Genomic DNA, 72,089 nt, shown 5'->3' on the forward strand with positions numbered 1-72,089 from the left:
TCAGGGATTTGGTGGAGTTTTCCTATTCAGGAATTGGGGGCCTTTTTTCACCCCCTTTCCCTGCATCTGGCCCATGGGTTATAATGGGAAGTACTTCCCAGCCAGAGGTGGCTTTAGTTAAAGCTTCATCTCTGATGAACTGCTTGGGGAGGCTAGAAAGAAGACATGACCACCCTAGACAGCTGCTGCAGGACAGCTCCTTCAGTGTTTCTTCACTAATGCTTTAGGCTGAAACAGGAAAGGAGATGCACAATTTTAGACAGCTCCTGTAATGGTTGTAATTTGTGATTTCATGGCGTGGCCATTTTGACAGGAGCCGCCATTTTGATAGCTCCTGTGGGAACACCTTATAGAAGCTATAGGTTAGGCTGGAAGGAGGAAAAGTGCTTGGGAACTAAAAAGAACCCTGTCTGTAGCACTCAAGGGCCCTTGCTTTCTCCCCAAGCCATCAATTAAATGAGAAGAGTCACTATTCCTTCTTCTTCCACGTTTGTTTCAGTTAGTTAACAGTTAATAAGAATTGCCTAGGCCAAAACCTATGGAGATTTACAATAGAAAATGGAATCTTCAGTGTTTTTCTAAAGTGTTAGTAAAATAAAGAGTAAGGATAATCATATTGCTTTAAACAACTAAATAACTACTAAGATATCTATATGGGTAGAGAAGTAGCAAAAGCAGAAGGGCAGATGAGAATCAAATCAGAGCAGGAAACTCAAGTCAGTGGACAAACTAAGAGATTGTGGCGATCTCTTCTTTTTAGTCTAGATTAAATGATAAATAGTGTAACATGTGAAATCAATGATATAAAAACATTGCATATAGTTTAGGTCTTTAATCATTATGTAGAATATTAACAACAGATTGTTAGCTTGGTATGGAATCAATTAATCATGACTCCTAAACTTCAGCCTGAGGAATTCTGGGTCATGCTGATTTCTTACGGATCACAAGCTCTCCTTAACACTTATGTTCCACACATAATTGACCTATTTTCTATTACATGATAATAATTTTATTATGTGCATTTTAAAAAATCCACAGTTGCTAGGCTTATAATTCTTTCTTCCTTTCTTTCTTCCTTCCTTCCTTTCTTTCTTTCTTTCTTTCTTTCTCCTCCTCCTCCTCCTCCTCCTCCTCCTCCTCCTCCTCCTCCTCCTCCTCCTCCTCTTCTTCTTCTTCTTCTTCTTCTTCTTCTTCTGTTTTGGACAAATCTCACTTTATTCTAGACTGGCCTAGAATACAATATGGAGCCTGGATCCATTTGCAATTCTACTTCATCAATATCTAGGTGTTGAAATTATAGACATGAGTCACCCTGTATAGCTAAGTCATCTGTTATTTTTCATTTAACCTAAGAATAAGCTAAAACTCAGAAAACTGAAACAACTTTGCCAGGTCAGACACAAAATTAGCAATGGTATAGAAGAGTTTTTATGTCCAGCTGGGTGAAACCAGAGAGCCTGCTAAAAATCTATCATCGCAGCTAACCTTCATCTTTTTATTATTAACATCCTAGATTCTTTTCTGTCTTGGGGATTCTTTCCTACAAATCATTCAGAATCTATGTCTTAAGTTCTATTGCTAAAAATTCTTTCTTCACTATAAATTATCAATCACCATAAAAAAGCAAACAAGGGGCTGGGGATTTAGCTCAGTGGTAGAGCGCTTACCTAGGAAGCGCAAGGCCCTGGGTTCGGTCCCCAGCTCCGAAAAAAAGAACCAAAAAAAAAAAAAAAAAAGCAAACAAAAGCATTAGAATCATGGGATATGGAGAGCTTATGTTTGAGATCATTTTTCTATGATCAGTAAATACCATATTTTTCCTTACATAAATACCATACATTTTACTGAGTTTGAGCTTTGATAAAGGCCATGTCTCAAAACAAGTAGTGTCTGGTAATTACACTGCATTTTCCTTAGAATTTTCTTGTTTCTACAGTGTTTTCCAGACTGGGGCAGCAGTCTAAGAGAAGAATAAAATAAATTATTCTTCAGAAGAGAAGTTTCATGGAGGCTAATACAGAGCTCCATGAAGATGCACTGTTAGACCAGTGTCCGAGGGATAAGGAGTCTGCATTTGCCCAGCAAATGTCGAGTTTTTTCTGTTGTTAACAGAGTCTGACGTTCTTACCATTTCTTATCATTTCTAGTAGTCTGAAGTCTGTTTCATCTGTGATTTGGAAACAGAGAAGTATTGTAATACTTGATAAAAAGAATGACTTTGATCTCTAAAGTTGAACAAACATTTAGTCTTCTACTTGAAAGAAACAGAATAAAATGCAATATGGGAGTATATATGTATATCTAACATCTTACTACATAAATGCTATCTTAAGTCACAGGATTGAGACTTAATCATGCTTACTCAGTGCAAAACCTGAAAATACTAGTACTATAACTATACACATAATGTAAAGTCAAGTCAAGTTAGTCCATCATTTCTACACCAGGAAACACTGTTCACCAGTTCTCTTTGTTCTGACAGAATAATATATTCTTCTACATATTCAACAGGTATATGAACCTTCCCAAATGTAACTTCAAGGTTTCTACACATTAGGTAATTTATTTGTTTTAAGGAAATTGATAAATTAAAAATTACCTTTGGAGGTAGTACAGATAGTAAAGAGTCTAGTGTGCAAGCATGAGATCTAAATTCAGATCATTGGTACTCATATAAAAAACCTGACATGATAGCATGTCTCTGTAATCCCAATATCAGGCAAATCCTTGAAGTTCATTAGGAATAGCCAGACACACTTAACTGATGAGCTTCAGGTTTATTTACACATCCTGTCTTTAAAAATAAGTAAAAGTAGAGAGGAATGGAGGAAAGAGATTGGACATTAACTTCAGGGTCCTACATGCACACACAGGTTCATCTACTCACATACACATATAAATTCACATAAACACATACATGCAAAACAGAGACAGACAGACACAGACCAACAGACACACAAATAGAAAGAATCAATATATCTAGACTTTTGTCCAAACTCTACCAAGTACCTCTGTGAACTTGTGTGAAGAATTTGACCTCTCTAAAACTACTTATCTAATGTGTCTTGTGGAAGCTCACTGTAGTAGGTTAGATTATTCACAAAGCCCCACTAATTCAAAATTGTTTATGGTTTGCCTCCTTTGAGACACCCCTGATATCTGCTAAAGACAGAAATGTAGTAATCATTCAAATTAAAGTATTCACTAACTGAACTAGATAAGGGAGTAAAAGAAAGAGAAAAATTGTTTTGGGATTAGAACAGGTCAGAATGACTGAACCCCCAGTGAACGTGATTGTTGGGGGGAGGGCAGCAATGGAGAGAGGGTGGAGAGGGGAGCACCCATAAAGAAGGGGAGGGGGAGGGATTAGGGGGATGTTTGCCTGGAAACAGGGAAAGGGAATAACATTCGAAATGTAAATAAGAAATACTCAAGTTAATAAAAAAAAAGAAAGAAAGAAAGAAAGAAAGAAAAACATTTAAAAAAAAAAAGAACAGGTCAGAATGACAAAACACAGTAGATTTAAATTATAGGAATTAACCCAAATAACTGGTTCAGATATAAAGCAAGATTTGTCCACCTACCTAAATTTGGATTTGATAATAAACAATGTATTCTTCTTCCTAAGAGAATGAATGCTTTATATGGTCTTCCTAAGAGAATTATAATAGCTGTAGTCTTACATAGCACTTATCTTGGGTTGTACTTCTCAAATAATTTTCCAAACAGTTTTTTCTCATGCATGTAAGAATTGTCACCAACGCTTTTCAACTTTAGTAATGCCAATCATATCGTTTTTATTTGAATTGAATTATTTTACAAAGAGTTTTCCTGAGCTATGTCTTATTAAATAAAGTCCTATGGATAAAGTTATTTGATCATCCACATATATCACTCAAGAATCAGTTAGAAAGAAATTAAGAAGACAAATGGAATGTTTCCATCAAAGCTCTCCTCTTAGAGCTCAGGAAAGCATAAAGAAAAAGTAAAAGGAGTAAGAGCCAGAGGGGATGGAGGGCAGCAGGGGAGCAAGGCTTTGTGAAGCAACTGAGCACAGGTCACATGAGCTCACGGAGAACAGAGCACCACAGCAAGGCCTCCACCAAATCCTCCACAAGTATATGTAACTCTCAACTGAGTACTTTTATGGGACTCCTAAGTGTGTGAATGAGTAGGTCTCTGATTCTCGTGACTTTTGTTGGGGTTCTTTTTCTCCTGTTGATTTTTCTTGTCCAAATTCGGGTCTTTATTGTATCTTATTATATCTTATTTTGTTATGTTCTCATCCAAAAAGAAAACAAAATCAGAGCAGAGTTGGAAAAAAGTTACAGAGATTGTGATTAACATAAAAACAAGCATATTAATCAAAGAAATAGAACTAAAGACGCAGATAGATCCTCATGCGCCTACGAACATTTGATTTGGAAAAAGAAGCTAAATATGCATTGAAGAAAAGACAGCATCTCCCACAAATGATATTGGTCCAACTGGATGTCTGCATGTAGAATAATCAAAAAAAAAAATCCATGCTTATCATCCTACACAAAACTCAACATCAAATGGATCAAGGACAATGTAAGACCTGATACTTTGTATGTTAGAAAAGACAAAGTAGGGACTATATCTGAACTCGTGGACAAATGAAAGGACTTTCTGTACAGGGCATTAAGCTCAACAATTAAGAAACAGTGACTCCTGAGAGTTTCTTACCTCCCAGGTCTCTGGTATGTTCTAGATGGCCCCTCATATCACCCGCAACTGAGGTTCCTGACATTGAGGAGAGAGAACTTGCAGAGTCCACCTCCAGGAGAAAGACAGGGATGTTGCTATCCCATATTCTGACCCAGACTTGTTCCTGTCTAAAAGAACTGCATGGACAAAAATGGAGAAGAGACTGAGGGAAAGGAGGTCCAGTGACCCATCCCAAGGGAGACTCCAAACCCTCACACTATAACTGATCCAAAGGTATACTTACAGGCAGGAGCCTAGCATGGTTAGCCTCCGAGAGGCCCAACAAGCAGCTGATTGAGACAGATGCAAATACTTTCACCCAACCAATGAACTGAAGTTGGTTACCCCTGTGGTTAAATTAGGGAAAGGCTGGAGAAGCTGAGGAGGATGACAACTCCGTAGGAAGACCAGGAGTCTCAACTAACCTGGATCCCTGAGATCTCTCAGACACTGAGCCATCAAGCAGGCAGCATATACTAGCTTGTCCAAGGCCCCAAGCACATATCCAACAGAGGACTCCCTGGTCTGGACTCAGTGAGAGAAGATGTGCACCTAACTCTCAAGAGATTTAAGGCCCCAAGGAGTGGGGAACTCTGGGGGAGGGGCATCCTCTTGGAGATAAGGGGAGGAGGAATGAGAATAAGGAACTATCAACTATCAGAGTGTGGACAGGATGGGGATAATGACTGGACTGTAAAAGTTAAAAGTAATAAAATTTTAAAAATTAAATAAAAAATTAAAAAGTAAATAAAAAGGGGGCTTGTACAACTACAAAGCTTTTGTAAGTCATAGGACACCATCATTTGAGCAAGACACAGCCTATAGTGTGGGAAAAATAGCCAATTTTACATCTATATCTAGAATATACTGGGGACCAAAAGACTGACCATCAAGGAAAAAATAACTTAAAATGGGCCTTGGAACTAAACATAGAGTACTCAAAAAAACCAAACACACATATCTGAGAAACACACACACACACACACACACACACACACACACACACTTTAAAAAACAAAATATCCTTATCAGATCAAGGAAATGCAAACCAAAGCTATTTTGTGATTGCATTTTAAATCAGTCTCAATGGTCCAAATCAATAAAACATATGACAGCATGTGCTACACTTTAAGTCACAGAAGCATGATGACCTTCTGCTGTGGCCCCTCCTCCCTTTCTACCCCCATTCCCAGAAGACTAGACAGATCCTGGTGGAATACCTTGTTTTTCTCCCTCCTGTAAAACCCTTCAGCATTCTCCCAGGTCATCCCAATTCCTACTAGCTCCAATACCCAGAAACACATTTTACCTGAAGCAGGCAGTGGTCACACCCATGAGGAAGACTTTTCTACCCTGCAACACACAGATAACCACACTCTCATAAGAAGAGAGAAAGAGAAACCAAGAAAAAAAACCTCACCCCACAAAGGCAAGACCAGATATTAGCACCTAGAATTGTGTGCTGATTTTAAAACCATTGAAGAGAAATACAAGAAATGACCTTAAACATCCTTCCAAAGTTCATGTTTGGAGAGTTAGGATCCCAGTCTATAGCCCTTGAGAGGGCAGAGGTTAACATCTTTAGGAAATGGGACCTACTGAAAAGAGGTTAGATAATTGAAGATGGGTCCTTGAAGGGATATTGAGACCTCTTTGTTTCCCAGTCACCATAATGCAAATGGTCTCCTCTGCCATGAACTCCTGTTCTAAAGTACCGTGTTTTCTCAGACCCAAGGCAACAAAGCTAGCAACTCCAGAATGAGCCCTCTGATACTGTGAACCAAAGTGATCCTTTTCTCTTATTAACTTTATTGTCTCAGGTATGTTTTGTGACAGTCACAGAAAACCAACAGGCATATATGACATTTTATAAATACAGAGAAAATATGTACCGAGTAACAAGTGGCTGAATAGATAAAATATTACTTAGAAAATAAAAGGTTTAGAGAGGGAAAATATTATCACTGTCTTAAAGGATAAAAGCATTGATCAGACTTACCCACATGAGGGGTCCTACCTAGGAAAGCCAATTTCCTACACAGAGAAAATCTTTGACTGTGAAGAGGGGTGAACAGTCTCACTTCAAGTCACAGAGGTCCTCTGCACTTTGCTCAGTTTCTTTTTCTACCTTGTGACCTTGTGTAAATCACATAAACTCTCGGACATATGCAACAACTAAACTATGTCCTGAGTTACTGAAATAAGTATGTCACAGTCTGTCTCAAGGGCCAAGCAACTGTATGCACACACAGGAACAGCTCTGTGTAGACACATGCAGTACAGTGTTACAAATCTGGCCTTGTTCTCCAGAAAGCAAACTGGAGCCTTACAGACTCTTGCACCATCCCTTGCACCTCTACAGTTGAGCTAGAGTTTTAAAATATGGTCTTGGATATTTTCAGTATAAAATTTAGGTGAGTGATTTGGAGAATTATGAAGCCCACTGGATAGACTATGCTAATGGTTTTTCAACAAAAGAATTTTCATATAATTTTTTGCTATTTATGGTCAAAACAAGAAAACCACGATATGATATTGATGTGATGCATCCTATATAGAAGAGTATTTGAATATCCTGCTCTGTCAACTAATGGACTTGTATATGCACACCCACTTCAGGAGTGGTAGTCCTCCACCCTCACCACTAATGCTGGTAGGTGGCCTTTGTTGTTATTATGCTGGTGGGATCACTTGGCTAAAGATGAAGGCAGGCACCTTGTTCAAATTCATGTGCCTCCAAGAAATGACCCCATCCAGTGACTGCTTAGAAGCCTTTGACCTACCCTAGACAATGTTTGGCAAAAGACTTTAGAGCTCAATTTCTCCTCTGCTCTATTCCTATCTCAGTCCAATGTAGGTTGATGTCTATATACAGGTGAGGGCTGGCACAAGTTAGGTCAAGGCCATGATTGGACAGTAAAAAAGTAAGGCAAGGACAAAGTTTTTGTAAGGTGAGAGAGAAGGGAAAAGAAAAGAATCAAGATGGAGACAGAGAAGGACAACCCAGACCCGGGTGGTCTTGAATGGCCCTAGGTAATCATGTATATTTCTTAAGGGATGGATTTCTATAGGTAAATTTATCTTATCTGAGTAGGCAGTTTATATCTTTATCAATTGGTTGTGAGTTTATTGTGTGGATGTATTGTGGATTGAGAATTTAACACATAAATTACAGTATATTGAGTCCTGATTTCAGCAGGTAGTTGGGAGTTCACACCTTAATTATCAGGGGGCAGCTTCTGGAAGTGTGGACAGAGTCCATGTCAGGAAGCTGTGATGGGCCAGCCCCGTACTGAATTTCTAGAGTCCTGATTTTAGGTTAATTCCTCCAGTGCCAGAAGTAACTCTAGGGAGCAGCATGGCAAGGTGCTACACTGGAATGGGATGGCATACCACCTGGGTCAGAGAGTAATTGGGGTCAACATGGAGCTGCTGAGATAAAGATACCCTGCAGTGCCATGTGGCCCAACAGTGTCAACGCTAGTGCAGGATAAATGGTTACTCTTTTTTAATATTTACCACAAGTCCAGTTCTACATCTTTCCCTTTCCATTCGGTCCCAAGAACCTCACTAAGTAGGCCTTCTAACTGCTAACCTGCAATAACTTTCAAGATAAATAATTTAAATTTGATTTAAAAAATCTACTGCATATTCCCTGCACCATAGTAGAAGCCATGCTTCTTGCCTCCCACAGCGTCTTCATACACTGTTTGACATAACAAAGTTTGCTTTGTTTCTAAAGTACTCCTAGTAGGTATATAGCTCAAGTAACACCATTCTCAGACACCAAAAGAAGTCAGGTCAAGTACCACCAATCTCACATTAAAGATCAGGCACTAGAGCTGACTACATTAACAGCTTGACCAGGCTAGGTAATGTGTGTAAGTAGGAAGGTAGCCAGTTATTCAGATAGTGGAAAACAGTTTCTAATTCAGATTTTATGACTTCTCCTCTACACTTTAGATTTCTTCAGGTAAACTTTATGATTGTTTAGGGTTCCTTTCCCATGTAAATCATATTTGATGAGTCCATGCATGGAAAATTGTAGGAAACTTTCTTATGAAATCTGTTAGCATCCTGAAATATCAAGATAAAACTTGTGTATGTGTTCTGTGATTACAGATGGTTTCTTTCTACAGTTTTTTTTTTCATTGTGAAACATTAGAGTTGTTTTATTTCTTGGCTAATCTTTATTTATAAAAACTGTCTGGCACATGTAGGATAAAATATGGACTTGAAAACAGTGTAAAATAATGTTTGTTTTCTTTAGTTCATAATGGTTATACCAAGCTTTAAATTTGTACATGTGATAGCTCCTGCAATTAATGTCACACTTAACTATATTGAAATTCAACTTCTGTCCTTAAAGCTTTCTGTGCCACATACAAAAACACACATCACACTGTTCACAGACACATACTTATATATACTCTGTTTGCTGTACTGGGGATCAAATCCAGAGCCAATGGGTGCTTAGCAAGTACTTTGCTACACAACTAAATTCTCAACCCTCTTTTTCACTTTGTACTTTAGAGATAACATTCATGAAGCTTTCTAGGCTGGTGTTGAATTTCCTCTGTAGTGCAGAAAGACTGAACTTGCAATTCTCTTTGCTTGGCCTCCTAAACAGCTGGGACATCAGACAAACTGCTGGCCATGGCTTATATGCACTTTCTGTGGCAATGAATATTCAGGCATTGGCTTTGTGAAATCCTTTTAAAGACTCAATTATTACTGACTTGAAAAATAATGGTTGTTTTCTCTGTGAACTTTGTGCTTGCTTTAGTTGATCTGTGCTTCAGTTTGCTCTTGTCATTTTACAGTACTATTTACCAAGAACAAGCTTAAAACACATAGTAGATAAGACACACGCAGATGGGACAATAACATCCACACCCCTGCAACGAATCTATATGGCTTGAAATTCTTGGCTTTACAATTAGAATTAAAAGCAAAGGTTTTTTTTTTCAGTAGCTATCCCACAATCAAAAAAGTCTTCAAGATAGAATTAAGCTGAGGCATGAGAATGGCCCATGAGCTCAGAAAAGATCACAGAGTAAAATGTTTGAATAAGACAACAAACATTTACTCAATAAAAATAGAATTATTTTGTTCTTGTAAAATTTAGTGGAAAATCTTTTCTTTTCCACATTTTTTTTTCAAATACTAAACCCAAGTCTGTTTTTAAATTTTCCAGCACCAATCTCTCTAAGTAATTCAAACCATTGTGGAATATTTGTGTGTTCCATTTAAGGGAAGAAGTACAAGAACTTGAACAAAATGATTCCATTGCTAACAAAAGCCAGTCACTGTCATGTGATTAATTTAGGTAAGATGAGTTGAAAATGTCCAATAAATGTGAGATGACAGCTGGCTGGTATGAGGAGTGAATCTGAGGTATTTATGAAGACTGAAGTTGAAGTAATATGACCTGACTAGGACAGTGCAGGTCTTCCCTCTGCTAAGCAAAATGAAGCTATTTGGAAAATGAAAACATACTTTTCATTTATACTTAAGTTGTTCTTTAACTAAAGCAATTCAAATGACAAGCTGGCATGTTTATCCCTTCTGCTCTGAAGAAACCATTGATTGAAGGGATCACTCCTAAAGTCTTGTAAGAAGAGGAGCTCTTTCTTAGGAGATCCCCAAAAAACAATTAAAACTAAAAGTGTTATGCATCCCATCTCAATGTCTTCTGGCCTGCAAAGGAATGTGAAGTGGGAAAAGCTACTTTGTTAGATGTTAGCTGTGACTAATCACATAATCATGCTCTGGGTAAGGAAGACAGTACCTAGCATCAACACACACACAAAAGACCCACAATTTCATATCAGAGTCCCATGAGTATTCAAAGCACTCAGACATCTGCTCAAGGGTGCATCATTGGTTGTGAGCTGAACCTGTGATTCTACGTGGTCACAGCATATACTTGCCTCCTGCCTTCATATGATTAATAAAGAACACTGTGAGTCATGAAAGGCTAGATGACCAAAAAGATGTTTCCAATCAATAAACCAGAAGGTGTGCTGGCTTGTATACAGGCTATTTGTTCACTGCTTAGAAACAAACTTTTGCCCAGATCAACAGTTCATAACCATGAAAATGTGACCATCACATAAAGTTTCAAAAGTACATGAGAAAGCCATTTCCACTGGCTTTTCTGTGTCCTCACTGGCTTTGTATTAGGCCTTTACAAACCCCAAATCTTATCCACATTCTTGAGTGCCTTGGCTTTAGAAACAACTGATTGGACTGAATTCAATACAATTCTTCAAATGACTGTAACAAAGTTTCAAATGAAGCTCCAACCGACCCAGGGGAGCCTGAGTTTCTCCAAATGCCAATGTGCTGCTATCTATAATGTTGTTTTCTGCAGCCCAGCAACGGTCAGCTGGCTTACTAAGGAGTTAGTTACAATAGTTTAACAAGGAATTAGTTACAATAGTTCATTCTTTAAACAGGGGCCTGCTGTCACTTGTTACAAAAGAGTTCTGAGGTTTCCCTTTGTTAGTGCCATTCAAACATGCCCTTAGCAGGCTTAGTGCTACAGAATTGTGAATGCTGTTAACAGGCAAATTGCCCTAAGAAACTGTCCTGCCACAAATGACTATAGTTCTTCTTTAGCTAAGAGTTCTCTCAGTTAGGAGCACCCTAAGATCAGTAGCTAAGAGACTTATCTGCACTGAAGTCACTTTGGAATTCCAAGAACCCCTGCCATATACCTCTGCCCTGAGCCACTGACTTGCTCCTAATCCTGGGGCATTGGTTAAGAATGTCCATTTAATGTGGTACATCTACACAATGGAATATTACTCAGCTATCAAAAACAATGACTTTATGAAATTCGTAGGCAAATGGTTGGAACTGGAAAATATCATCCTGAGTGAGGTAACCCAATCACAGAAAAACACACATGGTATGCACTCATTGATAAGTGGCTATTAGCCCAAATGCTTGAATTACACTAGATGCCTAGAACACATGAAACTCAAGACGGATGATCAAAATGTGAATGCTTCACTCCTTCTTTAAAAGGGGAACAAGAATACCCTTGGCAGGGAATAGAGAGGCAAAGATTAAAACAGACACAGAAGGAACACCCATTCAGAGCCTGCCCCACATGTGGCCCATACATATACAGCCACCCAATTAGACAAAATGAATGAAGCAAAGAAGTGCAGGCCGACAGGAGCCGGATGTAGATGTCTCCTGAGAGACACAGCCAGAATACAGCAAATACAGAGGCGAATGCCAACAGCAAACCACTGAACTGAGAATAGGTCCCCTATTGAAGGAATCAGAGAAAGAACTGGAAGAGCTTGAAGGGGCTCAAGACCCCATATGAACAACAATGCCAAGCAACTAGAGCTTCCAGGGACTAAGCCACTACCTAAAGACTATACGTGGACTGACCCTGGACTCTGACCTCATAGGTAGCAATGAATATCCTAGTAAGAGCACCAGTGGAAGGGGAAGCCCTGGGTCCTGCTAAGACTGAACCCCCAGTGAACGTGATTGTTGAGGGGAGGGCGGCAATGGGGGGAGGATGGGGAGGGGAACACCCATAAAGAAGGGAAGGGGGAGGGGTTAGGGGGATGTTGGCCCGTAAACCAGGAAAGGGAATAACATTCGAAATGTAAATAAGAAATACTCAAGTTAAAAAAAAAAAAAAAAGAATGTCCATTTATAGAAGAGGGTGCGAGAGGCCTGGGAGTAAGATTGGAAATGAGTGAAAGGGTCTCTGTTGACTAGCTGGAGGTCTGAAATAGGAGAGGATACTGAGAGTCTATGGAGGTGACCTTAGCATAGATTCCTACCAGAGGTCGATATAGAGACTGAAATATCTACCTCCTCTAGCCAGGCAGAATTTCCAGAAAAGCAAGAGGGACATCAATCCACCCACAAAACCTTCAACTCAAAATTTGCCTTGCTTACATGATGTGCAGGGGAAGAGACAGAGCAGACACTAAGAAAATAGCGAACTAATGACTACCTCAACATGCGGCCCATTTCATGGTAGAGAGCCAACTCCTGACAGTATTCATATTCTGCTATGTTTGCAGACAAGCAACTAGTATAACTGTCCCCTGAGAGGCTTCATCCAGCAACAGATGGAAGCAGATGCAGAGACCCACAGCCAGACATCAGGCAGAGCTTGCACACTCTTGTGGAAGAGTAATAGATAGAAGTCAGGTGTCAAGGGCAGTACAAAAAGATACAGAATTAACTAACCTGGGACCATGAGGCTCACAGAGCCTGGATCGCCAACAAGGAAACATACAGGAACTGGACCTAGACCCCTTATACATTTTAGCGTATGTGCAACTTGGTGTTCATGTGCTTCTCATAACAAGTGGAATGGGAGAATTCTTGGACTCTGCTCCCTGTCACAGGGTCACCTCCACCCCACCACCATACCACCACCCCCCTTCTCCTATGAATAGTTGTAAGGGTGCAACTAGGAAGAAAGAAGGTGGGGAGAGATTGTGATTGAGACATTAAGTGAATTAAAAAATAATTTTTTAAAAAAAGTTGATGGAAGCTGGTAACTGGAAGATATGAGCAAAGAGCTCCCCATGAAATGAAATTAGCAAAGCAAATTTAGATACATTTGTTCTGGTGAGTTCAGCAGACCCTTCTCTAGGCAATGGAAAATGTCTCACCAATTTACTGTGCTTTTGCTCAATGTTACTTTCCAAACCATCCCATTCCCTTTTGTTATTTTCTGTATCTTTTAGTAAATGGAAAAAAATTTAAATGTTTTTTTGGGAGAGAATTCCATTATATTTTATCTGATTTTCTTGGCACCTTAATTTGTCTTCCCTGATGTTTATCACTTGTGTTTATTCTTTTAAGCCTGGACATTTCTTGTTTTCCTTTACTTGTAAACACTATGCACCTTTGATGAGAAGTTGAGAAGAGTAACTTCATATACCCCTGTAGGGTCACCATAATTTTCCTTGTAAGTACCGAATATGATATGGATTTAAAGGTCTTTGGTCTTCTGACTATGTTGTTGGAGGTAAGCTTCAGCTTTCTCTGTAGCATACGCATTACATACAACAGGCTGTATTCCTTTGAACTTGATGTGCTATTTGGCAATAAAGAAGGAAACATATATAATTTGATAATAATCCAAATCAAAAACATGTACAAATTTAATTAGGAATTTAAAATATGGATTATATTGCCAATTCTAAGTATGTCCAAGACCTTGGATAAGTCTACACTTCATAACCCCAGTGCAGATCTAAGATCCCTTTTATGGAATCTTGTTCTTTGGTAAGGAGCTGCTGTGTAAAGGTTGATTTCAAACAAATATTTACCTGACAGACTCAGTAAGACTCAGAGCCAAGGCAAGGAAAGAGCAAAGAGGGTTAGACATTAGACTCAGAAAGGAGCCCTTCCCTCCTTCCTCACTTTCTTTTTCTCTCTTTCTTCCATTTTTATGTCACTCACATTTTAACAAGAGTTGTTTATTGGTTTAATAAAACTAATCTCACAAATGTTGCCATGGTGTGGACTCATGTCAGCATTTCCATTGTAACCTTTGCTTTCAGGGGGATTTAACAGCTATAAAACATCCTCTGGGTAAAACTCTGGCACCAAAAATAACAGGATTGCAAAGGCTCAGCCATGAAGGAATGCCTCTCTCTCTGTGTGTGTGTGTGTGTGTGTGTGTGTGTGTGTGTGTGTGTTTGTGTGTGTGTGTATCTGTGTTTTAAATGTTCATTTGATCATTCTTAGATACATTTGAAGTATTTCCAATCTGAAATTGCGTAGTGAATTTTTAACTCAGAATTTCATCTATACACCACTATACATGAATGCTGTTAAAAGACTTTATTAATTCTATGCAGCATAGATTTCACATTTCCTTTAACCTCTTTCTCTGCAGCCTCTTGTATGTGCACTAATGAGATCACTCATTTCGGCATTAAATCCTGTTCATTATCCTGTTGTTGTTTGTTGTTGTTGTTGTGGCTTATGTATGCCCTATTAATTCCCAATGTCCATGCAGAGAGTTACTTGGGTCAACAGAGGAAGACTCTCAAGGAACTCTCACTAGATTGGAATTAGAAATCATGAAAATTCTAGATGTTTCTCTCCCTAGCAAATTTATATGAAATTATATAACATATTTGTAAACTGCATTCATTCTCAAAAGGATTTACTGGGCTTATATAGATCCCATTGTCACTCCCCCTCCAGCATGTAAGGGATGGGACATTTTTCATTTTGAGATGCCCAAGATCAGTGTCTAAATACCCTTCTAGTTCTAGAAGAATTCCCCAAAACCATGCTAAGTAGAACAATATATTTAAGGAAGTTCCAGCAACTGGAGGGACTACTATGATTTCAGCATGATGAATCCAGTTTTCAAGGGAGGAATGTTGAAACTGTTCACAGAAAAATGTACAAGTATATCTACAATAACCAAGGATTCAGTCTTTAGTCAGAAGACAAAGCTCTTGTTAATGCATCTCACACTTGGCACCTACACAGGGAATGCCTATACAAAGCTACTGCTATAGTGCATTCCTGAAGTACCTACTCCTGAGATGAGATAATTTTAGCCATGCTATCTTCCTCACATCCTCTTACACACACACACACACACACACACACACACACAGAGAGAGAGAGAGAGAGAGAGAGAGAGAGAGAGAGAGAGAGAGAGAGAGAGAGGCATTCCTTCATGGCTGAGCCTTTGCAATCCTGTTATTTTTGGTGCCAGAGTTTTACCCAGAGGATGTTTTACCCAGAGGAGCTCTATCAAGGATGTGAGCTGCCTGACATCTTAACAAATTCTCTTTTCCTTTGACATTGAAATGGTTAAGCTTCTGTTGTTTATGAAGAAATGTCTTACACAAAATATATAAATCATTTAAAAGACAAAATAATTCATTTAGAAACTATTAGGCTGTTATTATTCACAATGTGCTCCTTCTAGAAATGCCTAATCCCTGCCCTTCCTATAGCCACAGAATCATAACTTCATCCTCATAACATCTACACACACACTAGTGTTGGAAAAGTCTTTACCTAGTATATTTCAAGTCTTAAACTAATGACCTTTTTATATAAAGCATAGACCTAGATCAGTACACACATTATCACCACTGGAGACCCGAAAATCTTGGAAAAGCAATTTAATACTATTCTATAGGCAGGAGTTTCCAGATATGACTTATCTCTGCTCTATAACATGTACATCTAATCTTATTAGAGGTTAGGCAGGGGTAACATATTTAAAATGGTAGTAATTCCTTTTGTTGTCACTCTGAGAATGCCAATTAAGGAGAAGAAATTCGAACTCCACAACTGTGCATGCCTGGCTATAGAATGTTGATATAATTTGACACCACTGAATTCATTCCCTAGTCATATACACCAAAGAGCAAAAAAATGGTGTGTCACAGATAGAGATGACCAATATTTCACTTGGCTGGGGTGCTTTCAGGATCAAGAAAGAGGAGAATACAATAAAGTTCCTATCCAGAGCACCCTAGGCTATATGCTAGTGGGCAGGGGAACAGGTAGAACTGAAGCAGCATTTCTCAGGCCTATTCCAGCAGACCTCCAGTGAAGCCATGGGGTTCTTTCTAGACCTTTTAGCTATCAGTGGTCATGTATGGCACTGCAAATGAATGACAGTGACCAAATGTGACACTTAGTTTGGGCCCTACATGAAATGGGTTATACCCCTCATCAGAGAGGACAGGGTTTTTCAAGATGGAGCTATTTTTGTCCCTGTATCAGAGTGCCTGTTACCAGCAGTCCAGAGGCTTGTACTGGCTGCTCTGCTGTGTAATGTATGAATTCTGAGTTGGCTAGAAAGGAGTCAATGTTGGAAAATGTCTGTAGATCTAAGGAATAGTAATATGTTGGGTTTCTAGCTCCTCCAACTATCAAAACTCAGACAAGTAATTCCTTCTCAAGGTGACTCCCTGGATACTGGATGTACACCTTAGAGAGTAGATGAAGTGACCATACATGTAGATGTGTACATTTAGTGAATTAAATGTATATATATATGCACATGGCACTCATATATGCATAAAAAAGAAAAATTAAGGTCTGTGGCTATGGGATTTTTAAATATGAAATTTTTCTTGACATTGAATTGTATATTATTTCTTCACATGATTCTATGATACTGAACTCCTTAATCTAGAAATATCTAAATCAGATAAATTATCTTTAAGATAATATGGATTCAATATGTATTCAGAACAAAATTAGTCCCTGTTAGAAGGATTTAGTCTCTCCTGTTAACACCAAATGCTAACATAATTACTCTCACCCTTCATGCTTCAAAGACCTGTGAAAATAAACAGTATTCGGTATTTCTCATGCTCGTTGATTCTTCTATTTCTTGGCAGTAACTGGATAGGAGAACTGAAGAGAACTTTAAGTTTACATTATTTTCTATAAAATTACATATACTTCAAAGTGATTTATCTACTTGATTTTCCTGTGGGACTCCTAACAGCAGAAGCAGGGGGCTGTCTCTGACTCAGATGCCTGCCTTTGGAACCCTTTCCTCCTACTGAGCTGCCTCTTGTAGCCTCCATAGGAGAAGATGCAGTTCATCTTACTGCAACTTGATGTGCCAAGGCTATTTGATACCCATGGGAGGGAGACCTTCACTTTTCTGAAGCAAAATGTTGGAGGAGTGGATAGAGGGTGGAGGGAAGGTTTTAAGGTAGGACTGGGAGAAAAGGAGGGAAGATAAATTGAGGTCAAGATGCAAAAATTAATTAAAAGGATCTGTCTAATTTAGTGTAATAGATTTATACAAATGATAAACAACTGAGAATTTGTTACTTTTATCATAATTGTAACAAAATTATTAACAGAATCAATAAGAAAGTAAGCGTTTATTTGGGCTTTATGAAGATATGATCCATTATAACAAAAAAAATGGTGAGTAGATCAACTGGGCTACAATAACATTAGGTTATAGGATAATGTATTCACATTGTGATGAATTAAGAAGCAGAAAGCTTGGGGAGAAAAATGGGCCTAGCTATTACAGTCAAAGGCCCACTGGCAGTAGCCTGTCTCTCTCTACAAGCAGCCACACTTTAATGTCAAAAGCCTCCACAACCTCCCAAGACAGCACTGCCTGGTTAGTGGCAAATGTTAGGACACATGAATTTACTGGAGATATTTCAGACTCAAATAGTAGTAGCTGCATCCAAAGAACCACTGTTGTTGTAGAAATATAAAAAAATAAAAAAATGTATTGGCGTCTTTTACCCCACTAGGTCCAGCACCGTGGTACCCTAAGATATCTGCTAGGTATCTTGGCGGAAACAGAGCCCAGCCACACACTTTCCTACACTCAAACCCTCACATAAAAGAACACACAACACAATAATCTTAGATCCAATTGGTAAGATAAAATTGCCCACTTAAACATACAAAGCCCGGTACCATCCACCCCTTAGGAACATTGATAACAACCTGTAAATACACAGAGCAGAATCTTAACATCACCTGCCATGGCTTCTCACCCACTCCTCTGTCCTGTCTCTCTGGTCCAGTCTCCTCCTCTTCTTTCAAACTTCTCTCCCACCCATCCTTCCTTGTACTCCAATGACAGGCCTCTTTCTATCTTGTACCTGCCCCTCACCTGTGCTTTACAGATTCAACGGGGAGAAGGTTCTGGTGAAGTCACCTGATTCCTGAATACATGACTAGCCAGCTGTCCTTGGGGCAGTGGAATTAGCATCAAAATGCAGATAACTTCGGAGCAAACCACAACATTTCCCCCTTTTTGTCCAGTTAAAAAGCCTTTTCACTTATATATAAATTGAGTACAATTATTACCATTCTACAATTTATGAAGCATATGACATACTCAACACCCAGTCCATCACTATATCAGTTAAACAGAACATTTAGTTATCCATTCCAGCTTAATGAAAGGCTTAAAATCTACATTATATCTTGGCTAGCTTGTATACTATCTGACCACTATCCAATAAAATATGTATATTCAGAGTTATACAGTCTGATAGGCTATGAGACTATAATCAGTCTTCAACCCCGTCAGAAATCTGAGAATGACCAAATATCTATACACATAGGAAGCCTAACACAGCTTCTAGAACTGAGAGGTTGTAGAGACAAATCTCCACAAGCACAGTCCCCTGTTAGCAACATGTGAACGCCAAGTCTGGCCCAAAATCAACTGACAGACTCTTGAAATGCAGTTTTTAAAGGGCTGATCACCCTGTCTTGGCAGAGTTTATCAGTCAACTATTCTGCATAATTTGTCCTTTTCTGGACAGTATTAGTCTGCAGATGAAACAGGCAGTTTTGTCCAGTGGCTGCCTAGCCACAAAGTATTGCCTCACCTGGAGGTAGAGATGTTCACATTCTTCATTAAATCCACCAAAGGGTAACTGTTAGGAGCAGATATGTCTCAACAAAAGACAAATAACCTTAAATCTCAAATTTTGTGGATTTCTGACGTTATAGACAATCTGTATTGTTGTCTTTATATCTTAATTATATATTGAAAGTACTCCCACAATATGTTTGCTATTTGGCCCTTGACTCACATGTGTAATCAACTCAGAAGTTTGTAATGACATCAATAGAAGGACTGGCTCTAAACCTTGTACTTTTAAACTTTTAACAAATAAATTCTATATCAAAGCAAAGATATGATTTTAGCTTTAACTAAAAATGAGATTATGACTGTATACTCAATCTAGTTAATCCTCCCTGTTAAATTACAACCAGTTTTAAATTCCTCATAAAAAATAAATTTAGAATAACCACTTCCAGACCCCCAAAAGTCCAGGGAATTGGGACGACGACGACTCTTCCATAACTTCTTCAAGCTGTACATGGACGTTGAGATATCCTTAGGGGTTAGGGGCAGGAAGAATGAAGCAAATGCTGTAGCCGATGTGTCCTGACTGGACCCAGATGAATGTCCTTGAGACCAGGAATCCAAGTAGGCACACTCTGTAAAATACAACTCTCAAGACAAAAGTTTAGAATCGAGATTGTTTTTTTGTTTGATTCTCCTGAATAAATTTTTCAGGCGGACTACCGCTATCAATTCTGATCAGTATGACTCGGTGAGGTTTCCAGAGCCTAATCACACTTTTTAAAAACAAAAAGACAAAATCTTTCTCCCGATATACTGTGTTCCTTAGTCTGAAACCAGAAAAGTTTATATCTTGCACTCTCTCCCAGAGTAATAATATAACCATAAAACTCAAAATCACACCCATCAAGAAGACTAAACAATTTTTTAAAAAAGGAAGCAAGCTAAACAAAGAGCCTGATAAGTTTTTGTACTCTGTGATATCAGGAAAATAACCCAAAATTCCCATGGAGCCCACATTAAGAGAATCTAAGCTTCCTGTTGTGATAAATATCAAAAGTAAGTACAAACCCTTGCTAGCCCCAGCATCAACAAGCCATATGACCTTTAGCGGGGTAATTCATAAAACAAACCAAATATTTTCTATCAATTCCAATATCAATAAGCAACATATCAAACCAGGAATTTAGTCCAAAATATCTCAATCTGTCAAGCTCTCTACCCGGAGCCACAGATTTTTATTTAACCTTAATAACTTCTATAATATATGTCTGCATTCACTTTTCCTGGTGTTACAGACATTTATCACAACTCTCTACTTGGAGTTAGTGACCAATTTTTCCCTAAGTTCCGAACCATAGATGAAAATCACCATGTGATTCGGGTAATCTCTTTACTCTCCTTAAAACAAACTTAAACACCTATCAATTCTAAAACCAACAAGCAACTTAAAACTCAGGACTTTAGCCCAAAATATATCCATCTGTTAAGCTCTCTACCCAGAGCCACAAATTTTTCTTTAACCTTAATAATTTCTATAATATATGCCTGCATTCACTCTCCCTGGTGTTACAGACATTCATCACAACTCTCTACTTGGAGGTAGTGACTAATTTTTCCCTATCTAAGTTCTGAACCGTGGATGAAAATCCCCACCTGATTCAGGTAATCTCTTTACTCTCTTCTTTCTAAAAACAAACTTAGTCACCTTTTAATACATGTAATTAAGAAATAGCTTGTCTAACTATGATTTCAACCCAAAATTCCCGTAGAGCCCACTTTAAAAAGAATATGAGCATCCTGAAAGACTTTCTAAACAACTTTCTTTAAAAAGCAGCTTTTAATCTCTAACTCTCTGAGCTGCCATTATTTATCACACAGCAGGAGACCTACAGCCTGCCAGCCCAGGCTGCTTCCCCGTTTCTTCGTTTGAATTCCTGCCCTTGTGATATCACATAACTTAACATGGTGCTGGCTTCCTCTTACTTGGAAAATACAAACTTTCTCTCAACTATTAAGATTACTAGTGGATTCTTGCCCATCACATTGGTTCACCTTTTCATCTATGGTTCAGAACTTAGGGAAAAATTGAAGGAAGAGGAGGAGACTGGTCCAGAGAGACAGGACAGAGGAGTCGGTGAGAAGCCATGGCAGATGATGTTAAGATTCTGCTCTGTGTATTTACTGGTTGTTATCAATGTTCCTAAGGGATGGATGGTACCGGGCTTTGTATGTTTAAGTGGGCAATTATACCTTATCCACTGGGTCAAAGATTATTGTGTTGTGTGTTCTTTAATGTGTAGATTTAAATGTAATGGAGTTGGGGGGGGGCTGGTCTGGGCCGCTTTGGAGCTAGGATGTGTTTCAGACAAAATATCTAGGAGATATCTTGGGGCATTGCAGTGCCGGACCTAGTAAGGTAAAAGACCACAATACTTTATTTATTTTTTATATTTTTACTACAGACCACAGCATTGTATCAAACAAAAAAGGTCTACAGTTACTCTGAAATGTTATGGATAAAAAGTTGTGATTACAATTGTAATTGTTACTGTAATTAAGGAATTTTTTCCATAAACAAGTTGTTTTATAATGCTATAGTCCACATGAAATGGTTCCCAAGACATCTGCGTTTTAAAACCTTCATTGTGGAGCCTGTAGAGCTAGTAATGGAGTTAAGAGTATGTACTTGAGAACACGTCAAAATTTCATTTCCAGCACCTATGTTGGATGATTACTACCATCCTGTAACTCCAGTTCCAAAGGATCTGACACCCTATTCTGAACTCTTCAGGCACCTATACTCACTCACATGCACAGAGATGAGCATACACACACACACACACACACACACACACACACACACACGGGGGGGGGCAGGCAGGCAGGCAGACAGACAGACAGACTGACTGACTGACTTTTGGTTTCTTTAAAAAATAACACAGAAATGTTATAGGACTATGTTTTTCTTTTAATCCCAGGTGTGGGATATAGGGCTGCTTTAGATTTTCCACAGCAGCAGACTATGATTTACCCTGTACTCCGGCAGAGGTATGATTTGCCAGCTGCAGATAGTTTTGGACAAATATATGTTTGGAATTTTGGGACCTCTTGAGAGGATATGTAAATGCAAGAGCCCCAAGAAGGGTGCTGCTGCTGCTGCTGCTGCTGCTGCTGCTGCTGCTGCTTGCTGCTGCTGCTGCTGCTGCTGCTGCTGCTGCTGCTGCTGCTGCTGCTGCTTGCTGCTGCTGCTGCTGCTGCTGCTGCTGCTTGCTGCTGCTGCTGCTGCTGCTGCTGCTGCTGCTGCTGCTTGCTGCTGCTGCTATTGCTGGTTGCTGGTTGCTGGTTGCTGGTTGCTGGTTGCTGGTTGCTGGTTGCTGGTTGCTGGTTGCTGGTTGCTGGTTGCTGGTTGCTGGTTGCTGGTTGCTGGTTGCTGGTTGCTGGCTGCTGGTTGCTGGTTGAAGATATCAAAATTGCCCCCAAGGAACTCAATGCTCCTCATCAGCAGGAAGTACTCTAATGTTATCAATACCCCATTTACCTCTAACCTTCTTTCTTTTCTACCTAGTATTAGAGGGGAGGTGTTAGAAGGTATAAGGGTAAAGAAGAGTGGTAGAAATAGAAACCCGTAAAGTGGCCAAAAGTCCAGCTGTAAGAGGCACCCAGACACAGGGCACAACAGAATCAAGGTCTGATTTCCACAGGGAAGGATATCCTGTTTCAGGTCATCAGCAAAAAGTTTATTGTGGGTCCTACCTCTAGGAAACTTTGCTCTCCGATGGTATTTTCTGGGCCCATCGTCGTCGTCGTCGTCGTCGTCGTCGTCGTCGTCGTCGTCGTCGTCGTCATCGTTGTCGTCGTCGTCATCATCATCATCACTATTTCTATATTCTGCCTTAAAACAAGATTGGGAGAATGAATGAACAATTGAAAAATTGCAGGTGAAAATGGAGGGACCAGAGAAACAAAAACTGGCTAAAATGGGAAAACCAAAAGTCATTGTACTTACATTTCTGAAAGGGTTGCTGAGTTGATTGTGCAAAAAGAATAATTGTGGGTAGAAATGGAAGTGCTTGAGAAGCAAGTAGTACTAGAAAAGGGAGAAATAAAAGGTGCAGACATGGTGACTGAGTAGACAGAAGTTTCCCCCAGGAGGAAAGAGGAAAACAAACTATCCCAGATATGCCTAGTGTGGTACACTTTCAGTGTCTAGTCCTTGAGGCTCCTGGATGGAACAGGGATCCGGGTGTGTGATCAGGAGAAGGAGCTTTACAAGGTGACAAAGAAAAGCTGAAACAGCACATTTTGAAAGAAAGGCTTAATCTCAACTGTGCCACAGAAGATAGAGGGGCAGGGAGGTGGCCTGGGATTACAAAATCACCATCGGTTTTCCCAGTAATCCTATAGCACATGCCTATTAATGGTGTGGATCATGATTATGATGTAATATGGTGGCATCTTATAGAAATGATAGATCTGGGGTGTTTTAAAGAGGCTGTGATTTCCTATGGGGTACATTCACCTCATGTAGAATAAATAATTAACTGGGCTACCCAAAATAGAATTCTTCCACAGACAAGAGGCTGGTAAGAGCTGTGGTAACAACGGTTAACATGGTTGAGGGAAAAAGCTTCAAATACTGAATAATGAACTAGAGCAAGGAGAATGAAAATGGTCAAAGATCAGTTGCTAGGTGAAGAATAGTACTCTGACCTACATGAACAGATTTGATTTGACAGTGCCTTTATAGAACAATGTCGTCTACCAGCTTTAAGAGTTTGGAACAAAGTTGAGGTACCAATATTATACAGGGTTCTGGAGCAGACTTCACTGCATTTTTGCAAAGATTGGTTTTACCTGTGACCAAAGCCATATAGAGACCCTTGGGTTTGAGAATGTGAATACCAAATGTAAAAGAGTTATTAGACTATTAAAAGTGCAACACACAAATAGACAAGTGGTCAAGGGACACACCTGATATTGGTTCTCACAAGTATCATGCTAATACCATAGGACAAACTACTGCTAGGGTTTTCAATATCAAAATGCCGAGTGCTTTGATTGAGGAAAATTTGGTCATTTGCAGAGAAACTCTGACCAAGTTATTAAAGGCCTCAGGTCTAAAATTGTCCAGTGCGTTAACTGTGAGAATCTGATACTTTTCACTAGAGAAGTTAACAAGCTGTTTCCAGGGGTGGGCAGGCATTGTAGCAAGGACTGCTGTTGGACAGGTGAATGTAAATCTAAGAGAGATATCCAAGGTAATTTCTTACTAATCAGAAATTGCCCTGGGAGCCTGGGTGGAGGCCTGGCAGCACAAAGTATGAGCTATTTCAGACAACAGCAGCTAAGAGTGAACAGGTTATAGAAAAAAAACTTGTACAATTAAATTAGCCTTTGTACTATAAGAATATGTTAACATTAGAAGGAAGGTTTACAAAAGTCTTGTGTTGGAGATGCTGGTTTGCTTGCTTCTACAAGAAATGAAAACCTGTAGATAACATCAAAACTGATAAACATTAGATTTCAGAAGGAACAGTCTCCTGAAAACATTGGCCACTGGTCCAAAAAGTATTTAAATGCCTCTATTTCTAATTTTCCTCTAAATACAGCATAAATAATGGTTTAAAACAGAAAGGGAAAAAATGTAGTGAGAATTATAGCTTGCCCTTAAAAAATACACAGAATGTTATAGGAAGATGTTTTTGTTTTAATTCTAGGTGTGGGATATGGCACTGCTTCAGACTGTCCACAGCAGCAGACTGTGCTTTACCTTGTGCTCTGGTACGGGTATGATTTTGCCAGCTTCAGATTATTTCTGCAAGTGTATTTTTGGAATTCTGGGGACTTGTGAGTGGATATGTAAATGCAAGAGCCCCAAAATTGTTACTAAATTGTAAGGTAAATCTAAGTTAGTGTTTGTTCTCTAGAAAATGTCCCAAAAATATTTAAATTATAAGCATAGATATCTCCTTAAATTGTCTCTAAAATTAACAGGAAATTCAAAGTACTGTATAAATGGTAGCCTGTTGTTACTGCTGCTGCTGTTGCTGCTGCTGCTGCTGCTGCTGCTGCTGCTGCTTGTTCTAGCTGTTCTGTTGCCTAACTGCCTAACTACCCCAAGAATTTACCTTTACTCCCAAATTTTGTCAATATAGTAATTGCTTAACTACACTGTAACTCTAAATTATTTTAGCTAAGCCATATTTAGCAGACTTTGAATTTCTGGATATGGTGAGTTCCTGCCTTGGCCTACACAGTGGTATTCTTTCAATCACCACCAGTTGTTCTTTATTCTTGCCTTCTTTTATCATAGGCAGTGTTCATAGCCTCACTCTAAATACTTGCAACTTGCCTCTTGTTGCCAGTGTCTGCACTGTCTGCAGTGCCTCATTTCAGGTGCAACCCTCCTAGAATCTCACTTAACTAGGAAGCAGTACATCACTTTCAATTTTTTGAATTTCTCAGAAAAGTAAGATGCATGACCAACCACTGAAATGTTCTTCCTCATTGTGATTTTACTACAGATATTCCATCAATAAGACCAAATGCAAGCCTATAAAATATCTTAATTAGTGATTGACTGGGGAGGGTCCAGCTCATTGTGGGTGGAGCTATTCCTGGGCCTATGTCCTAGGTGCTATAAGAAAGCAGGCTGATGCTTCCTGATCCCAACCTCACACACCTCCAGTCCACTCATGAAATTTATTCTGTTTCCACTTCCAAAGAAAATCCTTGCATCCTGTCTTTAGTTCTCCTTGTTACTTATGCTCTCTGGGTCTGGACAGTAGCATGATTGCCTTTTACTTTACAGCTAATATCCACTGTGTTACCTCACTCAGTATAATTTTTCTAGTTCTACCCAAATGCCTACAAATTCAGGATGTCTTTTTTTAATAGCTGAGTAATACTTTGTTGTGTAAATGTACCACGTATTCTTTATCCATTATTTGGTTGAGGGACATATAGATAGGTTGAAGAGAGAGAAAAAATACTGTGAGAAACAGCTGGAATTGTTGGCATTGCACAGGCAGGTGTACACAATTTAGTGTTTTATAATATCTCTAAAAATGGGATGCAATATATAGATTTCAAAATAAAGAGTCAAGCCATTGCTCAAAACTACTAGTTTGCTTGCTTCTGATAATTGGTAACTACATAGTTATTTCATTTTGGTCCCAAATTAATGCCTTTTAAACTCACTGAACTCCAAAATCAGTTGAGGTGTATTGTTTTTGGCAGAACCTATTTAATTTCTGCTGTGATAAATTTTGATCTTAGGCAGCAACAACAACTTCTTTTATGGAGAAAGCAAGGGACATATTTTCATTAAGAATTAATATTATCTTTTACACATATTAGCCCAGAAACTTTCCTGCTGCTATTTGTATATCTAATTCAAAACCAATTATCTAGCAAAGTTTCCATTTAAGGATTTTTCTATAATCTTGCAAATATACTTTCAAAAGTAAGAAAACTCCCCACTATTGTAGGAATGATGAATTATTTTCTTTTTCCATGAAAATTGGTGGTATCCTAGAGCACTGGATTATTACACCATCTGCTTAGATTTGTCTAGCTTTCTGGAGACATTTTTATTTTATCTTGAGAAATAGAAATGATGACTTCTGGGATTTGGTAAGGGTTGTTTTATAATTTGGTATTTTTAATTTTGATTCTGATTTTCTAGTGTGCTTTGTTGTTTGCTGTTAAAATGTTTGAATTGCTAATAATTACACCTAGAGAGTGCAAATTTATGTTTTGGTGCATAAATACACTGTAAAATAGTTAACTCAATCCATATGTCCCTCATTGCATGGTGTGTGTGTGTGTGTGTGTGTGTGTGTGTGTGTGTGTGTGAGAGAGAGAGAGAGAGAGAGAGACAGAGACAGAGAGAGAGAGACAGAGAGAGAGAGACAGAGAGAGAGAGACAGAGAGAGAGACAGACAGAGACAAAGACACATAAAATATCTCCTGATTTGTAGATTTATCATATAATCATATAGATAATACCATTATGCAATATTTTTCTGTGCATGGTTATCTCCCTTGAAATCTTGTCTCCTAAGTTCATCTTTGGGTTGTCAGGGTTTTCAGAGGAAACAGAACGAGTGGAATGAGGGTAGAAATGGAATTTATTAGGCCAGCTTACAAGCTAACAAATGTCAGCCTCAGGGAAGAGAGTAGAGAATCTGGGAGCTGGTCCATCCATGAGGCTGGATGTCTCAACAGTCCCAATCTACTGCTGGAGTCCTAGAGGATTCCTGGAGAGCTGCTGGCCTTCTGATTGTATTGAAATCCTGAAAGAGTTGCTATCAACACTGGCCACAGCAACAGGGTGATGGACTTGCCAGCTATAATATGGACAGTCAGGCAAAGAGGAAAGTTCTTCCTATGTCTTTTTATATAGGCTATCTATAGGCATAAGTTTTTTGCAACCTACTTTTAGTGGTTCATTCTCTCCTCTAGCCCACCATCTAGCAGAGGTAGTAGAAGGGAAAAATTATTAGGATATGGGTGAAGTGGACCTGTTCAGCAATAGTTCTTTGGGGGCAATCTTGATCTTCTTCAGCAAGTTCAGTCCCATAATAAACACCAAATAAGACTTAGCAGCTTCAGACCAGTCCTCTAGACAGGCAGACCCTAGGCACAAACCAACAGTCGAGTCCTTTTAGCAAGCAGACAGCAGGCAATTGTTGTTTAATTCTAAAGAAACCATGAGGTTTGCAAACCAACCAGAGGTGAGGCCACAGAAGCAGCAAGCTGCCACAGGAACCTCAAGAGCATTTCTTGGGTAAGTTTCTCTGAAATGGCAGCATTACCATAATTTGAGCTCAACAACACTATGTAAGGTGAACAAATACTTGAATGTTAGTAAAGAATAGTGATGCAGAGCAAACCAAGGCTCAGTGTTTATCTCCCGCTCTCTGTCTGGTCATATTTACACTCCTTTATCAAACATCCTCTCATGTGTCTGCTATATCAGGATATGCTTCACCTGTGTCTGCTTCAGGAAAACAGTCTTTCATATGTTTGCTTTAACAAGACATCCTTTCACCTTTCATCCAAACACCATTTAACATAACTAACTTTCCAAAGAAACTAGAAGTTTCTACCAAAAGATTGTTCCATATATATGTGGAACCAAGTACCTTGCAGCTTCAGTTTTGATTCCAGATATAGCCAAGTTGACAAGCTAGAGTAGCCATGGCAATCTAGATTATTTCAGATTACAGAACTTCCTCCCTTTAAAAACTGGTTATTATTCTGTCATGTTATCTCTTTCTTTCCTGAGTTACTGTTGGTGGACTTTGAGGTTGCATAAGACCTAATAATCAGTCTGGTAGTAGCTCAGTCCATGAGTCTGGTTTCTGGTAACAGCAAATAAGATAGCAGTAGCAGGGTCAATCAACTTACTGGCAAGCGGGAAGGCCGATGAAGCAGAAGGGGAGTGATTGTTGTTCTATCATACGCTTTTTTATCGAGACTTGCCACATCTAGGCAATCAAAACAGTTCTTCAGCTGAGGTGACCTATGCAGGTGACTCTAACCTGTGGCAAGTTACTGACAAAGCTAACCATAATGTTTACAAAATATCTAAAAGCACAGAAGAAAGTTTTTTTTTTTATTTTTAAAAGACTAATCTGGCTTAAATATTACCTTGCACAACAAGTAAATTAGTCAGGATTATCTACAGTTAACATCATATGCATGGTGTGTGTGTGTGTGTGTGTGTGTGTGTGTGTGTGTGCGTGAGCACACGCACATGTGCATGCATATGTATGTTTATATGTACACACACATATGGGACTTATTAGAATGACTTTCAGGCTATAGTCCAACTATTTCAACAGTGGCTAGTGGTGAATGGAAAGTTCAAGTAGTTGCTCAGTCCACGAGGCTGGATACCTCAGCTGGGCTTCAGTATATATATGCTGAAATCATGACTTAGTAGGTCTTCAGTATATATATGCTGAAATCATGACTTAGGAGGTCTTCAGTATATATATGCTGAAATCATGACTTAGTAGGTCTTCAGTATATATATATGCTGAAATCATGACTTAGTAGGCTCTAATGCCAGTTGAGAAAAAGATGTGCTACCAAAGCAAGGGCAAGCAGGCAAAGAACAAAAATATACATCTTCCATGTCCTTATACAGGCTTCCAGCAGGTGTGGCCTGTATTAAACATGTGTCTTCTAACCTCAAGATCTGGATCCAAGGTGTGTGTCTTTTTACATCAAAGGTCCAGAATAGAAGTGGATCCATCCACTTCAAACCAAGCAAAAATGTCTTCACAAGTGTGCCTCTATCCCGTCTGAGTTGAAAGCTCAGGAAATGGTTCCACCAACCATAGTATGGGTCTTTCTATCCTGGTTATCTTCCTGAAAAATAACCTCTCAGGCATACTCAGAGATTTTTTCCAAGATGATTCTATATGGGATTAGTGTGACATTTAAGATTAATCATCACAGTAGAATAACTGAGTGATCTTATTTTAGATTTTCTAAGAAACCTCCACACAAATATGTGTAATGAATTAATTAATTTCACTGCATCCTCACAAACATTTATTAGTTATTGTTTTCCTTATGACTAGGGTGATATGGAAACTCACTTTCGTTTGATATGCATTTCCCTAATGATTAAACATATCAAAAACTTTTTCACGTAGTTATTCACATAGTACTTCACATAGTTATTGATCATAGTATTTAATTGGAAAACTGAGGAACAGGGTCTTTTGATATTTATTTACTTATTAAATTACTTTTTATTTCAGTTTTCAATAATTTTAGTTATTTATATATTCTATTCCTTTCTTTATACATTAGGTTTTTTTTTTTTTAAATAGCGGGAAAATAGTGTCTCCTATTCTGAGGGCTACTACTTCATTATGTCATTTGAGTGACTGTGTAGAAGATTTTTAGTTTGATATAATCTAATTTATTAATATATTAATAGTTCTTTCCTGAACTATTGAAATCATATTCAGAAAATTGTTGGCTATGCTGATATCTTGAAGTGTTTTTCTTCCTATATTTTCTTCTTCTAGTTTCCCAACTCTAGGCATTACATTTAAGCATTTGATCTATTTTGAGTTGATTTTGTACATGATTAGAGATAGAAATCTAGTTCCACGCTTCTATACGTAATTATAAATTTTCCCAAGCAGTATTTATTTGTTAATGATGCTTTTCTTTCTCAAATATATGAGTTTAGCATCTTAATTCAGAGTCAGATAGCTATATATTTATTTCTAGGTTCTCTTTTATCCTATTGATCGATGCATCTGATTTCATACTAAAAACATATTTTTTATTACTATTGCTCTGTAGTATAATTTAAAATCTTGTGGTAAATACAGCACTGCTCTGTAGGGCGGCAGGCTGTGAAAGGTACCCTGATTCCTGGTCAAGATAGGTCGAATCCCTGGGGAACCTAAAAGGACAGCAGGAGCATTTTCAGTCTCCCAGGAGATCAGGCCTTTCTCACAGGAGATACATCCCTGTCACAAACCCCTGTAGAGAGGTTTGGGGAAATGCCCCAAGTCCCTGCTCCACAGGTGAGGACTCGGGTTTGGGGATTTGGCTCAGTGGTAGAGCGCTTGCCTAACAAGCACAAGGCCCTGGGTTCGGTCCCCAGCTCCGAAAAAAAGAAATAAATAAAAAAAAAAATTAAAAAAAAAAAAGAATCCACAGGTGAGGACTCACAAAGGCTCAAGACTTATCAGTCATGTAGAAGTAGGACCACACCCACAAATATGTAGATGAGGTCTTTCCAAAGCTCTCAGTCCAAACCAATAGGAAGTACCTGCTGTCAGACACTGACCCATCCAAAAACTGTATTTAAGAATCCTGTTCAGAAGGATTAAAGGTGTGCAAGAATTAGTCCATCATCTGAGAGCTTCTGTCATAATACCTCCGCCTGGGGAAGAGATCTGCTCTCCTGAAATCTCTGCCAGTAACTCCCCTGCACCCCTCGCTGGTCAGTCAGTCTCCTGCTAGTTCAGCCAGGCCAGGAGCATGGTGGGAGCAACTGAGCAACCCAACAACCCAGAGACAGAAGGGCAGTGGCAGAAAGGAGCAGCACCAGCAGCGAGGCAGCAGAAGCAGTCCCCCCACCCCCTGCCCGAGTTCTCCCCCACTTTGCCTGAACCAGCGCATCTAGCCGAGACCTCCTTGGAAAGCCACCAGCGCGGAAGCCCCACTGTGCTCTATTTTAATATACAATGTTTTTATGTATTCTAATCCATGAACATGAAAGATTTTTTTCATCTGATAGCTTCTTCAATTTTTTCTTCAAGGTCTTAAAAAGTTCTTGTAATACAGGTCTTTAACTGAGAATGGCACCAAGATATTTTGCATTATTTGTGGCTATTGTGAAAGATGCTGTTTCCCTGATTTCTTAGTCCATTAGTCATTAGTTATCCTATATACATAGGAGGGACACTGATTTTTTTTTCATGACTTAATTCTGTATTGAGCTACTGTTGAAAGCATTGATCAGCTATAAGAGTTCCACAATGAAAATTTTAGGGTCCTTTATGTGAACTATCATATCATATGCAAATAAAGATACTTTAACTTTCTCCATTATTAATTGTATTCCTTGACCATTCAAATGTCTTATTGTTCTGTGTAAGTCTTTATGTCCTATAATGACTAGATATGGTGAAAGTGGACAATTTGCCTTGCTCCTAATTTTAGTGATTTTGTTGTTGTTGTTGTTGTTGTTGTTGTTGTTGTTGTTGCTCTACTTTTTAGTTGCCTTGGTTATTGGCGTGCTATAAACTGCCTTTATTATATTGAAGTATGTCCCTTGGATCCTTAATCTCTCCAAAACTTTTGTAATAAAGGGTATTAAATTTTGTCAAAGGCCTTTTGCATCTAATGATAGGTGCTTGTTTTCTTTCAGTTGTTCTATGGTTTTTATAGTTTGTTATACTGGTGGATTTTTATCTGTTGAACCATCCCTACATCTCTGGGATGAAGTCTACTTGATCATGAGGGGTTATATTTTTGATGTTTTCTTGGATTAGGTTTGTAAGAATTTTCCTGAGTATTTTTGCATGAGGGAAGTATTTCTCTAAAGGGAAGTTGGCCTGTAATTCTTTCTTTGTTGGTTTTTTAGGTGGTTTGGGTATCAGAATAACAGTAACCTTGTAGAATGCATTGAACAATGTTCCTTCTGTTTCTATTTTGTGAAATATTTTGAGGAATTTTGGCATTAATTCTTCTTTGAAAGTCTGGTAGAATTCAGTGTTAAAATCATCTGTCCCTGGGCTTTGTTCAGTTAGGAGTGTTTTAGTGAATACTTCTATTTAATGGGTTTCTATTTTAATTGCTGGTAGGTGATAACATGTTGGGAAAAAATTATCTTTTTGATTTTTAAATTTGGTGAACTACACACTTTTTAATTTACTTTTTTCTTAATTATTTTATTTATTTACATTTCAAATGTTGTCCCATTCCCAGTCTCCCTTATATAAAATGCTCACCATATCTCCTTTTCCCTTTGCCTCTAAGAGGGTGCTTTCCCACCTACCTACCTAATTCCATCTCACCCCTCTAGCATCCCCCTTCACCGGGACAAAAAGCCTCCACAACACCAAACTTCCCACTGATGCCAGAGAAGGCAGTCCTCTGCTACACACACACACACACACACACACACACACACACACACACACACACACACCACATATACATACACTCATACACACATACACACAAACCACCCACACATACCACACACACACCACAGACACACATACACACACACACCACCCACACAAACACACACAGCACATACACACACACACCATACACACACACCACCCCCCACACACACACCACATACACACGCACCACCCACACACACACACCACATACACATACACTCACACACACATACACACACACACCACATATACATACACGCACACACACACACACACACACACACACACACACACCACACATGGACCCACTCATGAATACTTTTTGATTGTTTTACTCCCTGGGAGCTTCTGAGGGGTCTGGTTAATTGATATTGTTGTTCTTCCTTTCATCTCTGTCCTTCATTCCTTTTCCCAATCATTCCATTGGAGTCCCCAGGCTCAGTCCAATGGTTGACTACGAATTTCTGTATCTGTCTTAGTTGCTGGCAGAGCCTCTCAGAGGACAGGCATACCAGACTCCTGTCTGCAAGCACATCTTGGCATCAGCAATAGTGTGTAAGGTTTGATGTCTGCAAATGAGATGAGTCCCAACATGGAGTAGATTGAATGTCTGTCCTTACAGTTCTCTAGATTCACTCCATGTCTATTGTTTTGTTCCCCTTTACATTCATGATTTGCTAATTTTGATATTCTTTCTGTCAATTTCAATAGGATTTGTGAATCTTAGTGATTTTCTCAAGGAATGGTCTTTTTATTGATTTTTTATTGTGATATATGTTTGTACTTTAATGATTACATCTCTAAGTTTGATTACTTCTTACTTTGGACTACTTTTGGATGTTATTTCTTCTTTTTGTTCAAGGGATTTCAGGTGTATTATTGTTACTAATTTTAGATCTCTCCACTTTTTTACATAAATATGTGATACTGTGAAATTGCATTTTAAAACTGTCTTTATTACATCCTATAAGATTGAGTGTGTTGTGTTTTTATTTTCATTCAACTATAGAAAATCCATAATTTCTCTAATATCTGTTGTGATCCATTTTTTATTCAGTAGTGAATTGTTCAGTTTCCATGGGTTTCTAAGACTTCTCTTGTTTCAGTTGCTGTTGATATTCAGACTTATTCCCTGGTGGTAAGATAAGATTCAGGGTGTTGTTTCAATTTTCTTTTATTTTTAGACTTGCTTTGTGTCTGAGCATATAGTCAGTTTTGGAAAAGGTTTTATGAGCTGCTGAGAAGGCATATAATTTTGGTTTTGGATAAAATGATCTGTAAATATCTGGTAGGCCCATTGGCTTATGACATCAATTAGCACTAGAAATCTCTGTTTAGTTTTTAACTGGATGATGTCTTTGTTGGAGAAAATGGGATATTTAAGTCACAGACTTTCAGAGTATGATGGTCAAATTTTGGTATATTATGTTGTGGTGTTTCTTTTATAGACTTCAATGCCCTTGTATTTGGTACATAGATATTAAGAATTGCAATGTCCTCTTGGTGGATGTTTCCTTTGATGAATATGTAGCATCCTTCCCCATTTCTTCTGATTAGTTTTAGTTTGAAGTCTATTTCATTAAATGTTAAGACTGTTTACAACAACTTGCTTATTGTGTCCATTTGCTTGATGTATCTTTTTACAACCCTTTACCCTGAAGTAATGGCTATCATTGATACTAAGGTTTGTTTCTTGGATATAGCAGAAAGATGGATACTATTTTCTAATACATTCTGATAGTCTGTGTAAATAAAACTGCTATGAACATAGTGGAGCATGTGCCCTTGTAATACATTGGAGCAACTTTTAGGCACATACCCAGGAGTGGTATAGCTAGATCCTCAGGGAAAATTATGTCCAATTTTCTGAGGAACCTCCAGACTGGTTTCCAAAATGGTTGTACCATTCTACAATCCAAACAACAATAGGGGAGTGTTCCTCTTTCTCCACATCCTCACCAGCATCTTCTATCACCGAAGTTGTTGATCTTAGCCATTCTGACTGGTGTGAGGTAGAATCTCAGGGGTGTTTTGATTTGCATTTCCCTTATGACTAAAGATGTTGAACATTTCTTTAGGTGCTTCTCAGACATTCGATATTCCTCAATTGTGAATTCTCTGTTTAGTTCTGAACCCCATTTTTAATAGGGTTATTTGTCTCCCTGCAATCTAACTTCATGAGTTCTTTGTATATTTTGGATATTAGCCCTCTATCAGTTGTAGGATTGGTAAAGGTCTTTTCCCAATTTCTTGGTTGCCATTTTGTCCTAAGGAGAGTGTCCTTTGCCTTACAGAAGTTGTATAGCTTTATAAGGTCCCATTTGTCGATTCTTGATCTTAGAGCATAAGCCATTGGTGTTTTGTTCAGGAAATTTTCTCCAGTGCCCATTTGTTCAAGATTCTTCCCCAGTTTTTCTCCTATTACCTTGAGTGTATCTGGTTTGATGTGATGGTCTTAGATCCACTTGGACTTAAGCTTTGCACAGGGTTTTAAGAATGCATAGATTTGCATTCTTCTACATGCTGACCTCCAGTTGAACCAGCATCATTTGCTGAAAATGCTATCTTTTATCCACTGGATGGTTTTGGCTCCTTTGTCAAAAATCAAGGAACTATAGGTATGTGGGTTCATTTCTTGGTCTTCAATTCTATTCCACTGGTCTATCTGCCTTTCTCTGTACCAATATCATACAGGTTTTGGGGTTTTTTGTTTGTTTGTTTGTTTGTTTTTTGTTTTTTTGTTTTCTTACCACTATTGCTCTGTAATACTTCTTGAGTTCAGGGATGGTGATTTCCCGGGAAGTCCTTTTATTGTTGAGGATAGTTTTAGCTATCCTGGGCTTTTTGTTATTCCAGAAGAATTTGCAAATTGTTCTGTCTAACTCTGTGTAGAATTGGATTGGAATTTTGATGCAGATCTCGTTTGGTAAAATGGCCATTTTTACTATATCAATCCTGCCAGTCCATGAGGATGGGAGGTCTTTCTATGTTCTGAGATCTTCAATTTCTTTCTTCAGAGACTTGAAGTTCTTATCATATAGATCTTTCATTTACTTGGTTAAAGTCACATCAAGGTATGTTATATTATTTGGGACGGTTATGAAGGGTGTCATTTCCTTAATTTCTTTCTCATCTTGTTTATCTTTTGTGTAGAGGAAGGCTACTGATTTGTTTGAGTTAATTTGATACCCAGCCACGTTGCTGAAGTAGTTTATCAGGTTTAGTAGTTCCCTGGTGGAACTTTTGGGGTCACTTAAATATACTATCCTATCTTCTGCAAATATTTTGACTTCTTCCTTTCCAGTCTGTATCACTTTGACCTCCTTTTGTTGTCTGACTGCTCTGGTTAGGAATTCGAGAAGTATATTGAATAAGTAGGGAGAGAGTGGGCAGCCATGTCTAGTCCCTGATTTTAGTGGGATTGCTTCAAGTTTCTCTCCATTTAGTTTAATGTTATCTACTGGTTTGCTGTATATGGCTTTTACTATGTTTAGGTATGGGCCTTGAATTCCTGTTCTTTCCAGGACTTTTATCATGAAAGGGTGTTGAATTTTGTCAAATGCTTTCTCAGAATCTAATGAAATGATTATGTGGTTTTTATCTTTCAGTTTGTTTATATAGTGGATTATGTTGATGGTTTTCTGTATAGTAAACCATTCCTGCATATATGGGATGAAGCCTACTTGATCATGATGGATTATTGTTTTGATGTGTTCTTGGATATGGTTTACGAGAATTTCATTGAGTATTTTTACATCAATATTCATAAGGGAAATTGGTCTGAAGTTCTCTTTCTTTGTTGGGTCTTTGTGTGGTTTAGATATAAGAGTAATTGGGTCTTCATAGAAGGAATTCAGTAGTGTTCCATCTGTTTCAATTTTTGTAATAGTTTGGATAGTATTGGTATGAGGGCTTCTATGAAGGTCTGATAGAATTCTGCACTAAACCCATCTGGATCTGGGCTCTTTTTGGTTGGGAGACTTTTAAGGACTGCTTCTATTTCTTTAGGAGTTATTTGTTTGTTTTCCTGATTTAACTTTCGTACCTGGTATTTGTCTAGAAAATTGTCCATTTCCTCCAGATTTTCAAGTTTTGCTGAATATAGTCTTTTGTAGTAGGATCTAATAATTATGTTGTTATGTCTCCTTTTTCATTTCTGATATTGTTAATTTGGACACACTCTCTGTTCCCTCTGGTTAGTCTGGCTAAGGGTTAATCTATTTTGTTGATTTTCTCAAAGAACCAGCTTTTGGTTCTGTTGATTCTTTGTGTAGTCCTTTTTATTTCTACTTGGTTTACTTCAGCCCTGAGTTTGATTATTTCCTGTCTTCTACTCCTCCTGGGTGTATTTGGTTCTTTTTATTCTAGAGGTTTGAAGTGTGCTGTCAAGCTGCTGATATATGCTCTCTCCTGTTTCTTTCTGCAGGCATTCAGAGCTATGAATTTTCCTCTTAGCACAACTTTCAATGTGTTCCACAATTTTGGGTATGTTGTACAGTCATTTTCATTACATTCTAAGAAGTCTTTAATTTACTTATTTCTTCCTTGACCAGGTTATCTTTGAATAGAGCATTGTTCATCTTCCATGTTTATGAGGGCATTCTTTCCTTACAGTTATTAGAGATGAGCCTTAGTCTGTGGTAGTCTGATAGGATGCATGGGATTATTTCTATCTTTCTGTATCTGTAGAGACCTGTTTTGTGACCGATTATATGGTCAATTTTGGAAAAAGTACCAAGAGGTGATGAGAAGAAGGTATATACTTTTGTTTTAGGATAGAATGTTCTATAAATACCTGTTAATTCATTTGGTTCATAACTTCCGTTACTCTGTCTATGACTCTGTTTAATTTCTGTTTCCATGGTCTGTCCATTGATGAGAGTGGGATGCTGAAATCTCCTACTATTATTGTGTGGGGTGCAATGTGTGTTTTGAGCTTTAGTAAGGTTTCTTTTATTTATGTAGGTGCCCTTGTATTTGGAGCATAGATATTTAGGATTGAGAGTTCATCTTGCTGGGTTTTTCCTTTGATGAATATGAAGTGTCCTTCTTTATCTTTTTTGATGACTTTTAGTTGAAAGTCGATTTTATTCGATATTAGAATGGCTACTCCAGCTTGCTTCTTCAGACCATGTGATTTGAAAGTGATTTTCCAGCTTTGTACTGTGAGGTAGTGTCTGTCTTTGTCTCTGAGGTGTGTTTCCTGTAGGCAGCAAAATGCTGGGTCCTCATTACATATCCAGTTTGTTAATCTGTGTCTTTTTATTGAGGAGTTGAGACCACTGATGTTGAGAGATATTAAGGAATAGTGACTGTTGCTTCCTGTTATTTTCATACTTGGAGGTGAGATTATATTTGTGTGCTTCTCTTCTCTTTGTTTTTTGCCAGAAGATTAGTTACTGCTTTTTCAAGGGTGTAGCTTGCCTCCTTGTCTTGGGCTTTGCCGTTTATTATCCTTTGTAGGGCTGGATTTGTAGAAAGATATTGTGTAAATTTGGTTTTGTCATGGAATATTTTGATTTTTCCATCTATGTTAATTGAGAGTTTGGCTGGATACAGTAACCTAGGCTGGCATTTGTGTTCTCTTAGGGTCTGTATGATATCTGTCCAGGATCTTCTGGCTTTCATAGTCTCTGGTGAGAAGTCTGGTGTAATTATGATAGCTCTGCCTTTATATGTTAATTGACCTTTTTCCCTTACTGCCTTTAATATTATATGATGGGAGGAATTTCTTTTCTGGTCCAATCTATTTGGAGTTCTGTAGGCTTCTTGCATGTTTGTAAGCATCTCTTTCTTTAGGTTAGGGAAATTTTCTTCTGTGATTTTGTTGGAGCTATTTACTGGCCATTTAAGTTGGGAGTCTTCACTCCCTTCTATGCCTATTATCCTTAGGTTTGATCTTCTCATTGTGTCCTGGATTTCCTGTATGTTTTGGGTTAGGAGCTTTTTCTGTTTTGCATTATATTTGACAGTTGTGTCAATGTTTTTATGGAACCTTCTGCTCCTGAGATTCTCTCTTCTATCTCTTATATTCTGTTCATAATGCTCGCATCTATGACTCCTGATCTCTTGCCTACATTTTCTATCTCCAAGGTTGTCTCCTTTTGTGCTTTCTTCATTGTTTCTATGTCCATTTTTAACTCCTGGATGGTTTTTTTCATTTCTTTCTCCTGTTTTGTTGTTTTTCCCCATAGTTCTTTAAGGGATTTTGTGTTTGTCTTTCAGGGCTTCTAGTTGTTTACTTGTGTTGTCCTGTATTTCCTTAAAGGTCTTATTTATGACCTTCTTAAAGTCCTCCATCATCATGATAAAATGTGATTTTTAATCTAGATCTTGCTTTTCTGGTGTGTTTAGAAATCCAGTGTTTGCTTTGGTGGGAGAAATTGTTCTCTGATTATGCCAAGTAGCTTTGGTTTCTGTTGCTTGGGTTCCTGTGCTTGCCTCTCGCCATCAGGATGTCTCTGGTATTAACTTGTCTTGCTGTTTCTGACAGTGGCTAGACTGTCCTGTAGGCTCCTGTGTCAGGACTGCTGTAGACCTGTTTTCCAGTTTTCTTTCAGCCAGCTATGGGAACAGAGTGTTCTGCTCTCAGGTGTGTAGTCATTCCTGTCAGTTAGCTTTCAGTTCTCCCTGTGGGCAGGAACCTGAAGGGTCCTGTCCCTACTTCTCCTAGGTCCCTGTGCACAGGGGGCACAGATGGCACAAGATGTTTTCTTCTTGAGTCAGGAATATGGGCAGAGAGTAGTCTTCTCTGGTTTCCCAGGAACGTCTGCCCCTCTGAAAGTCTAGCTCTCCCTGCCACAGGATTTGGGTGCAGGGATCTGTTTGACCAGTTCAGTTCAGATCCAGGTGCAATCTGGACCACGGAGATCCTGTAGCTTGACTGCTCCTATATTCTTGTGTCCTTTTGGACCAGAGATGTGGGCAAAGGTGGACAGAAGTGACAGTCTCTCCTGCCCTGCAGTCTCAGGATTGCCTACATTTCTAGGTGATCGGCTCTCTCTTCCACCGGGTTTGGGAGCAGGGAGCAGTGGGCCAGGATCAGTGAGGTTTGGGCACCAGCTAGAAACCAGAATTGACAGGTCCCAGAGAAATTCTGCATCTGTGTGTCCTGAGTCCACCAGGCAGGTCACTTAGAGCAGAAAAGTTGGTCTTACTTCTGGTCTCGGGTCTGAAGTCGCTCCTCTGGGCTGGCTTTCAAATCTCTGTGAGGGCAGCAACCAGAAGGGCCCTGTCGCTACTGTTCCTAGGTCCCTGTGCACAGTGGGGCCAGAGATTTATATTCTACTCAGCCTTAACAGTGATAAGAAAAATACTTCTTATTTCCAAATAAAACTTCAACAAATTCTTAACACAAAACACCTTTCTACTTTTGAGCCAGTGAGTAAATTGTACAGTAGATATATTCAGAGTATTTATATAAATTCATCAGCTGTGTGTGTGTACATATTTTATTTGTGTTTACGCACACACATGCTTTTAGAACTAACAATTTGGTGTTAATAACCAATTGTCATGATCAACAACTAAAGGGAAAAAGCCAAAAATTTGAAAGATAGCAAATAGGAAAGGGGTTGGAGGGAGGAAAGGGAAGGGGAAATTATAATCTCAGGAAAAAATTTAAGTGAAAGAAAGAAGCAAAGAAAGAATCATCTAGAAACCCTTTGAAAACCAGTGAATAACAAGAAACCACTAGGCAGCCAGGAATCCAAAATACACTTGAAATTCTAAAGAGATATAGCACTGAGTCAGCTACACAGTCAGTTTATAAAGTAATCTTCCACCCACAGATATATTGTGGCGTGACTGGGGATTTGTCTCATTTTTCTGTTTATGAAGCAAATCAAAGGAGAAATGGATTTCCAGTGGAAAGACTGATTTATAGACTATAATTGTTCAACTTATAGCTATTCATGGCATAAGTCTGTGCTTTCCTATTAAGTATTCTATTAACTTAATCCCTAACTTACCTAAAGGAAAGGCAAAGAATCTGCCTATGGTTATACATTTATACTTCAAACAAATGGCTTTTTAAAATTGCATATGTGTGTGTATGTGTATGTATGTATGTATGTATGTATGTATCTATGTATGTATGTATCTATGTATGTATGTATTCTACATCCTGGAGCAAGCTAACTCCATCTTCAAATGCTAACTCCATCTTCAAAGGCTGCTACTTTCATGATACTTGCAGAAACCATTCTGAACATCTATAATGCTGACAACTTCTGGGTAGTATCTGTTTAATATGCCCAGTGAGTATCATATTCTTGAGACCACCCCAGCAACTCCTTTTTCCTAACATGGATAATGTAATGGGGGATAAGTAATATAATACCATGTGTACTCTTGTATTGTGGTGAATCAAGTCTGTATGTCTACCAAGAGTTGTGCTGCCTGAGGTTCAGAAAGATACTTTTATACTTAGACATGTGTCCCTTGCTGGATAAACACCAACATCCTGTTAGCAATAAAATCATTATCAGTACCTCATATGTCTTCTCAAGAGACAGTGTGATGTAAGGGCTTAAGAAGGCCAGGCATTCAGCACTGAGAGTGGCTATACTGGCATGAAAAAGACCACACTCTGCTGTAAGCACCCTCCATTTCAGCCACTTCTTGTGCTTGTCCTAATAGCACCAGTGTGCCCACTGGCATTGGCAGCTATCAATTATCTAAGAGTGGCAGATATCAATTAACCTGTTGGTTTTGTCTACTTAATTTTTGCTTTCAAGAAAGATGTTCTTTCTCTAGTGATGCAACATATTTAAAAATCCCCTGATTTTGTGTTCACACCTACGTACTAATCCAATATCACCCTAGACTTTCCTATGTCTAATCTTCCCTTGTATCTTTCCAGATCCCTAGTGATTTGTCTTTTTTTCTTTCTTTCTTGTTTTCCTTTTTCTTTTTCTTTCTTTCTTTTTTTTCTTTTCTTTTTTTTTTTTTTTTTTTTGATAAACCTCAACCAATTGTCTTGTCATACAAATTGACCAAATTGAATCTCTGAACATAGAACCCACTGGGAAGATTTGCTTTAGACTCTTCCAAGGCTACATCTTATTGGGGCCTTAACATAGTTTTAGTTACTGTCCATTTTCAGATGAACCTATATAACAAACCAATTATTTTGAAAATCAAGCTTGGGATGTTCATTCTGGCTTTGGCCAGTCACACATGACTTACAACCTAAAGAAAGGTTTGTTCTCTGGCTGCCCACAGACATGGTACCTTGTATTTGTCTGCCATCTGTCATCATAACAAAATCCCAAAACAATGTCCTTAAAAGGAAACCTGTGGATTCACAGGTAAAGAGGTTTTCTTCCATGATCAGTTGTGTGCATTAATTTGGGTCTGAGGTGAAGCCACACAGCCTGGTGGGAATACATAATGAAGCAAAACAGTTTATCTCATAACCAAATGCAATAAACAAGAGGATGAAGAAGGAACCATAAAACTACCACCACTTTCAATACATGCTCCAAATGACCTATGGCTTCCCACTAGGCTCTGACTCCTAAAGTTTCTCCACCTCTTTTATGTAAGAGCCCTCAGGATGGCATTCAAGCCCCATGTTACAGAATGCCTCTCCTTCCTGCTCTTTCAGGAATAGCAAGATGCACTACCTGTTTGTTTTATTTCTGAGGGAATATTCTAACACAACCTCACACCTTAAGTACCTAAATAGTTCAGATTTTGGTGATACCTCTGTATTTACATCCCATTTTCAGATACATATGGTCTCATGAAGACAAGTATGTCTATTTCTTGTTCATCTTATGAATCAACAGAATGTCACTGATAGGAAGAATGAATATAATGATCTTTAAGAGGTCAAAATTTATCATATATGGTTGCAATGTATAATGACAGAGGCTTGAAGACAGCCAGGAGATGAATATGGAAGTGCATAATGTCCTATCTAAATGAAATTTTTTTTATTATTTTAAAAGTAAAATATCACACATTTGCCAAATTGGTAGATACATACATAGCTATATCTGATGTCATTTAATATATGGCAACGATACCAAATATGTGCTGTATGAGTTGTAATTGGGGTTATCATATGGTCATGCTTGAAATAATCCCATAGGTGGGAATCAATGTATTTGATATGTCCAGTTTCTGAAAGGCAAAACTAAACTAACTAGATATAATAGGACCACCACTTCTGCTTCTTTTAAATAAATCAAGCACTTTCTCTATAAAGAAGCAGATGGTAAAATTTTCAAGTTCTCTAAACCATATATATTCTCTGAAACATGACTTTTCTTTCTTTAGCAATTTAAAAATGCAAAAACCATTCTTAGTTTGAAAGGTGTGCACAAACTAGCCATGATCCAGATTTTGTTCAAAATCTGTACCTTTCCAATTCTTGGTTTAGAGTGTGGTAACAATCTTTTCCAGTTCCCATCCTGGAATGTGATTGGATTGTTGATTTATTGCCTAAGCTGTGGTATAAAGTAGATTCTTCCTGGCCTTCCACACTCTAATAGATCTTATCCCTCAGACTAAGACCTACAGTGTGGGTGTGCCAAGAAGCCAAACATGCCAATTTCAATTATATGTTTAAAGTTTGGAAAAATTATCTCTGGCTGAGTGATCAAATCCAATGGATTTTGTCCAAATTTTCATTTATTATTATTTATGGTTAGCCTTGTCTATCATTTGATATTTAATCTTGGATACATATCATTTCACTAAGATCAAATTGGTAATTAAGAGCAAAACCAGGAACTTTAAGTTAATTTTTGGCAAACTATAATTTCATGGGCAAAATTCCTTCTTATTCCAAAGATATATTATTGTAAAATCAGAACAATTCTGAAAGAAAGAGGTAGGGGGAGAGAGACAGGGGAGAGATGAATGTGTATCCTAATGTCAGAGTGGTAATAAAAAGTATAACATAAATGTGTCTAAAACAAAAGCTAGTCATGAATAATAGATGCTGGTAGATGGTTTTTAATAACTATGTGAACTCTATTTCCCAATAAAAAGATATAGACTTATATAGATATAGACAAAGTCTGGTTAGAGTTCCATCCCTAGTACTGTTGTCCTCCAGCTCTCAGAAATCATGACTGCCACCACCAGTGTTGGCAACTGATGGTGCCAGTCTGTCTTCATGGGCTAGTTTACCTGTTTAAGGACACCCATGCTGTCAGCGTACTGAGAACCAAGCATAGGCCTGCGGGAGTTAACAAAAAGACACTTAGTTGGATCATGTTATGAGAATGTCAAAGCTTTACTGAGATTCACAGAATATATACCCAAAATCCACCGAATGGAAAATTCCAGGAAGCACAATGGAAAAAATGAGTTTACATTCCCATCAGGAAAACAGAAACGGAAAGAACTCACGTCAAAGGTGTTACTACCCAGGTGTTACTGCCCATGACCAAACAGCAAGGCCAGGAAGTACCTTTCTAAAGAACAAAGGCTTTCACAGCAAGGCTCAGCAGGGGATAAACACTGAGAGGCCCTGGAGTAAAAGCAATACACAGCAAACCAGTAGCCAACATCAAACTAAATGGAGAGAAACTTGAAGCAATCCAACTAAAATCAGGGACTAGACAAGGCTACCCACTTTCTTCCCACCTATTCAATATTGCACTCAAAGTCCAGGCCAGAGCATTTAGAAAACAAAAGTAAGTAAAAGGGATACAAATTGGAAAGGAAGAAGTCAAAATATCACTGTTTGCAGATCATATGACAGTATATTTAGGTAACCCCAAAAGTTCCACCAGAGAACTTCTACACTTGATCTTAGCCAAAAGGCCGAGAAGTGATCAACAGAGAACTTTGAAACCTGATAAACAACTTCAGCAAAGTGGCTGGATAAAAGTAACTCAAACAAATCAGTAGGCTTCCTCTACTCAAAAGATAAACAGGCTAAGAAAGAAATTAGGAAAACAACACCCTTCACAATAGTCACAAATACCTTGGTGTGACTCTTACCAAGCAAGTGAAAGATCTGTATGACAGGACCTTCAAATCTCTGAATAAAGAAATTGAAGATCTCAGAAGATGGAAAGCTCTCCCATGCTCATGGATTGGCAGGATTAATATAGTAAAAATGGCTATCTTGCCAAAAGCAACCTACAGATTCAATGCAGTGCCCATCAAAATTCCAACTCAATTCTTCTTAGAATTAGAAAGAGCAATTTGCAAATTCATTTTGAATAACAAAAAAACCCAGGATAACAAAAACTATTCTCAACAATAAGAGAACTTCTGGGGGAATCACCATCCCTGACCTCAAGCTATATTACAGAGCAATAGTGATAAAAAAAAAAAAAAAAAAAAAAAAAAAAAGCCCTGCATGGTATTAGTACAGAGACAGACAGGTAGATCAATAGAGAAGAATTGAAGATCCATGTGGTCCATAAATTGCATCTTGGGTATTATAAGGTTATGGGCTAATATACACTTATAAGTAACTACATCCCATGTGTGTTCTTTTGTGATTGGGTAACCTCACTCAGGATAATATTTTCAAGTTCCATCCATTTGTCTAAGAATTTCATGAAGTCAGTGTTTTCAATACCTGAGTAGTACTTCATTGTGTAAATGTATCACTCACTTTTTCTGTATCCATTCCTCTGTTGAAGGATATCTGGGTTCTTTCCAGCTTCTGGCTGGAAAGATAAGCCCTTAGGTATGTTATCCCCAACTAGTAAAGATAACAGGAAGCTTCTCTCCCAGGAAGTAGCTGACCATAAAGTTGGATTACAATCTCAAAAGCAATCTTGAGAGACAAAATACTTCTCTTTGCGATTTCTCACTGACACCATCCCTACCACCTTAGGTTTTGGTTTTCGCCTTTAAATACCCTTTCAGCTACTCGTGGTTGAAATTCTCTACCCTTGCGTAAGATATGAGTCTCGACCCCAGTGCACTGGTTCCTATCAATAAATCTTGTGTTTTTACAGCAAGGATGGTCTTATGTGAGTTCTTGGGTGTCATGTCATCCTGAGACTTGAGTGAGGTCTCCCTGCTCCGGGGGTCTTTCAGTACTATGTTCATTTTTCTGAGAAACCACATGAACCTCAAGAAAAACGAAGACCAAAGTGTGGATGCATCTGACCTCAGAAGGGGGAAAATACTCACAGGAGAAAAGGTTGTAGCAGAGACTGAAAGTCCATCCAGAGACTGCTTCATATGGAGCTCCATCCCATATACAGACACCAAACCCAGACAATATTGCAGATGCCAAGAAGGGCTTGCTGACAGGAGCCTGATGTAGCTGTCAACTGAGAGGCTTTGCGAGAGCCTTACAAATACAGAAGCAGATGGTCAAAGCCAACTATTGAACTAAGAGAAGGGTCCCCAGTGTAGGAATTAGAGAAAGGACTGAGGAGCTGAAGGTCTTTGCAACCCCTCAGTCAGAACAACAATATCAACCAACCAGAGGCCCCACCCCCAGAGCTCCCAGGACTAAACTACCAAACAAAGAGTACTCATGGCTCCACCTGCATATGTAGCAGAAGATGGCTTTGTAGGACATTGATAAGGGGAGAGGCCCTTGATCCTGTGAAGGCTGGATGCACAATTGTAGAGAAATGCCAGGGCAGGGAAGTTAGAGTGAGTGAGTTAGAACACCCTCACAGAAGTAGGGGAAGGGGTGATGGGATAGAAGGTTTCTAGAGGGGAAACAAGGAAAGGGGACAACATGTGAAATGTAAATAAATAAAATATCCAATAAAAGAAAAGAAGAAAAATAACCATCTTCACATAGGAGGGAAAACTTGGGGTTTTGGGGGGGGGGGGTTAGGTTGTTTGTTGTTTTGTTTGTTTTGGATATTTAAATATGCTGAAGAGTATGTTACCATATAGAAATAGAAGTCCTACGAATTCTGCTTTCCTGGGAAGAAATTAGTATAGCAGGTCTCATGTAAATGAATGGCTAAAACCCAAGGCAATGGCATGTTTGAATGATGTTCCCAAATTGATATCAATCATATGAAACTAGAACCACTGAATTTGAGTTTTGAAGAATTTTGTTTTCAAGGTTTCAAACAAGTTATACATCCAGGTAATTATAATATCATTCTGTAGAGATTCAGCTATAGCCCAGGACACATAAGGTTAACAGAGATAAAACTTTCACACATTTCAAATTTGTAATGAATGATGAAAAACACAACTGTCCCTCCCCCTGTTAGTTGAGGTAACTAAAGGGCATACTCTAGAAGCATGTCACCACTCCTCCTCTCCTTTCTTCCTGAGTAGAGATCAGAAGCAGCTTAGAAATAGCAGATGTCACTTCTAAATCCATTCTTGGAAAATGTCATATTACAAATGATCTAAAGTTGCCCTGATGTTGAAAATCTTATTCTGATTTTATGGTTTATTTCTATTTTTTAAAGATATATCTGGGCAAGAACATCTAATCTTTCAGTGCTTCAAGTCTCTAAATATCTTATGAACCTTATCAATTGAAAACTTCAGGGAAAAAAACACAAAATGAGATAATTGGAATAAAGAAAATAAAGGCATCCATCAATAAAACATTAGAAAAAGGAAGAAAACAATACAAAAAGTTCATGATGATGGAGTTAGTTTTGATGAAAAGTAAGGAGAAAAAATTCTTGTGTTACATGCCTTTAAAACAGTGCAGGAGGAGAAAGAGGAGGGGGCTGAGTACAATAGAGACAAGAATTGAATGACAAAGTTTAGAGATTTAGAACAGTTACAAGTGATAAGTATCATGGATATATGGCATAAGAATTAAATCAATTTGCTGTATGCCCTGATGTGCTTAACTAGGTAGTCCTGTCATTGTATCATTAAGAATGTAATCTGGGTTTACAGAGATATATTTTATGCAGTATGTATACTCAGGGGAATATTGCTTAGCTAAACAAGAAAAAGATGACATTAATAACTGGAGTTTAAGTGAAGTTAACCAATAAAAAGGACAAAGGTATGTTATCTCACTTACATGGGAATTGTTTTAAGTCAAAAAAGTAGATAGTAGAATGGTGGCTACTAGGGGCCAGAGGGGAACTATTAGTCAGAGCATATAAAATTTCAGCTAGTCTAGGAGAATAAGCAAAGAGATATACTGAAACAAATGGAGAGTATTGTTAATAATACACTATTTTTTATTTATTTATTAGGTTCTTATGAATATTTTAAATGTTCTCACATGTGCTGAACCTAGGCCTCCTCACACATATGGAACAGATGTACAGCTTGGTCTTCATGTGGGTCCCAAACAACTGGAGCGGGGGCTATCCCAAAAGCTGTTGCCTGTATGTAGGATATGTTCTTTTATCTGAGCTGCCTTGTCTGGCCTCAATGGGGGAGGATGTGTCTAGCCTCACAAAGACTTGATGTGCCAAGATAGGAGGACATTAAGGCAGGGGTCTTCACCTGCTCAGTAGAGTAGGAATAGGGGGAAGGATTGTAGGAGGGAGCAGTGACCTGGATTTAAAATGAATAACTAAAAACAAATAATAAAAAGAATAAGAATATAAGAATATTTCAATTTTCTCACAACCAAAAGTATTTGTAAATATGAAAGTTAATAATATCATTTTTATTCCAAAATCTATATATGTGAAAAACATATTTTAATATACATACACAGTAAATAATTTAAGTAAATAACTAGGAGGAAGATGATATCATTGATGTTTTGCTAAGAGGACATGTTATCAAAACTGCCTTCTAAATATTATCTTTATACACTTAGATTACTGCTGCCCTCAGCTTTAATCATAGAAGCTTCTTCTTGTCCTGGTCCATGGTGAATGTGTAGATTTACAATGAGTCAAAGTAATGGAAATAAGAGGCTACTGGTGCCCATCCCCTAAATAGAACACTCTTATCACCTCTTTTGTGGCTAAGAAAATATCATGAAAGAGGAAGCAGAAAGAATGCAAGGGCTAGAGGATAGAGAATTGTGGAATACTGTCCTATGTATATGACATGGCTGTTGCTCTCAAAAACTCCTATCAGCTGTGGTTATACACAAAAGACTGGGCCTATAAGCATTCTGTCATGATGGGGGTTATTCATGAGGCCTCTCCCTATCATAAGCTAGAATTAGTTAATAGTGAATAGAAGGGACAGAGTCATATTACTTGGTAGTAAAGCCACTCATACGTTTGCATAAGTAAATAAACTGCAACCCTGCTCATGCCAGCAATGCTAATTAAATACAGTGGGTCATGAAACCTAAAAGCCATGAAAGTAGGAATAGAACTTATTAGGAAGAATGGATTTAAGAGGAGTAGAGGGTTGGGAGAGACCTAAAGGCAACAAAAGAAATAAATACAATAAAAGTGGTTCATATATAATCTGCCTTTGCAATAAAAGTAGCAAATTTCCTATAGAACATAGGACTCATAAACCAGTCTAGTCCCAGCAAGATCTAGGCCACACTCAAGAAAATAGAGAAATGAAGTCAAACATATTATAATATCTATGCAAAAGTTTCTTTAAAATGTGTTTAGTTCTTAAAGCACTGTCTGTTGTGTGTTGCTCTGATGCTTGAGAGGGTTTGCCCCCATGTAACAGCCAATCATGTATTCAGGTGATCTCATGTAAACCTTCCCCCACACCCCCTGTCTAACTGGTTACTAAAGGATAGAGACTGTAATTGGACAATGGTGGTGTGGGGGAGGTGGACTGAAGAGTTTAGGAGAGTGAAAGGAAAGGAGAGAAGAAGGAGAAGGAGAAAGAGAGAGAAGATGGAGGAAGAGGAGGAAGCCATGATTAAGCAGAAGCATATGACCAGGAGAAACTATAAGTAGCAAATAGTCTCATAGCTGGGAAATATGTATAGTTCTAGATCTGCCCAATCTAGGCACATAGCTTATAATTATAATAACTAGATTGTGTGGTTTTTTAATAGGGCTTATGGGGGTTGGAAATTCCTGCAACACTATCACCAATAATATTCAATAATTTCAACTTGTCTAAAAAATACACATTCGGTGGCCAATCAGTTCAGTAGGTAAAAGCATTTGCTGTCAGGCCTGATCATTTGAGTTAGATCTCTGGGATACATATAAGGATGAGAGAACCAATTCCTACAGCTTGTCAATGCAAATACTGTGGTATGTACTCATGCATGCATACATGCTCACACATAGAATACCTATAACTATAATAAAATTTTTGAAAAAAAAGTAAATACACATCAGGACTCCATTCTATGTCAAGTACAAGAATTATATGAAGACAGTAACACTATGACCTATTAAGACAGCAAGCACACCAGTGAGTAGTAGATTGGGAATAGTTTAATGAAAATATAGTTTAGAATGTACGCTGTGCCTCATTTTGAAATAAACAGACAACATTTAGCCCTTATGCTTATGATATCAAGAGCCCTCAAAAGTGCAAAGAATACTTAACAATTTTCTAGTAACCATCCTGGTGATTCATATATACCTGCATATACATATATATGCTCTTTTGAACATCAACAGGTAAGAATAGAAGGAACCGTGGGATTGGAGATGTGGCCCAGTAGCATAACACTCTACATGAGCAAAGTCCTAAGTTCTGTCACCAAAAGAGAGTGAGTATAAAGAATAAAGATGCCTTCTGAAGTCTGAAGCAACCAAATAGCCTTGGACAAATCAAATTCATCTATGCAAATACAAACTACTTCATTGTACAATACAAATGTATATCACAACAACTAAATATAACACTTATTTATGTACAAAACTTAACAGTCTCTCTTCATAATGACTTCTTGTTGATCAACTTCAACCTTTAAAATATGATACAGGATATATCTGTTCTTTCCTCTATGTGATAGCTTCATAAATCTTTCCATCTGTAGGTAAATCATAGTTCCTAAATTTCCTTGCCATTACTCTTTTCTCAAAGTTTACTCTAGAACATCAATTTTCTACATAATCCATGGCATTAGAAATGTTCACCACATTTCAGGCATAGTTTCAACTACATGTCATGAAATCCAAATATAATTTGCTTTTTCTGCTTACAATTTGATTGCTTTGCTCTAGAATAGTCATATTGATTCAGTGAATGTTCAGCTAATAACCTTTCTAAAATATTTTTAAAAAAGAAAAGAAAAAGAAAAAGGGAAGGAGACAGCAACTCCTAGGTATTTTATTCCTCAAAAGCTTGAAAAGGAAACAAGATAAAGTATCTATGTTGTATGTGTTTTGCGGATGACTTATGAGTTAACAAATTATCAATAACTTCTATAAACGGTTATTTCTTCCAATTACTAAACATTCAAAATGCTTGTGGAAACTGTTAATTTAGTAATTTGAAATTTTGCAATTGAATTTTAGTGGTTATTCTAGAGTCTTATCAATAAAAATCAGTATGTAGACCAGAAATGGAGGCATATGTATTAGTTGCTGTTCTTGCAGCTGTGACAAAATGTCTCACAAGGATCAACTTAAGGAGAAATAGATTCTTCAGCCTTAGTGTCAGAAGCTGCAACCCACCATGGCAGGGAAGGGACAGTGTGCATTGTTGCTTGGTCACATCTCTGGAGATAAGGATGACAGAAAGGAAATACAACTACTCTTACAGTTGGTTTTCTCCATCTCTTTTTGTCCAGTCCAGGATCCCAGCTCAGTTGATGTCTCAATCCCTGTTTCACCTCAATTGGTCACCTCTGGAAATGACCTCATTTCTTTAAATCTCCATTCTTACCTAGGGACTAAATGTCTCTTCTCAAAAACATCAAGGAAAGCAAGTCTTTCACCAGTGTTTTCTCGTTTATGGCCTTCATCCTTGGATTAAAGGTAAAATGATGCTTTTCTCCTCAGCACACCTCAAAGCTCAGTGCAGGACTACCTCTTAGATCATAAGATTAAACTAAAGACATAAGTCTGACATAATCCATTGGCATAAGGGATCAATTTTACCACTTAAATTCTCTAGCAAACAACTCATGCCTCTAGTACTTTCCTAGTAATACTAGAAAAGAAAATAGGATTTATTCAATATTTCAATCTGACCTTCAGATCTATCCCCCCTCCAGAGTCTATCATTTCCAGTAAGCACTGAATATTCATATCTCCATTTTTCTCATCTACATAAACACAACAGTTGTTTTCATAAATCTAGTCATCAGATAAAGCAGAGCTTACACACATTCACTACTAGACTGAACACACAATTACAAGTTCCTTCAAGGAGGCAGCCTATCTTGTGGCTATAAAATACCAAGAATCAGAAAGTGAATCGCTATTTGAGAAAAATTTCAAACTTTTCTTAGTTTTTTGGACTCCTCCACTCTTGAGTCTGTATGCATCTTTCTCAAAGTGTATTTCAACCTCAAAGATTTGCTTTACAACCATCTGCCACTTCTAGGTAAACTGAAAAATAGTTTCATTTTGCCCAATAACAACCTACTTTCATGTATATCAACATGCTTATACATTAACTGAGGCCTTGCATTGTATCATGCATTGTTTATGTCTTAAATATATGTCTACTTAATTAACCAAAATGAATGATCCTATTCAATATGATCTATTATTATCTTCATCATACAAAATTTGGTAAAGCAGAAAGAGGTTGTAAATGGACAAAGTTTGCTAGTGAGACCAAATAATTTGAATCTATCTAATTTCAAAGTTCATTCAAGCTTTGGTAGCCTGAGTAATAAATTAACAATAGAAATCCTTAACAGAAAATGGGAAATTAATGGGGTTTGTACATAATCCTTGCAATATAAAGAGCTAAGTAATGTTAGAAACTTCAGGGGGCAAAGAGTATATGATGGGTGCATATCCCTAGAACACCATGTTGTCTGCCTAGCTAAAAGGAGAGACATCCTGCAGTTATTGCCTTCAGATAATAATTTTGCACATAGTCAGTTCCATGAATAAAATACAACAGGGGATTGCAAAAAGATAAAGTATTTCCTATGAAATCTTGATAGCTTGACTCCAATCCCAGAATCCACATTAAGTTGGAAAAAGAGAATCACCTCCACAAATGTGTGTGCAGTAATGGGTGTGATCTAGCTTCCATGTGTATGCAGTAATGTGTGTGCTCACACATATACACACATACATACACAGTATACACACATGTCCACACAATAATGATATTTAAAAATCCTATAGCAACCAACATAAAGTAGGAAAACTAATTACATATCCTTGCCGAGTTTCACCCTCAAAAGACATATCAGGTTCAATTTTTTTTTTGTCTTTCATTTCTGGATTCAAATTTTAGTTTTGCTTTGTTTTATTTTGAAGATCTTTTAACTTGTCCAAGAAAAAAAGCGAATGCCCCCAACATCTCACTACTAGCTAATTTATTCATAAAGTAAGCTGCAAAAAGCACTGAATGTAAATTATTATTAAAAGCAAAAGGTAAAACTTTTCTCATACAGAATCTTCAGTCTATAAGGAAAGCTTGATATGGAAAAGAAGCATTTTTCTCAGTTTTGATAAATGCACAAAGTACCTCAAAGGCAAGAAATTTAGGAAAATGATAGAATTGTTTCTCCTAGGCCCAGGATCTATAGTCTCAGATTCTTGGCCACTTTATCAATGTCAGGTACAGGTTCCATCTCATGAAGTAGACCTTAAATCCAATCAGAAAGTGTTTTGTCATTCCCATAATGTTAGTGCCACTGTTGTGCCAGTATAGAGAGACTGTTCTAAATGTGTATATAGCCATGTAAAGTTAACCATTAAACAATACATGTCTCTATATAAGTACTCTGCCTTTTTATGGCATATAAACACACTTTTATTCTTTACCAATTTATCAGCCTTAATTTTGTGTAATTTGGACTAAATTTGTTCTTTGATATATATAACATTCTGTTTTCTCTCACTCTCTTCCATGCTTTCTAAGGTTCCTGCCATCCCTACCTTTATTCCGAGGTGCACACATGTGCATGCACAAACACACACAGGTCCCTTTCCCACATCCATGCCTTTTGTCTTTTTGATGTGTTGTGGTGTTCCATTGTGTGGCCCACTGCTTTTAACAAGGATCTTTTGTATGGGCACAAGTTTAAAAACTATGCTTTGAAGCCCAATGGATTCACTACTAGTTACACAATGCATACCCCTCTCCAGAATCCATAAATAGAAAACAATTCAGCTGGGATGAGTGAGGCCCCATGAGTCTCCTAGATCCTCACTTGCTATTGACAAGCCTAGCTTTGGGCAGGCAATCACACATAATGTAAGACTATGTTTACAAGACTGTGGAGTTCCCTGAAGATAGCATTCCATACCCCATCTCACTATCTTCTGGTTCTTGCATTCTTTCCACCCCTTCTTTCACAATGTTCACAATGTTCACAATGAGCCTGCGTTCAACGATCAGTCATGAACATCCCTGAGTCTCTGCAACCACTGCCATTTACTACATAAAGAAGCATCACTAACTAAGGATGAAATTAATGCTTGTCTGTCTGGATCTGAGAAGGTGGGTGCCCAAAATGTCTAGCATTCTGTCTATCAAAGTATTTGTGCTTCAAAAGTATGCTCCAATTCTAGATTTCATGTAAAGCCATCTAAACTATGGCTCAAATATCTATCCTTCCTCCTATTCTGTCTACTGTAAAGGTGGTTTCTCTTATTTTTCTTATAAGTACATTTTCAGCAGTTTATTGCTGTTGTTACTTATTGTATTCTCAGTGGTATAGATCTATATAATACTCAATAATAATTACTAATATTTATAGTTTTTATTGTATACCCACCCAAGTCCTAACTCATTAATGATTGATTTTTGGTTATCATGAAGTAAGGGTGTCTTTATTTTCATTTTAAAAGTAATATGATAAGGCTTAAGCCAGGTAAGTAATTACTTTAGTTTATACAGGCAGAAAATGGCACAGCCTGCATTCAAGTCCTGGCAACATGCCTCCAGACTAAATATCCATAGCTACCACATGTACTCAGTATCCATTAAATAGTGAACAAGAATACGAGACCATTAGATACATGTGATCACAGAAAAAAAGGAGAAGCTTGCTATTGTGAAGTCTGATCAAATCTCAAAGGTTCTGTTTTGAATTGCCTTCATCTGTGGTGAGAAGAGGTAATACATGCTTAAAGGCCTAAGACTCTAGAGAGAGACATGAGTATTGAGAACATAAAACAGCCTGTTCTACATAGAAAGAATCTGTTTTAATTATTTTGAAAACTTTATATTTTGATTAAATTATCTCTTACCCAGCAGTACAATCATAAAGACGTCAATGTTTCCAGTAAGGGTACAATTCCTACTTTGAATGAGGCAGATTGACAATCTCATACCATGTTACTGAGAAAAGAATCTAAAGACAAGGCTTTCAAATGAGGTTCAGAGGGAATAAACACCAATGCAGGGCATATTTTTAGAATGTATTTTTTAAAGATTTATTTATTTATTATATGAGTACACTGTAGCTGTCTTCAGGCACACCAGAAGAGAGCATCAGAACTTATTACGGGTGGTTGTGAGCCACTACATGGTTGCTGGGATTTGAACTCAGGATGTCTGGAAGAGCAGTCATTTCTCTTATCCACTGAGCCATCTCTTCAGTCCTTTTAGATGTATTCCTAACAAAAAAAGAAAAAATTATGCTCATCATCTAAATTATTTTAATTATTTTATTCCAATTTCTAATCACAATGCTAACACATTTCTTCACATAAGTTGTTGATATCCTATCCATCTACAGATGCAGAACTAAGGCTGGCAAGATGGGTCAGTTCTCAAGCCTGAGAACTTAGTTGACTCTCCATACCCACATGATCTGTTTCAGACCCAACTCCAGTAAATTGATTTCTGATCTCCACATGCATCCTGTGCATGAACATACATGTGCACACATGCGTGCACATACATGATAGATGATTGACTGCTAGGTAGATGGATGACAGACAGACAGACAGACAGGCATGCAGGCAGGCAGGCAAACCCAGAGTCTTCTCAGGAACATAAGAGGAATTAAAGGGAATCCCTCCTGAATCAGGTCACTGCATAAAGATCCATCTACTAATATATTCATGGCAGTCAGAAGTTGAAAAACCAACCCTCAGGATCAATAGATCCTGAGTAATACTGAACTGCGTAAGATGAATGCTATCATGCTACTACTTAGAAGTTTATTAAAATATAAATGTGGGTCCTTTTCCAATTCGACAGATGGTGCTGAAAGAGGACTCCCCTCTGGAGGCTTCAGCTTCACTTGAAGAACAATCAGGAAGACAAAGACTACCAATCTTCTTTCTGCCTTGACCCTTAACCAGCCTTCTATTTACTAGAGGAGTATAAACTTCATGCAGCTAAATTCCTGTTTTGTATCCTCTGGTAAACATCAACTGCCATGTCCAAATAAACATTGTGTAGTTAAGAAGTGTATTTCTACTCTAAAAACTAAGGATAGTAACTTATGTAATCAGTTCCCATCACCAATCATAACAAACAAAAGATTATTTTCCCTGTGGTTTTCCAGATTTATCCTTCTTATTATTATTCACTGGTTTTTTGTGTTATTGATAGGAAATGTATTTAAAAGAAGAAAAGCTTATTTTACTTAATAGTGAACTGAAGAGCCAATTATTAAATTAGCCTCCAGAGTACTGAACAAATGTGAACGATGGCCTGAATCTGGCCAAGTTTGAATAAAGCCACAGGGTGAAAAACTTATTAGAAAGAAGGAGGTTACTGCCAAACATCATTTTGACGGAACAGCCAGAAAGAGCACTAGAGACAGAGGCATTAGTAGGTCTTAAAATTGTAAAACACATAAAGGTCAATAGTTAAATGTTCCTTCTATTTCCAAAAGGAAAATTACCAAAAGCAGGCTTCTGATTCCCAAATAAGGATGGGATGGTATTCCCAAAGAGCAGATCTTAGTACTAGAGTATCAGATACAAGGTATCATTGGTGTAATAATCATTAAACTTTATAGTGTTACCATGACAGCTACTCAAATGCCACCTCAAGGGTTAATAGTGGTCATGGCTTAGCTCTACCCCTAACTGGAAACACAGAGCTCAGACAGGAACTCCTATTTCCATTTCCCTTCAATAGGGATTCCAAGAGAAAGACAGAAGCTAGCTGGTCAGTGACAGAGCTAACTCTATCCCAAGCATGCTAATTCCAGTGCTCTCTGGATTGGTAACTACTGTGACTGTTTCTTCATTGTATATAAAAAATGATAACATTAGCACCGGAACTGGGTGATGGCAAAGATTAACTTGCACACGACACTGAGAATGCTGCCAAACAATTACAAGGCTAAACACCGCTAGTCTCTGCTGATCCAGAGTGCATTCCACTATCTCAGAGGCTTAAGTATATACAACACATATCATACTTGTTATGCTACTCTGAAATCTATTTCAATGCAAAGAATAAGACAGGCAGAAACAAAAGAGGGGAAGACCAAAAGAGGCAAAGTAGTGGCCAAAGATTGGATACTTTCTGCACTTTCCATTTATGGTCCACCACTAGAAATTGAGCCAAGATGCAATTTAAAGTTTTGCCAGTTCATAAATACACTTTTAAACTTGAGTTTCATAAGGATAAAAGAAGAGTGGGGAAGCAGACAATTAGTAAGGCAACACACTTTTCCATTACCTACGATGGCACCAGTGCTCAGACATTATCAAGTACAAAGCCAAGGAGCAAATCTTCCCCTCTTCACATTGTCTCACTTCTACATGAAACTGAGTTGCAGTTTCCCTGCCATTGATGCTTTTGTTTTATCTCAGGCTTTGCAGAATCTATTTCCCAAACTTCTAAATAGTCTTCTAGGAAACAATATCTTTATTCTGCAACCAAACTTCCAGAGAAATGGCATACTTACTTAAGGAGTTTGATTGCAAAATGACCACAGTTTGCAACTCCATTCGTCAAGACCGGCCTGGATTTTTTTTCTTTTTTGGTTTATTTGTATTGTTTTGTTTTGTTTTTTTAGCTAAAATATTCATGCAAATTTTGAATGAGCTAGCAAATTACTATGCTCACCAAAGCAGGCAAAATGCCATTGCACAAGTTTCAAGCCTGGGCATCACTACGCCATGCAGCTGTTGTTAGGAGTACTCTTTGAACACTGAGCCAAACATGAAAAGGTTCAGCCATATTAGTTATCTGCTCATTGCTGCAACAAAAGACTTGGCAAAAGCAACTATGGAAGAAAGAATTTATTTGAGCTAACAGTCCCAGGATACAGTCTACCATAGTTGAGAGAACATGGCAACAAGGGGTTCAGATAACTGAACATGTTACTTCACCAGTCATGAAACAGAGATATGGACACTGCTGCTCAATTCCCTGCTGTGTATTTGGTCGAGGACCACAGCCTGGAGTGGTGCCAGCATATTTAGAGTGGTTGTTCCCCCATCAATTAGTCTAGTCTAAAAATGTCTCACAGATATACCCAGAAGTTTGCTTCTGTGGTAGTTCAATATCTATCAAGTTGACAATAAAGGTTAATAGTAATTGCTATTGGATCTCCACAAAATTCCCATTTCCCCTGCTATAAGTGGCTGGCATAATCAAAGGACCAATTGACTTAAATATATCTCCTCACCTTTTATGGCTAATTACAACCCCACCCAGGTTTTCTCTCCTTAACTAACATACCGGTGTCCTTGTACAAGTTTCTTGAAGTTCATTCCAGGATAAAGCCAGCTCATGGCTACAAAGAATAGCACACACCCACAGTTATACCGATCCAGTTCAATTCTTGATACTTCCCTGGAGAAGCAACACATGGAAAGTCACGTGTCAAATGACTCCAACCTTTCCTACGATCTCCCAAAGGATCTCACTCTCTTATTCAAAAACAATCACATGAAACTACTCCCTTCCTTCCCTTAACTAGGTACAGAAATTTCTTCAGATAATCCTTTCTGAACTCTGTCTCTAGAGATTAATCCCAGAGACTTAAACTAATAGTTTGTGTAAATTTATAACAGACTACAGATTACAAAGATACCTAAAAACATTTATCCTACCTAAGATCAGGTTTTATTCTTCTCTTTCTTGCCAGTCTGACTCCAACACACGCCGAGTCCAACAAACAATTGCTCTCCTCCCTGTAACAGTACCCTAGGTTATTCTGGCCTCTCTGTCAACCTCACGGATACATGCAATCCATTGGGTCTGGTCAGAATTGCCACATTTAATCGGACCACAGGATCAGAGTCATGATTGGCCATACCTGCTATCACTTCCTTAAGAACCATTTTGATTCTTATATTCAAAGGTCTCTTTCTAGTCTGTCTAATATCTCCATTCATCCAGACCAAGCAGGAACTTACATGGATAATATCATCTTGACAATCTAAAGCAGGTACCATTTTTGATTCAAGGATGATCACCTGACCAGCTGTTACAGGATGTAAAGGGTTAGAACTAGAATGTTAGATCAAGAAGGAGATCAGCCATGTCTTACATATATACTAATACCTTTACTAGTCTGCTAAATTTGTAGCAGTGGAAGCCCCAAAGAAAGGTAGAACAACAGTACTACATTCCTGAATTAGGGCTTGTATTTTTGGATTGATCAGCACGTATATTACTGATACTGCATCACTTCAATATACTGTATCACTTCAATACTATTTTAATTACATGCCTGACAATGACATTAAAATTAGGATATGCTTTCAATCGATTCAAGTATGGACCCTGTAAGCTTTATTCCTTACTTTGGTTTCTTTTATTTGCTGTTTACCAGTGTCTGTGTCGAAAAAAGCAGAAAGAGCTGAGTTTCTCTCAGTTCTTCCTAGTTTCCATCTTTTTATTTAAATCTTTTCATGAAATATATTTTGATCCTGTGTTTCACTCCTTCAACTCCTCCCACAGCCTCCCACCCTACGTACCCAACTTAATGTTCTATCTCTCAAACCACACACACACACACACACACACACACACACACACACAAACACACACACTCATTCATTCATGCAAAGCAAAACAAACAAGCAGAATACCAATAAGATTAAAAAAATGTCAAAATAAAAGTTCCACAAACCTAAACAATATTAGTAACTCTTTCAAAGTTGATTGCTTCCAAATATTGGTCCTGGACTATGTATAATTAGTTATTTGGTAGTGTTTCTTCCATAAAATGTATTTTTATAAAATTGCTTGCTAATCCCTAATACTCTTTTAGAATTTATGACTCTTACTTAGTTCTACATATTCCAAATCACTTAAACTTCCCAAGTGGAAACAAATCTGTAAATATTATTTGAATTAAATCATAAAACATAGTGAAAGAAATGGTTGCAGGCCTGGCTGAGTCTCTTACTGTAACTATCTTCTCTGGTAGGCAAATTTAGCCAGTCTCAACATTGTTTCCCCCACTTTCTGTTATAATACCACATAAAATATACAGCCAGTTTAAGTGAATACCCCAATCCACCTGATAAATACCTAGCAATGAACTCACCTTAGGTAAAGAGAAGCACAGAATTCATCCTATGGAGATACAACCACCTGGCCATACCTCTACCTCTTCAGAACTTTGAAGTGTTAAAACTATCCAGTGCCTGGAGCCTCCCTGCCTGGAGTAGGACTCTGGTGTAGCTTTAAAAACTGAATGTCTCTAGACATTCTAGTTCCCTAAATATACTGAAATGCTGATGATAACTTTTATTATTTATTTATTTATTTTCCCAACATAGTGTTTCTGTTTATATTTGAGAATTTCTTTCTTTCTTTTTTTTTTTTTACTTTTCTTGGATATTTTATGTATTTACATTTCAAATGTTATCCCGTTTTCCCCCTTCTCCTTTACCCCCTACCTTCTCCTGATTCTATGAGCATGCTCCCACTCCTACCCACCCACTCCACGTCAACAGCCTAACATTCCCCTATACTGGGGAAACGAGCCTTCACAGAACCAGGGGCTTTTCCTCCTATTGCTGCTGGACAGTGCCATATTCTGCTACATATATGGCTGGAGTCATGGGTTCAACAGAGAAAAGCATTCAGAAAATGTTGTATATTTACAGAATAGACTACTACTCTACTATTAAAAACAATGACTACATAAAATTCTTAGGCTAATGGAGGAAACTAGAAAATATCACCCTGAGTGAGGTAACCTAGTCACAAAAGAACACACATGGTATGTACTCCCTGAAAAGTGGATATTAGCCCAAAAGCTTGGAATACCTACCAAAAAAAATTCACAAATCATATGAAACTCAAGAAGAAGGAAAACCAAAATGTGGATGCTTATGTCCCCTGATAATAACTTCTAAAAAGTCCTAAAACTTTCTTGCTCTTTCTGAGAGTAAAAAACTGCCGGCTTAAGTGATTAACACCTGTAGACTGACAGCAACAGTAACTGGGGATTAAGTAACGTGGCCTTTTTGTTCTGTCTCAACTTTCAGCCTAGTAGTTGGTGCTCTTGTACTCTTCTCATCTTCAATACTTATACATCTTTCAGAATATATGAGCACATGGTAAAAGTTCATCACAAGTTTACACAAATTCAAGTCATAAATCGAATAAGAACTTTATAAAAGTGAATGTTTACATGCATACCATTAGGAGTAATTATCTGATGAAACATCTATCACCTATCACAGCTCCACAGGTTCATTGAAAGTTAAAAACCATAACTAAGTTATTAGTGAAGTGTTGTATAGATAAAGCCAGTCAGTATTTTATCTTGTTCTAGCACTTATAATAAATCATTAGTTCCCTTTTTATGACCTCTGGTTAATGGTTTTACAACCTCTTGAAATGTGCTGAGTAGTAGAAAGTCTGGTTTCTATCTAGAAGCAATTAAGTGATGACATATTGGAGACTGACAGAGTTCTCATTGCAGTTTTGACTATCAGAAAAGGATCTAATATAATAGCAGTTCCACTAAAAAGAGCTTAATAATCACTGATATAATTTCAGGAAGTCTTAGAGGATCATCATTAAGAATTAAGAAGTCATCCATTTGTCTATATAGCATCAGTATAAGACAGTACATCTTCATAGATCTGCTCAAAAAGGTGAGCTAATAACTAATGATTGTTATATATGTTTAATAATAACAGGAAAAGCCTATTAATAGAAGGAATCTTTATTAAAATGATTTTTCTCTTGGGCCTTGCCTATCAGAGTTCCATCATAGATGTAAATCTAAAGTGGTCATCTCACCTGCTACTTATTTACTTGTCCTATGATGGTTCCTGACAATCCAGGGTATTCATTAAGATACCATCTAATTAAAAGTTAGGCTTTAGGCCTGAATCCTTAGTACCGACCCCCAGCTCTCCAACCCCCCAAAAGTCATCTCAGTTCTCAGTCATCTCCTAATGTTTATTCTCATATAAGAGATACTATGATTTCATGTATTTTTATTGTTCATTTGCTGGAATAAAGATAGGAAAATCTTATTTCTTGGGATGAAGCACTTTCTTCTGGGACAAAGTTATTTTTCTCATTTAAATCTTTTAGTGTTTATGAGATACGAAGGCAATAAAATAACTGCACCTGTGTTTTTATAGAGCTAAAAATCATGAGTGAAGCTGAACTTTATCCATGGGGGACAAAAAAACAATCCACTTGACCATTAGCTTTGTGTCCCAAGTGAGTGCATAAAACATGTTGTACTTCCCTATCAGAAAGTATAATCAGGATCCATCCACAATGCCAAACACATGGAATCAAGCCCAATCAACTAGTCACCTAATGTTTCATCCACATGATGCCAAACATCTGGAGACTTGAAAATTTCCAAATGAATGAGTGATTTTTTTACTTTTCTTTAGAATGTTTTGGCAACAAATAAATGTAGTCAAATGTGGGCATTCCTGTGAACATAGCCAATGTTACCTTCATTAGGTTCACAAATCACTCAAAAGAACTGACTTTTCAATATTCAAATGCAGCCTTCAATTCAAAGTCCAATCTCCTGTGATTTATTTCAATAATGAATTTATACTAAATAATGATAAAAATCAGAGTTATTTAAGTGTATGTGTATTTGAGTGTTGAGTCAACATATGTAGGGATCAAAGCAATCATGTTCTAGTTCCCTAGAATATCTACAGTGAGATAAAGGCTTACTGTGAACTCCCTTTGAGCCCAGCATGTGACTACCTCCCCAACTGTGCTATGCTAACTCAGACTTTTCTCCAAGATGTCTATGGAAAAAACACAGGGTAATTAGGGGCAGATAAACAAAAAGGATCAGGATCTGTTGCCTAGATGCTGAATAGAACAGAGTCAGCAACAACTGCAGATGCAGGAAAAAAAGGCTGGGCTCCACATACTTCTAGGAGATGATCTTCAAAGAAAACCTAAGAACATAGACCTCTCTCCATATAAGGAAATTAAATCAACCTCAAGAAAGGAAAAGAGAAGGCCAGAAAAATAAGATCTGTGAAGCAAGAGTTTAAAACTGCTACCCTAGACATCTTCCTTCTGTGTTCTGCTTGTCCCTTTATCCCCTTCATCCACTTTGCATCCTTACTCCCTTCTTTCTTTCTCTAACTTTTTGTCTTCTCTGACTCCATTCTATACTCAACCCCAATATAGTCAAATCTAAGTCCCAGATATAGAATTCAATTGCTCTTCCTAAGACCACTGCCCATTCCTCTTGTCTTTCTCTACAAGCTTTCTTCTGCCTGTTCACCAGACCTTCTGTACTCCCTAAAGGACAGGTGTTTTTCTTCCAAATTTGGAGTGTTTGACTATTTCTTAACTCCTGAAGCCGTTGCTTCAGAGTCCTTACCTTCTAAGCATACTTTCCAAGGCCCTGATGTTTCCATTACACTATTCTTTTAAAGTGGAGCTTCTTCCCATTATTTCCAGTTTGTGTTTATTCTCTACTTTCTACCTTTGGACTTCCATCTTCTGTCTTACCATAAAACACAAGGTTCTGATCTTAATCTTTTTCTCTCACTGCTAATAGATTTACTATTAGACACACCTATTACCCTTACACTTTGCTAGTATTGCAAAGAAAATCATTACGAACAAGTCACCTAAACAACTTTCATTGTTGTCAGAATGAAAAGTTTCAGGTGGAAGTACTGGCATAGATATACAGGCCTGAGAAGAATCTGCTAGAAGCTACCCTCAGTGTCTCTAATGCTTAACATTCTGGGTTCCTCAATGTTCTAGATGTGTATGATTTCAGTCTCTACCTCTGATTTTTCCTGAGCACATATGTTTAAATTTTCTGCTTCTTATATGGGTACCAGCTGTATTGGATTTAGAACCACACTCGGCAAAGAATACATTCCACATATGGTCACTCTCAAATGCCAGTTTGGACAGGGTAAACTCTTCAGCCCAATATAACACCTCTATATTAACTATTAACTATTTCCTATAACTTGAGAATTAGTCTTTAAATGGACCTAATATTCTACTAAGGTGGAAAAAATCCTTAATTCATTGAAAATGTCTCTCATTTTTGTTTTGTTTTGTTGTTTTGGTTTTGTTTGTTTGTTTCTTTTTTTCTATTTATCCTGTAAACTTTTCCTGTGGTCTTGAAAGTCCTAGTACATCTTCCTCACTCAGACCCTATCGATTCCACCATGACCAGGTCAAACCACAGTATTCACGCATAACCTCATTGAGAATGTTCCCATAGCTGGGCCTTCAGGGAACCCTGGTATACATCAAAACCAACAGTAAGTCTAAGCAGCAAGGACTGGAAATAATAGTCATTGATTCAGCATAATGAAAATCTTCAATATGTAAGATATTAAGTCTGAATTATAAATTAGACTATTAAAGTATAGCTATTCCCTATAATTCACCATTGCAGTAACAAGAAAAAGAACAGTTTGCAATGAGTTAATAGACTAGTTAAAGGCTCACAGTCAATGTACCCACAAAACCAAAGGGGTATTTTCAAATCTGTGTTTGAAAGAAACAATAATTACTTATTTAGGGATGCCAATAATTATGTTAACCAAAATAAGGCAAATTTGAAAAGCAAGGCATTCTTGAAAGCACAGATTGATATGAATATTTCAAGGAAAGACTACCACAATTCACATAAGCATTAAACTCTATGTAAGGACTCTAGAGGACTTTACACATAAGTTGGCATTAATCATAATTACATGTTTAGAAAAGTAAATCTTAAGAGGCTGACACCAGAAGAGATTTGCTTCTGGCCACTGGGTTATATTGTACCCTTCAATTGAAATACCTCTTGGAGACAAAATGGATCTTTGTGACTGTGGTCATTTTCTAAACATTTTTATCAATTTCCAAGCAGTAATAAAAGTCTGTTTTAGAAAAGATAAAATTAAAAATGTCTATGAAATTATTGAAATATTTTGCATTTCTTTAAAGGAAGAATTCAACATGCTAAACAAGGAAAATAACATAACTTCTTGCTTATTATAGTTCTTTATTTTTTAACCATGCCTCTCTCATTTATTGGATTTTTTATTTAAATTTTCAATGTTATACCCTTTCCCCCACCCACACATCCACCCCTTCATGCCTACATGCCCTGATATTCCCCTACACTGAGGGATCCAGCCTTAGTAGGACTAAGGGCTTCTCCTCCCTCTGATGTCCAACAAGGCCACCGTCTGCTACATATTCAGCTAGAGCCATAGATCTGTTCATGAGTACTCTTTGGATGGTGGTTTAGTCCCAGGGAGCTCTTGGTTGGTTGGTATTGTTGTTCTTATGGGGTTTCAAACCCATTCACCTCCTTCAGTCCTTTATCTAACTTCTGCAGTGGGGACCCCATTCTCAGTTCAATGGTTGACTGCAAGCATTCACCTCTGTATTTGTCATGTTCTGGCAAAGCCTCTCAGAAGACAGCTATATCAGGCTCTTGTCAGCATGTACTTCTCGGCATCAACAATTTTGCCTGGGTTTGGTAGTTGTAGGCATAGGGGCTGGATCCTCAGGTGGGTTAGGCTTTGAATGGCCATTCCTTCTGTCTCTGCTCCAAACTTTGTCTCCATATGTCCTCCTATGGATATTTTTGTTCTGCCTTCTACGAAGGACTGGAGCATCCAAACTTTGGTCTTTCTCCTTCTTATATCTTGGGTAATCTGAGCTTTTGGGATAATTTCCACTTGTCAGTGAGCACATACTGTGTGTATGTTTTTGTGATTAGGTTATCTCACTCAGGATGACATTTCCTAGTTCCATCCATTTGCCTATGAATTTCATGTAGTCATTGATTTTAATGGCTGAGTAGTACACCATTGTGAAGATGTACCACATTTTCTGGATCCATCCTCTGGGTTCTTTCCATATTCATAAGACTTCTATGAACATAGTAGAGCATGTGTCCTTGCTATATATTGGAGCATCTTTTAGGTATATGCCCACGAGTAGGGTAGCTAGGTCCTCAGTTAATACTATGTTCATTTTCTGAGAAACCTCCAGACTGATTTCCAAAGTGGTTGTACCAGCTTGTAAAACCACCAACAATGGAGGAGCATTCCTCTCTCTCCACATCCTTGCCAGCATCTGTTGTCAACTCTGAGTTTTATCTTAGCCATTTTGATTGGTGTGAGGTGGAATCTCAGGGTTGTTTTCATTTGCATTCCCTGATGACTAAGGATTTTGAGCCATTCGAAATTGCTCAGTTGAAAATTCTTTGTTGAGCTCTGTACCCCATTTTTAATAGGGTTATTTGATGCTCTGGAGTCTAATTTCTTGAGTACATTGAATATATTGGATATTAGCCCTCTACCAAATATAGGATTGGTAAAGATATTTTCCCAATTCGTTGGCTGCCATTTTGTCCTACTGACAGTGTCCTTTGTCTTACAGAAGCTTTGTAATTTTATGAGGTCCCATTTATCAATTCTTGTTCTTAGAGCATAAGCCATTGGTGTTCTATTCAGGAAAATTTCCCCAGTGTCCATGTCATCAAGGCTCTTCCACACTTTTTCTTCTATCAGTTTTATTATATCTGGTTTTATGTGAAGGTCCTTGATCCACTTGGACTTGAGCTTTGACAGGGTGATGAGAATGGATCAATTTGCATTCATCTACATATTGACCTCCAATTGAACCACAATCATTTGTTGGAAATGCTATATTTTTTCTAACAGAGGTTTTAGCTCCTTGGTCAAAGATCAAGTGACCATAAGTGTATGGGTTCAGTTCTGGGTATTCAATTCAATTCCATTGATCTACCTACCTGTCTCTGTACCAGTGCCATACAGTTTTTATCACTATTGCTCTGTAATACTGCTTGAGGTCAGGGATGGTGATTTCCCCAGAAGTTCTTTTATTGTTGAGGACCATTTTCACTATCCTGGGTTTTCTTGTTACTCAAATGAATTTGCAAATTGGTCTTTCTAACTTTATGCAGAATTGAGTTGGAATTTTGATGGGCATTGCATTAAATCTGTAGATTGTTTTTGGCTGGTGGGCATTTTTACAATATTAATCTTGTGAATCGATGAGCATGGAAGATCTTTCCATTTCCCATGATCTTCTTAAATTTCTTTCTTCAGAGACTTGAAGTTCTTGTCATGCAGAGCTTTCACTTCCTTGGTTATAGTCACACCGAGGTATTTTATATTATTTGTGACTATTGTGAAGGATGTCGATTTTGTAACTTCTTTCTCAGCCAGTTTTTCCTTTGAGTAGAGGAAGGCTATTGATTTGTCTGAGTGAATTTTATATCCAGCCACTTTGCCGAAGTTGTTTATCAGGCTTAGTAGTTCTGTGGTGAAACTTTTGGGGTCACTTAATCATACTATCATATCATCTGCAAATAGTAATATTTTGTCTTCCTCCTTTCCAGTTTGTATCCCTTTGACATCCCTTTGTTATCTGATTGCTCTGGCTAGAACTTTAAGAACTATATTGAATAAGTAGGAAGAGACTGGGCAGCCTTGACGACTCCCTGATTTTAGTGGGATGGCTTCAAGTTTCTCTCCATTTAGTTTGATGTTGGCTACTAGTTTGCTGTCTATTGCTTTAACTGTGTTTAAGTACAGGCCTTGAATTTCTGATCTTTCCAAGACTTTTAACATGAAAGGGTGTTGAATTTTGTCAAATGTTATCTCAGCATTTAATGAGAGGATCATGTGGTTCTTTTGCTTTGACTTTGTTTATATAGTGGATTATGTTGATGGATTTCCACATATTGAACCATCCCTGCATCCCTGGGATGAAGCCTACTTGATCATGTTGGATGATAGTTTTGGTATCTTCTTGGATTCAATTTGTGAGATTTTCATTGAGTATTTTTTCATTGATATTCATGAAATATTCTTTGTTGGGTCTTTCTGTTGTTTAGGTATAAGCATAATTGTGGCTTCATAGAAAGAATTGAGTAGTGTTCTTTCTGTTTCTATTTTATGGAAGAATTTGGACAGTATTGGTATTAGGTCTCTATGAAAGTCTGATAGAATTCTGCACTAAACCCATCTGCCATCTACTTTTCTTGGATGTATTTGCTTCTTTTTCTTCTAGAGCTTTTAGGTGTGCTGTCAAGCTGCTAATATATGCTCTCTCCAATTTCTTTTTGGAAGCACTCTGAGCTGTGAAGTTTCCTCTTAGCACTGTTTTCACGGTTTCCCATAAATTTGGGTATAGTGTACCTACATTTTCATTAAATTCTAAAAAGTCTTTAATTTCTCCCTTGACCAAGTTATCATTGAGTGGAGTATTGTTCAACTTCCATCTGTATATAGACTTTCTGTCTTTTTGGGTGTTGTTGTTGTTGTTGTTGTTGTTGTTGTTGTTGTTGTTGTTGTTGCTGCTGCTGTTGTTGTTATTGAAGACTAGCCTTAGTCCGTGATGATCTCATAGGGTGCAAGGGATTATTGCAATTTTCTTGTATCTGTTGTGGCCTGTTTTATGATAAATTATATGATCAATATAAGGTGTTTAGAAGAAGGTATATTCTTTTGTGTTAGGATTAAATGTTCTAGAGATATCATTTAAATCCATTTGGTTCATAAATTCTGCTAGTTTCTCTGTGTCTCTGTTTATTTTCTGTTTCCATGATCTGTCCATTGGAGAGAATGGGCTGTTGAAGTTTCCCACTATTATTTATTGAGGTACAATGTGTGCTTTGAGCTTTAGTAAGGTTTGTTTTATGAATATGGGACCCCTGACACTAGGACAATAGATATACAGGGTTGAAAGTTCATCCTGGAGGATTTTTCCTTTGATGAATATGAATTTTCCTTCCTTATCTTTTCTGACAACTTTTGGTTGACAGTTGATTTATTCAATATTAGAATGGCTATTCCAGCTTGTCTTGGGACCATTTGCTTGGAAAATGGTTTTCCTTTTACTCATAGGTAGTGTCTATCTTTTTCGCTGAGCTGTGTTTCTTGTATGCAGCAAAATGCTGGGTCCTCTTTCCATACCCAGTCTGTTAGTCTATGCCTTTTTATTGGGGAATTGAGTTCATTGATGTTAAGAGATATTAAGGAATAGTGATTGTTGCTTCCTGTTATATTTGTTGGTAGAGGTGGAAATATGTATTTTGTGTCCCTCTTCCTTTGTGTTTGTTGCAATAATATTGCTTTCCTGCTTTTTTTAGAGTGTAGTTTCCCTCTTTGTGTTCAAGTTTTCCATCTATTATCCTTTGGAGGGTTGGATTTGTGTGAAGATATTGTGTAAATTTTGTGTTGTCATGGAATATCTTGGTTTCTCAACCTATGCTAATTAAGAGTTTTGCTGCATATAGTAGCTTGGGCTGGCATTCGTGTTCTCTTAGGGTCTGCATGACATCTGCTCAGGATCTTCTGGCTTTCCTGGGCTCTGGTAACAAGTCTGGTGTAATTCTGATAGGTCTGCCTTTATATGTTACTACCCCTTACTGCCTTTAATATTATGTGATGGGAGGATTTCTTTTCTGGTCCAATCTATTTGGAGTTCTGTAGGTTTCTTGTATGCTTACTGGCATCTCTTTCTTTAGGTTTGGGAAGTTTTCTTCTATAATTTTGTTGAAGATATTTACTGGCCCTTTAATTTGGAAGTCTTCATTCTCTTTTATAGCTCTTATCCTTAGGTTTGATCTTCTCATTGTGTCCTGGATTTCCTGGATGTTTTAGGTTATTAGTTACTTGTGTTTTACATTTTCTTTGGTGGTTGTGTCAATGTTTTCTATGCTATCTTCTGCTCTTGAGATTCTTTCTTCTATCTCTTGTATTCTGTTGGGGACGCTGGCATTTATGATTCCTGATCTCTATCCTAGGTTTTCTATCTCCAGGGCTGTTTCCCTTTGTGATTTCTTCATTGTTTCTACTTCCATTTTTGGATCATGGATGGTTTTGTTGAATTCCTTCACTGTTTGGTTGTGTTTTTCTGTAATTCTTTAAGAGATTTCTGTGTTTCCTCTTTAATGGCTTCTACTTGCTTACCTGTATTGTCCTGTATTTCTTTAAGGGAGTTACTTATGTCCTTCTTAAAGTTCTCTGTCATCATCATAAGATGTGACTTTAAATCCAAATCTTGCGTTTCTGGTGTGTTGATATATCCAGTATTTTCCTTGGTTGGTGAACTGGGCTCTGATGATGCCAAGTAGTCTTGGTTTCTGTTGCATAAGTTCTTGTGCTTGCCTCTTTCCATCTGGTTGTCTCTGGTGTTACCTGGTCTTGCTGTCTCTGACAGTGGCTTGACCCTTCTGTAAGCCTGTATGTCAGGACTCCTGGAGACCACCTTTCTTCCAGCAGGATTTGAGTCCAAAGAGTTGTGTCACAGGGTCAGTTCTCAGCACAAGCTTGCTGTCCCTAGTGTTCCTTGATTTCTGTGTTCAGAGGTCTCCAGGCAGGTTCCTATTGGGCCATTAATGTAAGCAGAAGTGGTGGTCTCCCCTGAGCTTTCAGGATTCTCGGCACTTCTGAAGTCCAGCTCTCTCCCCCACGGGATTTGGATACAGAGAACTGTAGGACTGGGTCAGCTCCGGGCACCTGCAGAAACCAGAAGGATCCTTTCCCAAACTACTCCTGGGTTCTTGTGTTCTGAAGGGTCCAGTCAGGTCCCTTCGGAGCAGAAGTTGTGGTCTTACCTCTGCTGTCAGGTTTGTCAGCGCTCCTGGGGACTGTCTTTCTGCCAATTACAGCTCTTAAAATCAATGTTTATTCTGCCTGTACAAACTCTTTAACGTGGTGAAATACTTAAAACAATCTGACAACATTCTGAAATATTTTTTTCTCTATATATCAACAGAGGTAAGTACTCTAAAAATAAGACTGGAAATATCCACTTGTAAGCTGAGTTTTAATTCAAAATACTCTGGCCCTTAACTCTGTGGTTGAATAGGTATCTTCCTTGTAGTATTCTATATCTAACCAATAATAATCCAGACAACTACACAGTTACAAAGCCATTCATGGCTCACAGAAGTAGAAGTGAGTTATTTGCACAGGTAATTCGAATGGACGGTGGAGTCACCAAATCTTATTTTGAAAACACAATTTCCCATCACTTCCTTAGAAAGTATTCCCTCAATTCTCTTAGACACTTGCCAGTTGGTTTTTCTAAAAAGCAGCTCAAACATAAGAAACTCGTCTTCAATATAATTTTAAAACATAAAGAATTGCAACAAGGATTTTACAATGAACACTTGTACTGGGCTTCCAGATTGTCCTTTCTATAGTCTGAACACAGAAGCAGGAGGTAGGTGTATGGCAAGGATCATCTTTCCCCAATTAAAAAAAAAGTTATTATATCCCCAGCAGTTGGCTAGTCATAATTACTTTCAAATGGAAGAAAAGCCACAAATTTTCCTTCTTTTGCCTTACAGATCATTTTCTTATCCTGAGTTATATATTTTCAGCTTCGTCACAGATCAGAATGTCAGGTCAAACCTGTACCCTAAGCACATTAAAATTCTTTCCTACCCCTAAACCTGTGGCACAAACAAGACTACTATTTTCGTATTGTGATTTTTTTGTAATTGGCACATGGTTTTCCTATCTGTTGGTTTTCAGTGTCAACATGAACCACTTTGAGCATGAGTGCTGCATATTTTAGCTGTCTTCAGGCTAAGGCTATTTTTCCTGTTTAATATTTCCACTGAGCACCTTAAGTGTTTTTCCGAAGTGTCTGAGGAAGAAGCTGAGAAGATAAACGGTGTGAACCAGCTCCCCAACCAGGATCTTCAGTTCGTTTACCCTATAGCTTATTGCATCTCTTTATAATGTGCATGGATATAAAGCAGTGGGTTTTTTCTTTTTGAAAGATTTTTTTTAGTTATTTTAATTTATTACATATATTTAAATTATTATATATATATATGTATATATGTACATATATATATACATTTGTTTATCTGATACAGAAAGGAAATGCCCAGATCTGCTGGAGCTCAAGTTATAGGTGGCTATGAACCACCTGACACAAGGGCTCTTAACTATCTCACCAACCCCAAGGAAAAAAATTTAAACTGAATTTTAAAATATTGT

At 37.9% G+C, this 72,089-nt stretch overlaps 1 non-coding gene across 1 annotated transcript; it reads left to right on the forward strand.

Annotated features, from left to right (window-relative positions):
- Positions 1-30,667: 30,667 nt before the first annotated feature.
- Positions 30,668-30,742, forward strand: Trnav-aac28 (transfer RNA valine (anticodon AAC) 28). The gene has a single exon. It is a non-coding gene; the product is annotated as a tRNA-Val (tRNA).
- The last annotated feature ends 41,347 nt before the right edge of the window (positions 30,743-72,089 follow it).

The sequence above is a fragment of the Rattus norvegicus genome, chromosome 5 (assembly GCF_036323735.1).
Source record: "Rattus norvegicus strain BN/NHsdMcwi chromosome 5, GRCr8, whole genome shotgun sequence".
NCBI classification, from domain to species: domain Eukaryota; kingdom Metazoa; phylum Chordata; class Mammalia; order Rodentia; family Muridae; genus Rattus; species Rattus norvegicus.